The sequence below is a fragment of the Primulina eburnea genome, chromosome 18 (genome assembly GCF_022965805.1).
Source record: "Primulina eburnea isolate SZY01 chromosome 18, ASM2296580v1, whole genome shotgun sequence".
Classification (NCBI taxonomy): domain Eukaryota; kingdom Viridiplantae; phylum Streptophyta; class Magnoliopsida; order Lamiales; family Gesneriaceae; genus Primulina; species Primulina eburnea.
In genome coordinates, this window is record NC_133118.1 from 5510050 (window position 1) to 5582138 (window position 72089).

The following is a 72089-nucleotide window of genomic DNA, read 5'->3' on the forward strand; positions in this document are numbered from 1 at the left end:
CAAATGTTCAGCATGATCCTTCTTCGATTTCGAATAAACAAGAATATCATCGATAAACACAATAACAAACCGGTCCAGATAATCTCGAAAGACACGATTCATTAGATCCATAAAAACAGTAGGAGCATTCGTGAGACCGAAAGGCATAACCAAGAACTCATAGTGGTCATACCTGGTACGAAAAGCAGTCTTAGGCATATCTTTGTCTCGGACTCGTACTTGATGATATCCAGAACGAAGATCAATCTTCGAGTATACAGAAGTACCTTGAAGCTGATCAAAAAAATCATCAATACGGGGAAGTGGGTACTTGTTCTTCACAGTAGCCCGATTCAATTGCCTATAATCGATACACATTCTCATAGTACCATCTTTCTTTCGAACAAATAAAACTGGAGCTCCCCAAGGTGATACACTCGGTCGAATATATCCCTTATCGAGAAGATCCTGTAATTGTTCATTCAATTCTTTCAATTTTAATGGTGACATGAGATAGGGAGCTTTCGAAATAGGTGCAGTCCTCGGCACAAGATCAATACTAAACTCAACTTCTCGATGAGGAGGAAAATCAGGAATCTCATCGGGAAATACATCTGGGAATTATTTCGCAACAGGAATCTCAGATAGAGAAGACTCCTTCTTAGAGACATCAATAGCGTAGATAAGATAACCCTCATCTCTGCTGGTCAAAAGTCGAGACATTTCCAAGGAAGATACCAATGGAATTTTGGCTTGAGAACCCTTGCCATAAAAATTCCACTTGGGTCCATCAATCGGTCAAAATCGAATCACTCCATGACAACAATCAACAGTAGCTCGATTTGTCGTCAAGATATCAATGCCAACAATACAATCAAAGTCGTGCATTGGGAGGACAATCAAATTCAGAAATACCACATTATCCTCATATATTAATACACAATTATGCACAACCTGCTCAGACAAAATAATCTTCCCTGCTGGCGTTGCTATCGACAAGGTATCATACAACGGGGTACACTCAATATCGTGAAATGCAACAAATGCATGAGATATTAATGAATGAGATGCTCCTGTATCAAATAAAACACGTGCAGGATAATCGCAAAGCATGCAAATACCTGCAATCACACCACCAGGAGCTTCTTTCGCCTGATCCTCAGTCATAGCATACACTCGAACTTGAGGAGGAACTTGGGCAGTCTGACCACCCGGTCCTCGATATCGTAGGACATTCGACTGGTGAAACAATGGAACAGCAAGTCTCATCATAGTAATAGGGCCACCTCTAAATACTGGCTGGGGTTGAGCAGAAGTCGTACCCCTGTTCGGACATACCCGAGAGAAATGACCTTCCTACCCACACTGATAATAAGTACCAAACATACTTCGACACTGCTCGATAGTATGTTTGCCTCCACAATGACTACAATAGGGAGCAACCACAGGACTCCCTCTCTGTGATCCACTAGAGCTCGAAGAAGATGAAGAAACAGAACCAGTCTTCTTGAACTTCTTCCCCTCAGCCGCAAAGTAGGCTGCTGAGCTGACACTGGAGGTGGAGGGGTATACTGTAAACCTCCTCTCCTAAGTCCAGCCTCGGCTCGTTCAACTGCCTCTGCATAGCTGGTAGGCAATCCAGAAACAACATATGTATATAAAGCAGGATCTAAACCATTTACAAACCTGTTATATTTTGCCCTCGCATTCTCAGCTACGTGAGGTGCATACTTCAACAAAGTAGAAAACTTCGAAGCATACTCTGCAACAGACATCGTTCCCTGCTGCAGATTATTGAATTCATTCTCTTGAGCAGTATAATAGGAAGGAGGGGAATACTGCTCCAAAAACTGGGCCTTGAAGACACCCCAAGTGACTTCAATCACGGCCTCTTTCAATCCAATCTCAGCGGCTTCCCACCAAGATTTAGCTCGGTCTTTCAGCTGATACAAAGCAAGTTTCAGTCTCCGAGCCTTGGAATACTCAACAATATTAAACAAGTGCTCGATATCTTTAAACCAGGCTCTGCTCTTTCGGCACTCTCAGTGCCAAAGAACCTCGGTGGTTTCAGATCCTGGAATCGAGCCATCACCACATACATGGACAATCCTTTAAATTGCCCAACTATTCTCCCAGTACTGCTACTCGCAGTTTCATTTGTGTGATCCATCTACAAATCAATGATGAATATCACAAATCAATTTCACATCATCATATTCTCATATCATCAATCTCATCAGATACTTACTCAAATCAAATCAAGTAGGAGCAAGTAATACAAATAAATCAAACACATACGCACAATTCATTTGTGCCTATTCAAGTGTACACAAGACTCAATCGAGCAATCCCAGCTATGCTCTGATACCACTTTGTGTGGGGCCTTTAGCTCCTAATCGTTATTACAATACAATCAGATTAGGATTAATTAATTACAGCGGAAAACGAGTTTAAAATTTCTTTACAACGAGCCCAAAATATCTCTTCTGTAATTTGAATACTAAAATAGTATTTTGTCTCATATCGTAATACATGACCTAACGTACACACCAAGCCATCTCCTAATTTACCTGAGCCACGCCCGAGCCAACTTGAGCCAAAACCTAGCCAACCCATCTAAGGACCCTACTGTGCAAGCCCAGCCCCAAAACATGATCCTAACCCGCTCAAATTCTTCCTGGAAGTCGACCCATGTTTCTGCTGTGTTGTGTGTTGTGCTTCCTTGTATGTCTAGGACTCCTAACCCAACTAGGACCCTCCCAGCCGAGCCACCACCAAGTCCACACGACCTTAACCTTCCCTGGACCATGCCCAGCCCAAGCCCAGACCAAAGAACCCAAGCAGCTAAGCCCCTGAACCAAGGACAACAGCCTCGCTCACCCTGCAACTTTCACGCTACAGCTGCTATCTCTTTCGTGGAGGTTCTTACCCAGGCCACCAACGAGCCAGCCCTTCCTAACCTTCCCTGGACCTTCCTTGGCCACCCTCCAGACCACCTAGCCCAGCCTTCAACCGAGGCGAGAGCCCCCCAGCCCGAGACCCACCTGAAGTTGAGTTAATCGAGATATTTACTTCAATGTAAAACATACCTTTGTCAGAACCTGTTTGAACTAGATATTCCTTACAATTGCGCTTCCAATGTCCAGGCTTATTGCAATGGAAGCAAACATCTTCTTTTGTTTTAGGCTTTGCAAGCTTCTTAGAAGTGTTTGTAGTTTGCTTCTTCTTGGGTTTGAATTTTTTGGAAGGAGCAGAACGTTTCTTTCCCTTCCTTTGTGGTCCTTTCTTCATCCCAGACGAGGAACCCACTAAGAAAACAGGTTTTTCCTTTTTTATGGTGGCTTCATATGTAGTAAGCATATTAACTAACTCTTCAAGGCTAGCCTCTATCTTGTTCATATTAAAATTCACCACAAGCCCATCAAACGATGCTGGCAGTGATAGTAATAGGATGTCTGTAGACAACTCATTTGGTAAGATAGTCCTACCAATTTTTCAATGATCCCAATCATCCTCACACCATGCTCATGGACCGAGGCCCCATCTCGCAAACGTGTAGTCATGAGTTCCTTGACGGCTGCATGCCTCAAGGGACGAGTCTGTGCACCATACAACTCTTGTAGGTGTGTGTAAATGTCAGTGGCATTAACAGCATCCTCAAACCGCCTCTGTAATTCATTTGACATCGAAGCTAACATATAGCTCTTAGCTTTCAAATCATGGTCCCACCATTTCTCTAGCTTTGCCAATTCATCAACAGGTGCATTGGCTGATGCCTCTTTTGGAGGAGCTTTAGTAAGCACATATGCTATCTTTTCAAAATTTAAAACAATTTTTAAATTCCTTAGCCAGTCTTGATAATTCGGTCCGGTTAACTTGTTTTGATCAAGAATCGCAAATAATGGATTTCGCGTCATCATCGTAAACATACTGAAATTAGAAACAGATGAAAGTTACTGACTATTTTAAATATTTTATAAGACGTAAAATATGGATTTTTTTATTTTTTACGAATTTCATCCCACTATTTTGGCATTTTCACCATCCTCTGATGAAAAATGGGAAATCTAATTTCCTTCGTGAGTACGTAAGACCCAATTGATAAATCATGATCCCAATTATCTTGGAAAATCACAATTTTCAAAAGGTATAGCCCAATTGCAACTCTTTGCAACTCTTACGTAATTTTGCCTCACGTTTGATGAAAACCCATTATAGGTGCTCTTTCTCTTCACGTGTCAAGCCCGACCCATCAATATTGAACCTTAGTGGACGGTCACCATGAGATCCCCATTATCTAGGCCAATGTCATGGGAGTTCCACGTAGTTCACATCAAATATGTCAGTGGAAGTCACAGCTTTCCGGCGTCTATACCTCCCTATTATCTAGGCTAAAGTCTGACCGCGGGTAGCATTCATCATGTAACCACCGTTGATGGAAGGCAAGAAAATATTAAACTTTCTTTTAATTTTTTCTTTTAATGGGTTTGATATAAATTTTGAATCTCATTCCAAATGAGGGATTTTAATTTTTGAAAATTTGTCTCATCATTTAAAATCTCATGTCTTTCTTCTTTGTTTGTTTGTTTGCCGGATTCATGCAACTATGTTTTATTCATGCAACATCATACGTATAAATAAAATATACAAACAACATTCATCATACATCACATGCATAATTAATAAATGTAGATGATTACGGCCTTTTTCCTATGTGATCCACGTAAACCACATCGTGGATCGTTAATCTGTCTAGGGTAATGCAGGTATGCAATGCAATCCTATTACATTGCAGCTTCCATTTTACAATTCTTCATTCCTCTACTCCATCTTCTAATTTATACCTCCCACTTATTCTAATGAATTACATTTAACTATTAAATTGTGAAGATAGTAGAATAGGGATACAAATATGGGGTGGGTAACATCAGAAAATAGAGAGAGTGATCTCGCAGACCCAATTAAATATTACAACTTTAATATTTAATGAATACCTAAACATTCACCTAAACACATTAGTAAGGTCCGTAATCATCCACCATGCAAATATCTCAATATATGCAATAATATTAATTAATTACATCACATGTAATTAATAATATTAATAAATTACATTATATGTAATTAATAATATTAATTGAATCTATCGTTTCCATTAATCTCATTTCAATTCAAAATTAAATCAATAAATTAAATAAAACAATTTTATTTAATTTCTAATTGATTAATTTTGAATTTTGTGGTAAAATCATATTTTACCTTTAATTATAATATTAATTGAGAATAAGATTAATAAATTAAATAATACAATTTTATTTAATTTCTAATTAATCAAATTTCCAATTAATTGTAAAATCTCTATTTTACACCTAATAAATTAAAAATCAAATTTTAAATAAATTAAGAATTATGATTACTTCTTTAGAAAAATAAATTTCTAAAATCGAGAATTGGACATAAACAAATTGAGTTTATATTTTAAAATATACTTATGGAAATGAGGTGGGCATCAGCTTCATGAAAATGAAGCCTTCTTCAAAAAATTGTATCTTTTATAATCAATTATCATGTTTTAATAATTGACCAAATAAAAAATTATGTGTTGCCCATCTCTTTCATATTCACGTGTCATATGCAACATCTATGAAAAAAATTGTTTCAATTCATTGTTATTTGTCCAATTCCTTTCCGATCCGGTTAATCGATTAATTTTGGAAACGATCTATATATTAATTATTGAACATAAATATGAATCAAAGTACAAAACTGGCTCTGACACCACTGATGAATGGTGTGTCAGAATGTCGTAATCGTACATTGATATACATGGTTCGATCTATGATGGGATTTACTGATTTGCCGCCATCCTTTTGGGGATTTGCGCTGGAAACAGCGGCAATGTTGTTGAACAATGTTCATACAAAAGCAATGGATAAAACTCCATATGAGATTTGGATGGGAAAACCTCCCAAATATTTTTTCTTAAGAATGGGGATGTCCTGCTTATGTGAAGCAGGCAGTAGGAGACAAATTGGATAGTAGAGCCAATTTGTGCTACTTTGTGGGATATCCAAGAAATTCTGCTGGATGTTATTTCTTTGATTCCAAAGAAACAAAAGTGTTTGTTTCAAGGAATGTCACCTTCTTAGAGAAGGAGTTTCTATTGGATAAAAAAAGTGGGAGGATAGAACTTGAAGAAATTCAAGATACACCCACTGCTCAAAACGTAGAACCTACACCCCAACAGCCAGTTGAAGAGACACAAGCTCCAAGGAGATCCGAAAGGGTCTCAAGGCAACCTAATAAAATGAGCTTGCTTCTAGAAGAGGGCCAAGATGAGCCTATTCATGGATGTGATCCAAGGAACTTCAAAGAAGCCTTATCAGATGCCGATTCATCTAAATGGCTTGAAGCCATGCAGTCCGAGATGGACTCCATGTATTCGAACCAAGTATGGTCCTTAGTAAATCCACCTGAGGGAATTGTTCCCATAGGGAGTAAATAGATTTATAAAAAGAAGCTTGGGGCGGATGGGAAGGTTATGACCTTCAAAGCTAGACTGGTAGCAAAAAGATATACTCAAAGACAAGGAATTGACTATGAGAAAACATTTTCTCCAGTTGCAATATTCAAGCCCATTAGGATATTGCTAGCCATAGCAGCATGGTATGATTATGAAATATGGCAGATGGATGTGAAAACAGCATTCCTTAATAGTGATATTAAGGAAGAGATTTACATGTCTCAACCTGAAGGATTCACATCAGTAGGAAGTGAGCATAAAGTATGCAAACTTCAGAGATCTATTTATGGACTCAAACAGGCATCAAGGAGTTGGAATCTCAGATTTGACAACACTATCAAAGAGTTTGATTTTGTTAAAAATTCTGAGGATTCTTGTGTATACAAGAAGGTTAATGGGAGTGCAGTGACATTCTTAGTACTTTATGTTGATGACATACTAATCATTGGGAATGATGTAGGGATGTTACAGTCAACTAAAATATGGTTAGCTAGTAAATTCTCCATGAAGGATATAGGTGAAGCATCATATGTATTGGGGATACAGATCTACAGGGATAGATCAAAGAAGATGCTAGGGCTTACCCAATCCACTTATATTGATACCATACTGAGGAGATTCTCTATGGAGGAGTCCAAGAGAGGATATTTCCCAATGTGTCATGGTACGAGTCTATCTAAGTCTATGTGCCCTAAGACTGATGATGAGATAGAATCCATGACCCGCATTCCATATGCGTCTGATATTGACAGTATTATGTATGGTATGATATCTACTCAACCTGATACTGCTTTTGCACTGAGTGTTGCAAGCAGATATCAGTCGAATCTCGGTCCATTGCATTGGAAAGCCGTGAAAGATATTCTGAAGTACTTGAGAAGAACTAAGAATTTTTTCATGGTCTATGGGAATGGAGAATTAAAATTGGAAGGATATACTGATTCTAGTTTCCAATCAGATGTGGATGATTCGAAATCAACCTCTGGATTTGTATTCAAGCTCAATGGTGGTGCTGTCTCTTGGAAGAGTTCCAAGCAAGACACCACAGCAGATTTGACCACTGAAGCAGAATACATAGCTGCATCAGCTGCAGCAAAGGAGGCAGCTTGGATGAGGAATTTTGTCCAAGAGTTGGGCGTTATACCTCAAGGAGTTGATCCAGTCCCGGTGTACTGTGACAACACCGGTGCCATTGCGCAAGCAAAGGAGCCGAGGTCTCATCAGCGATCCAAACATATACTGAGGAAGTTCCACATCATACGGAAAATTGTGGGAAGAGGAGACATATCAGTAGAAAAAGTCGCCTCTGTAGATAACGTTGCTAATCCACTGACAAAGCCCCTGTCAGGACCATTGTTTGAGAAGCATCGTGAAGCAATGGGTCTGAGATCTATGGGTAGTTGGCTATAGGGCAAGTGGGAGATTGTTAGAGTAGGTGCCCGACAAACCAACTTGTGGCTAGGGTTTTATTGACTCTAATGTACAACAATCTTTATTTTAATCATATTATGGCATTATACTTTATCTGTATACTCATGCAAGCTGCATAGATAAAGTCCTTGGATATACAATAGGTACCATGAGGTCTGCGTCGCAACGTAAGATCATGAAACTCATTAGGAAGTGTACCGTATATTCTAAACAGGTTCCTAGTCGAATCAGCCGTCTAAAACAAGGATAAAGATCGCTTAAGCTTGAGACTAGCATCTGTGATGAAAACGTCATGTTCCATTGACAAGGACATGGAGAGGTCCATTCATACAGATGAGTGATTACATGATGATGCACTGAACAACCCACCCTCAGACTATCCAAGTGGTTCCCACATATCGAGTGGAATAGTCCGAAGTTATGGTTGTACACCATTAGTCCTTTGACCCGAGACAATGCAAGGGCTATACGTACTAGCATGCACTTTGATCCGTTTACCGACTCCATCGAGGGTCATCAGGTGGCGAGGTTGGGTGTAGTTTCGAAATACGTAGGAGCAAATGCATTGTAGTCGGGGATTCACTGTTCGCCTACGGGAGAAGATATCCTATGTGATCTTATGAATTAATAGTGCAAGGAGTCTCTGGCCAGAGCAAGAAATGTGCTTTAGGAAAAGGTGTTTTCTTAGTTGCACATACCATGTCACTATTAGTACTCAAAGATAAATCACATCGTTATCGAATTCATATGCAACTCTCGATATACCAATGGTTGCAGATTCGATCGGGATATATGTGCTGAAGGGACCGTACTGTACGCTCACCATGACTAAAGGTTCTTGCAGGCACTATCAGAGATACCTAGTGGATCATAGGGCGATGCTACTAGACGCTCTTACCATGATCCGATGGGTGCAATCAGAAATGAGTTCTGACATTCTTGATCAAGGAGTTGATGAAAAGAATGGGGTTAACTAGGGTAAACCCGAATAAGAATAAATGTTATTCTGAATCACATGGAGATGTGAACCCACAGCTAGCTGTATTCCTGAACCATTGAGGGTCACACAAATATTGTTTGTTATCTACCCGAACAAAAATAATTAAATTCAAAGAGTTGGATTTAATAATAATAAATTTAATATGATTAAATTTCAAGGCTTATAATAGTGATTATAAGTAAGCACGAAAAATCTAATAGAATAATGGAGATATACCCCATTCTTCTATAGATATGATCTTTTTAATAATAAATTTGGAGAAGTTATAACTTCCTTTTTGTTAGGTATTACTAAAAAAGTGAGTTATATCAACACTTTTTGTAGATATGAGAAGATTTTCATAAAATCCTCTTTGCTTATAAGCACCATATACATATGATGTATTGGTTAAATATCTATCCATGATAGTCCATGGAGTTTTTTCCCATTGAAGATCTTTTTCTTCTATAAGAAGAATTAATTCACGATGTTTTGTCTCTGTATAAAGAGCTGAATCATTATCATCTTCTTTGATGATATTAGCATATGATGCTGAAGACTGAGAATCTATATTATTCTTCTGCTTTTGTTTCAAGAATTCTTGAAATTCATTGTATAACTCATTCTGCTCAGTATTACTGGCTGATGAACTAGATAAGTTCTGGGCTATTAGCCTCTGTTTACCATGCTGGGCAATAATATTAGGGGGTTTTCCCCTGCCACCTCGTCCTCTATAAGAGGACTCTCCTCTTCCTCGGGAATACATATCTGTAAATGAAAACATTAGGATAAATATTCTCGAGTTAAAAATCAGGTAGATGATTATCTTCACCTTTTTTATAAATGATTTCAAAATCAAAAGGAGCTAAATGAGCCTGCCATCTAGCAAACATTTGCTTAGACACATCATGTTTAAAATCTTTATTAAACATAAATTTGGCAGATTTGCAGTCAGTTTTTATAATAAACTTTTGATTATATAAATCATCTTGAAATTTTAAAATACATCTCACAATAGCTAAAATTTCTTTTGCCACTGTAGAGTAATTTTTCTGGGCATTATTCCATTTCCCGGAATAAAATCTTATAAGATATTCTTGTTTTGTTTGGGGATCTTTTTGTTTTAAAATTCTACCAAAACCTATATTCGAGGCATCTGTTTCTACAATTTTATCCCATAAAGGATTTGCCAGCATAAGACAAGGAAGATTCTTAACTTTATCTTTAATAATCTGAACAGCTTTAGTATTCTTATCTGTCCAAGGTAAAGGATTTTTCTTAAGTCTATCATATAAAGATAGCAGAATCTTTAGTAAGATTTTGAATATAAGGAGAAATATAATTTAGACTCCCTAAAAATCTTTGTAATTGAGTTTTATCAGTTATTATATCAGGAAATTTTGATCCAAACTCAATACTTCTTTGAATAGGAATTATTTTTCCTTTTTCAATCATATGACCAAGAAATCTGATATTAGTTTGTAATAAAATCATTTTAGATTTTGAAATAACTAATCCATTTTGAATAACAATATTTTTAAACATTTCTAAATGTTTAAAATGTGTTTCAATATCATTAGAAAATACTAAGATATCATCTATATAAACAATTATAAAATTGCTATAATTAAAAAAAATATCATTCATGATTTGTTGAAATTTTGAAGGGACATTTTTATGTCCAAATGGCATTACTGTCCATTCATAATGTCCTATAGGAACATTAAAAGTAGTTTTATATCTATCCGATTCTTTTATTTGAATCTGTCAAAATCCTGATTTTAAATCAAATTTGGAAAATATAATTGCATGAACTAATCTGTCTAATAAATCTTTTTTATTAGGAATAGGATGTCTAATCCATTTCAAAACCTTATTAAGGGGTTTATAGTTTATGACTAATCTAGGAACACCTCTTTCTTGTTCAGAATGTTTATTAACATAGAAAGCAGTACATTACCAAGGAGATTGAGAAGGTTTTATTATACCTTTATCTAACAAAGAATGAATTTCATTCTTACATAATTCTAAATATTCAGAATTCATTTGACAAGGACGAGCCTTAGTAGGAATATTTCTTTCTTGGAAATGATCTTCATAAGGAAGAGATATAATATGTTTTTTTCTATCCCAAAAAGCATTAGGAAGATCATTACATATTTCTAATGAAAATTTATTATAAATAATTTTTATTTTTTCCTGTAATTTAGGATTCTGTAATTTTTCATCAATTGTAAGAAATTTTATTTCTTCTTTTAAAGAATTTATTTGAAAGGTTTTTCTTTCAATCTGTTCTTGTAATTCATTTAAAATTATATGAACATGTTTAGTTATAAACTTAAAAGAAATAGGATTACCTTGAAAAGTTCCTATAATACATGTTTCATCAACATAGGTTAAAGGATATATTTGATAAATAAAAGGAAGACCAAGTATAAGTTGGCTAGAAATATCTTTTGCTAATAAAAAACTGGTTTGAATACAGTTTTTATCTTTGTAAATATAAGCTTTAGGTAATTTATAATTTATTTCTAAAGGTTCTCCTCCTGCATGAGAAAGAGAATGTGTAGTTTTATGAAAATATTTTGTAGGAATTAATCCTTCCTGTATAACATTTAAATCTGCACCACTATCTATCATAACAATGAAATTCTTTTTATAATAATTATCAATTAATAAAGTAATATTAGTATACTATTTTTGAGATATTATCATACTCAAAACAGATAAATGTTTCTGATTATTATCAGGAAATGAAATATCTTGAATATTTTCAAAACTTTCAGAAATTGAATTATTATTATTTTCAATGACTGAAATACGATAATTTAAACTATTATTGTTATGGTGTAAAATTTTTACTTGTTCTTTAAGATTATCAATCTTTTTAACTAAATCATGTATAGTAACTGGATTTTGTTGACTATATTTTTTCTGTAAAAGATTTTTAATCTCTTTCATAGAATAAGCTTGTTCTTGTTTAACAAGAATGTTATTATCATTACTACTTGTTGATGCAGTATTCTCCATTTGATCAATAATTGTAGATTTTAATACTGGGTCCTTAATCATTTTAAGGAATTCTAAAATATTATTGTTTGTTAAAACATTAATATTTAAATCTTGAAATTGAGACATAAGTTTATAAAACTCATCATTTTTATTATTATCCTCTATAGGATTTATACAAGATTTTCCTATTATACAGTTATTACATTCTTCTAAATTTGAAATATCAGACTCATTATCTATAATTTCTTCTGAATTATAAAATTCTGAAGAATTCTCAGTTTCACTGTCAGAATTATTATTAGAATCCATTATTATTTTAAATAATGTTTCTTTTAGATTATCATCTATATCTAAATTATTAATGTTGTTTTTAGCCCAACATTGATTAGCATAATATCCTGGCTTTTTACATTTTCTACAAATTATTAATTTATTTTTAGCTTTATTAGCTTTTCTTTCACCTTTCCATGATTCACGAATTTCTTTTCTTTTTCTTTTTCTATCTTTTTGTCTATCAGACAAATGTCTTTTCTTATAAATCTTATCAACTTTTTCTTTAATTTTCTTCTTACCTTTATTAGGTAAGTCAATACCAAATTGATCACAGAATTTTCCTAATTGTTTTTTCTCTAGTAAATTCTGTCTTTTAATTTGATTGTTTAATTTTAATTCATTACAGAGAGCTAAACCCTCTTGAATACAAGTATTTATCAAATTACCATAATTATAATTATCATAAGAGATATTTATATCATCCTTTCTTAAAACTTTTCTTACCCTTTCAGCAAATAAGAAAGGTAAATCATCTATAAATTTAGCTTTCCAGAGACTATTATTACAGTCTGGATGTGGGGACCCGGACGCTAGTCATTTTCTTAATCATCGTTGGGATATAATTATCAGTTCTGATAAACAGGGTCTAAAAATTTTTATTTTTAAAATGCATCTGCGGAAGGTAATGGAATCTAAATAATATACATCTCTGTATAAAAACTACATTTCAGTATAAAAGTACAATATTGTACAAACTAGGTCTAAGGTTCAGTTACTAAATTCAAGTAATAAAACCAAGCCTACAATAAGTCCGGAATCACCACGCTAACTCGTCTTCTCTCATCATCTTCTTGACCCCGATCCAGCCCCACCTGTTGTCATGCACACATACAAAACAAGACAACAGCCGGATAACTCCGGTGAGAATAAATCCCAGTATAAAACATGGTAAGCATGTAAGTATACATATAACTTATGAAACAAGCTGTCATGAACACAATCAAAAGTGATAGGTTCCATAATCTATGAAACTACATCATTCTAAGCATGCCCTCAATCAAATCCTATCTGGACTAAACAGGCAACTCAAATCAAATAAACATGCGTATAAACAATCTACACCATGAAACATGCTATCATGACTGAAAGCAATAACAATGGGTTTCATAGTCTATGAACCCCATTCATATACATATGCAATTCTAATCGAATCATGTCTAGACTCGACTCAACTATAACTCTAGGGATCCCGGGGTGAATAAGACGTCGCTATCTATCACCTACCCAACCACTCGGGGTGACTGTACGTCTTATTCCTAGACTTCGGTCATATCTGTATCGAATAATCTACAATAGGAGGGTGTCTGCTCCTATGTAACGATACCCCGAACGTCTAGAAGTCTGACTATCTGCAAACTTTCCTATTTCAAATGCAATGAATAAAATCTATAAACTAAGCATGTTCATTTCAAAACATTTGAATATAAAGTCTATAAACAAATCATAATCATATCAAAAGATAAACAATAAGTCTAGTATGTGATTTTATTGGGAAACTCAAATGAGATCTGATTTGAGTTATATCTTCCCAATTATCACATGAATTATACCTTTGTCGTCCCGGTCTGACGAAAACGAAGTCTCGAAGTCGAATCTGTCCATATCAATCTGATAATGACAAATCACATAAATACAATATCAGTATATATCTCAGTTCAGAATCTGTTCTGATCAATACTCAACTCGATATACAATCTGATCCAAGTCAACAATAATATCAAACCAGATATAAAATATCAGTAACCTATACAGATCTAGTGAGTTCAGTGAACTCATAAAACAACTAGTTCTAGTAAATATCTTCATGTCATTCTGATCAACTTCTATATCTCATCTGCAATTAAAAGGTGCTCCCAACCAATATAAGATATCACGAATACTGATTTAGAACGATAATAACAATACTCATCAAATATAAAACAACAGTCGAATAAAATAATCTGCCAAATCAGACAAAATACATTTCTGACATTTCTGAGCTTTCTAATATCGATATCGTTATCAGCCCCTGATCACAATCTCACTGTAGCAAAATCAATCGGTATACTAACTTCAGATATTGCATATTCTGAATACAATTTGTTTCAAGCAGGATTCTTATCTGAATAATTTCTGTATACAATCATCACAGTTCTCAGAATATTCAATACGATCTTCAAATATTCAATTCTTTCAATTCGGTATGTATTATTCTGTATATTCAGTATCATTCTGTACTGAATCTAACATATAAACAATACCTGATCTACATTCAATTTCTGAAGTTTATCTTTCTGAGGTCACAACAAATCTGAAATCTTATCTAGGCAAATATCGGCCAACTCATATATCACTGGCAAATCTGCCAATGCTAGGCTCGATTTCAGTGGATCTACTGAATACATAAGGATGCAATCTGCTCCTTTCTGTACTAATCGAGTCATATACAATACAGATATCAAAGGAATTCTAAATCTAGAATCCTTATCGTGGTGTCTCCACTTATCAGTCATCTCTGGTCTGAATCTTACCATTTCTGGAACAAATTCTACAATATTTCTGTCTTTCTATACTTGATCATTATATCACCAATATCAATAATGCAGTCAAATCAGACAACACAAGTACATCACAATCTAACTCGATCTCATTCTTATCTTACTGTAGTATTATACAATATATACAGAAATATCTGATATCAACATTTCCTCAACAAGCAAGGACATCAATACTACAGTACATACAAACCCAACAGATACAGCATATCTCCATGCAACTTAGTCAAAGATATTCTTAACAAATGCATTAGTATATATCAATACATATGCAATAGAATCATAAAGAATAGTACATGTTGTGAATTCTGGATCTGTGTTTTCAATTGAACTCTGTTCCCTACAATCTTCGGGAACGCTTCTGGGGACAGACTTTAGTAAAGTGTCCCGGCTGTCCACAAATATTGCATCTACCAGTCACTCCCTGGCATTGCTCGGTGGGATGTCTCCCTCCGCAACTTCTGCAATACACTCCAGTATGGCTTGGACCAGAAACGCTGGAGCTAGATGAACCGCTTCCTAGCTTCTTGAATGGCTTCTTCCGAGCTTTCAGCAAATCTTGCTTCCCACTCGTACTGCCGTGATCATATCGGAGAGGGGATTGCTGTGTCTGGGGTTGCTTCACACACAACCTCCCTAGCTGTCTAATCAGACTCGCCTCAGCTCTCTTCGCTCTACTCAAGATGTCAGCAAAATGGTAAGGTCGCTGCAGATTCATAAATGCAACTACCTCCGAATTCAACCCTCTGATGAACTGATTTACTATAGCTTCATCATTTCCAACTATCTGAGGAGCAAAAAGCAGTAGAGTAGAGAATTTGGCAGTATATTCATCAATATTCAACTGACATTGGCTCAAATTCTCAAACTCTGCTTTCTTGTCCTCACGGTACGAGGCTGAGAAAAATCGTCGATAAAATTCAGTTCTGAATATTTCCCACGAAATCACTGTACCTCTTTGTTCCCACATTCTTCTACTGGTAATCCACCAACTCCTGGCGGCTTCTCGTAACTGATAAGGTACCATTTTAACTCTATGTTCATCTGTCCAATCAAGTAAATCGAACATTATTTCTATATCATCAAACCAATTCTGACAGTCTTCGGACGTCTCGATACCATTCAGAGTCGGCGGCTGCAATAACTGAAATTCTTTCATCTTTATTTCCATCTGAGTTTCTGATGCATCTATCTGTTCAGACGAAGTACTATCCCTCTCTGGAATTCTCCGAGGCGGTATATCTGAATATCAAACAAATTAGTACACAATCTATACAATCTGTCTCAGCCCTCCTCTGATCATATACCTCTGATCCAGACTCGGTTCTGATTCAGGCTTAACAATTACATGCTGCAATCAACTCAGATAACAAACAACATGTAATAGGGAAAGCAATAAATCATGCTAGCACACATCATGCCAGTCAACATTGACATAAATCTCATGCTAGCAATCACATGCAAGGAAGACAATTCAATCTACCCCACTCATTCTCTTCTACATCAATCTATCTCAGTCTAAAGGATCTATCAGTTCTGACTATCTCAATCTAAAGGATCTATCGCTCTGATACCACCTCTATATATACTGCATGCAATTTCTGAAACGTGGCATCATTTTTCATGCAACACGCATGACCGCGGGTGCGGTCGTGTCATGCACCGCGGGTGCGCTCATGCTTCGGGATGCTTATCATTTTCCAAAATGCACAACCGCGGGTGCGCTCTGTTCTGTACCGCGGGTGTGGTGTCGGCACCACGGGTGCGCTCTGGCTAGCACCGCGGGTGCGGTGATGCTTCGGCCTCACCTTCCAAAATTCCATTTTTAATGACCGCGGGTGCACTCCTGTTCTGGGCGCGGGTGCGGTCTTGCCAACCCTATTTTCTCATGTCTTTTCTTCCCTCATTACATGTCATGCATTCTCATATCTTCCGAGTCTCTCGTTAATGAAGATTGATAATCTTGGTTTATCAATTCCATAATTCTTGGGCCTTACACTGGAATCTCATAAATACGAGATAAGAAAGTATCTTTATACCATCTAAAATTAGTAAGTGTTTTACATTTTAGATTACTTAATAAAGTTCTAATTTGTTCACTATTATCAGTGAATTTTCCAATGAAATGTTCAATCATAGTCAATATTAATGTATAAACTACATTTTCTGATTGAATATTATTCTCAATTTTTATGGAATTAAAAATTTCATCTTTTTGAGAATAATGTAAATGATTATCCCACCAACCTTTAAGTTGGCCAGTGAATCCTGCTGTTATCATTTTAGCAATATATATATATATATATATATATATATATAAGTGGGGCATTTAAAAATGAATAGTATAGAAATTTCCACATGATGTGTTTTGAAAATTGATTGGAGACATAGCATTTAAAGTGAAAGAAATGCAAATCCAAATTGAATTCTATTGATATACGGAAGAATTGCATTTATAATGTGGGAACCAAGGAATGCAAATTAGAATTGATTTACGGAATGATAAGGTTTTAAAATTGATTGTAGGACAATTGTAGGACAATCATTCTTTAATTGAGCCGTGTATTTAAAAGAAGAGTGATTGAAGAATGGGAAAAAAGAGAATAAGAATAATAATTCTTGCTTCTCTCACAACTTCACTCTCGGATAAATGATAAAATAAAATTTTATTTGATTTTCGTGCTTCTTGATTTGTTTTGAAAAATCAGATAGTTGTCTAGTGCCAACTATTTTGAGGTAGATATATACAGTTGGTTGACCGGATTTTGGCGATTCGTGGTTGCGGCAAAGTCAAGCCTTGCAATCAAATTTGGACAAGATTGTCGTCACCACGATCTAGGTCGTGTGGTAATCACTATTCGTGTATTTATTTTATTTACATGTATATGATAAATATGAATCAAAGGCAATCGATTGTCCCTGAAATATCGTATATCTAAAATTTAAAAATTTCCGCTGCGTTTTAGATCTGGTTTTCGAGACAAACTTCATCAGTGGTGTTAGAGCCAGTTTTGTACTTTGATTCATATTTATGTTCAATAATTAATTTATAGATCGTTTCCAAAATTAATCGATTAACCGGATTGGAAAGGAATTGGACAAATAACAATGAATTGAAACAATTTTCTTCATAGATGCACCACTCGCGCGCAGACGTCCTTCGAATATGAGTTTCTTGTCGGTTATTCTATTACATATAGGAATTTCAACTTCAAATACATGCTATTCCAGCACTTTGATATTTAGAGCAGCTGGAACCAGAAGAAAATTACCTCAGTCAGAAGCCCTCGACACGAAGATCACAAATATATAATTTGTTTTGCGTTTAGACAGCGTTTCGAAGTCAAATCGGACGAAAGAAATTCGAAATTCTCTCAATTCTCTCGAGATTGTTGAAATTGACTGACGGAGGAAGGAAAGAAAAGAATTTATCCTTATCCCACCGCCTCTCGCGCTCGGGCGGTAGAATTCTCGCGCCCGAGCGCGAGACATCCTGCCCCCGACTCAAATATGTACCGCGCTCGGGCGGTCACAAATTACCACTCGGGCGCAGCATGTTCTGTCCAAATGCCACTTGCTTCGCGCTCGGACGGTCACAAACTAACGCTCGGGCGCGAAGTGTTCTGCCCGAACACAAATTCACATATTCTGGCGCTCGGACGGTCATTTTCTACCGCCCGAGCGCCACACGTTCTGTACAATTATTTGATTTTTGTACTTATTGGTGTGCGGCTTCTCCACTCGAGTTCTTACAACGTCAATTCATATTCAATATTCATGTTCTCAATTTCTTTGTCACGATATATATACATATATATATATATATATATATATTATATATATATTATATATATAAATATATATATAAATATATATTTATATATATATTTATATATATATTATTTATATACCGGGGCATGTTTCGATGATATGAGTTGTTTGTATGTGGTTGGATTTGATTACGTGTGGGCATGTTTATGATGTGAGATGAAATACTATATTTTTACTATTCAAATTATAGAAGAAATATTTTGGGCTCATTGTAAAGAAAATTTAAACTCGTTTTCCGCTGTAGTTAATTAATTAACCCTAATCAGATTGCATTGTAATAATGATTAGGAGTTAAAGGGCCCCACAAAAATAAAATTCAACACCTCCATCATCTAACTCCTCTGCTAGGTGATACCTTAGCAGGAAAATAAAATTCAACACCTCCGCCCCCTAACTCCTCTGCTAGGTGATAGCTTAGCAGGAAAATAAAAATTCAACACCCCCGCCCTCTAACTCCTCTGTTAGGTGATACCTTAACAGGAAAATAAAAATTCAACACCTCCACCCTCTAACTCTTCTGTTAGGTGATACCTTAGCAGAAAAATAAAATTCAACACTTTCACTCTGCTCTTCTACTAGGCGATGCCTTAGCAGGAAAATAAAATCTTTCCCCTTCACTCTGTTCCTCTGCTAGGCGATGTCTTAGCAGGAAAAATTTAACTTTTCTCCTCCCCCCACTCTTCTCCTCTACTAGGCGCAGCCTAGGTAGGTAAATAAAATTCTTCTCCTCTTAGTCCTTCGGTAAAGGCACTTATCATGATGTCAGGGGTAGCCGCTGGTATTTCCAGCACTGCACTATTGAAGCGCTGGACAAACTCCCGCAAAGTTTTAGCCTCTTGTTGTCTCATCACAAACAGACTCAAATAATTTTTCTGATGCCTCATGCTGCTAGCAATCGGTGCAAAAAAGCCGTATAAAAATCTTTGAAAGACTATATGGAGTTGGGATGCAGGTCATTAAACCATTGCTGGGCTGACCTCACCAACGTGCCCAAAATTACCCTGCACCTGACTCCATCCGAATATTGATGTAACAAAGCCGCATTCTCAAATCTCTCCAAGTATTCTTCGGGGTCAGTATGTCCATCGTACTCTCCCACTTTCGAATGTCGAAAATTTGGAGGAAGTCTTTCTTCTAAAATGGCTAGTGAAAATGGACTTCCTCTCTTAGGTGCCGGTGCTCTGCTTCTTAACTGCTGCCTCAACATCTATATTTCCTTCCACATTTCTCCCATCTCACTAATCTCCCCACTTTGGTGGGGCTGTGCCTCTTCAACCCTGCTTTGGTGGCCCTCAGCATTTTTCTCTCGCTACTGGCGAGTGGCCTGCTCTTCAGGAAACATAGATTCTTGGTTCCTCTTCATAGCCTCATCCACTGTCCGAGTTATAAATTGGTCCAACTGCTCCAGGGTCAAGTTCCCCACATTCTCATTGGGACGGGGTTGTTCGACCCTTGTCTCGTGAAGGGGCTGCTCGGCTCTTGTCTCTTGACGAGGTTGTTCTTGTCTCGTCTCCAGATGCGGTTGTTCCTGTCTTGTCTCAACATGAGATTGTTCGGGTCCTCTCTGAGGACGCGATGATGCTGAGGTAGCTCTTCTACTCCCTCTCTTGCTTACCATCTCTACGTCTCAACTCAAAGTTCCCACAGACGGCGCCAAGTGATACTCACGGAAAATTTAGGGTCCGCTCTCAGCAAGTGTCACTAGTATAGACGCAAGTTTTGAAGTTACCCTGAGCCTGAAATCACAGATAAGATCGTTAGGAGGGGGCCAGAAAGGTGTCCTGGCGTAGCCCCTTCGACGCTCAAGTCAGATACTGAATATATAGATGGAAGCAGCTAAAGGTGTTGCTGAAAACAATATAATGAATTCATAATCATACGCTCAAACTTGATATTTATAGGAGAATACATAGACTTGTCGTAGACTATTCACTTGTGGTTCTTAGAAATGGGCCGAGAATTTGGACCGAGAGTTTGAGCTGCATCTTGATGGTTCATCCTCAGGTATCACGTTACAATAGATTGACACTGTCGTAGTCTTAGAATTGGTGTTGGTCTAAGTATATTGCTCTAACCCTATTTCAAATTTGCGAATATAAAATTCCCCTCCTCAAAGCCCTAATTCGTCATTTGATCGCTTTTGCAAACGAAGAACCAAGTTCCGTTCCCTTTTGATGCTACTACCAGCCCAATTTCTCAGAATCTGGCGATGGCGCTGTAATTTTTCATACGCGTGCTATCTCTAATAACCCATCAGGGTGTGGCTACATCGACTGACTGACGCAGATGCAGTCGAAGTGTTTGTTAAGGTGCCTGAACCAGCTTTTTAGTTTAGTTTGCTTGAATTAGCATTCATTAGTGTTGAGTTGTGGAGTGTTGAAAAGATGGAATTTTCGCAAAATCTGATCGACAGAATCCATAGTTCATTTTCTGCTGGAGGTATACATTTCGCAACTCCAGTTTCATCTTTCAGGACAACTGAACTTGATCTGGTACACAAATTTTGTTCCTTACATGCATTTTGCTTATGAATTTTCATCCTTCTTTATTTATGCCGGTGCATTTTGTTTGTTTTCCAGGTACGAGGTTTGTTGCAAATGGTACAAGGTTTGTCGGGTTCCATATTTTATTGGGACGACAAGAAACATTGTTTTTGCGTGCAAAGTGGAATATACGTCGCTCATCTCTCGCAAATGAGTTTGCATCGTGTTCTTAACCAGTTCATGTTTGCTGCAAATTGTTTAAAAGTGGTAGATATCGTTGTTAACAAAATCCAGAAATCGAAAAGCTTGCCTCCACCTACGCTGCGAGCATTTGCCTCTTCTGTTAGTGCATGGCTAAGAGTGAGTGAGATTGATATAAATTACCAACATTTCTGGGTCTGTCTTCTGCGTTCCAGTTTTGAATCATTTTGCTTATTCTGTCATGTTATTCAAATATCTTTCTTTGGAACAGAGGATACAAGATGTTGCTCTGGAAGAAGAGGTGAAGGTAAATAGCTCAGATGGTAGCACTACCCCCACTCTTTTGGGGTTGTCAAGTTCATTATCAAGGTTGGTCAACATTATCTTGGATTTGGAGATTGAATAATTATGTGTGCATTCATTGGATTTGTTGAAAGAGATAATTTAGAATTTAGAAATCGAAATCGTAATGATCATGTACTTCTACCTAATCTAATTTTATTTTGATTTTGGGATCGACTATTAAATGAACCATCTTGGATTTCTCATTTTGTTAACTTGGGATCATATGCGTTACGATTCAATTGCCAATCTCCGTTGCTCCCTCCTCTCTCTCTATTCACTTGAACGTGTCAAATCTGGACTTCTATATACCTATATCTCAAAATCTAGCGACACATTTATGTGCTTTTGCTCGGTGTTTTCTTACATTATAATGTGCTTCTTATATCTGTATAATAAAATCTGGCTCTTTGTTTCACTCAGTGCTATTTGGTCATATAAGGATGCTTGCCCATGACATTTATCCTTGTCTTGCTCCGCATGAACATACCCTGAATTTTGTATCAACTTTCTTTCAGATTAATTTTTCCCACAAAGTTCATGTTGGAGCTAATTTCTGTTTCTGAGCTTCTTATCTTAGTTCCTCTTGGTTTTATTTCATATAGTCTATGCTCAGGAGCCGAGCACTTGTTGCAAATAGTGTTTGGAGCTATTCCACAATTTTTTTCCGAAGTTGATGACTATGTCCCTGCTGCGGATATTGCTGTTCACATTTTGAACCATCTGTATCTAAAACTCAATGAAGTTTGTCTTGTTCAAGGAGGAGAGGTCATTCAAACATGTTCAAGTTTTATTATACTCGTTTCATGCATTTTTTACGATTGGTTTTAATCAAATATGCTTCTTTTTAGGAGGATGCATATATGATGTTACTTTATATACTTGTCGGTAGTTTGTTGCCGTATATCGAGAGTCTTGATTCTTGGCTCTTTCAAGGAACTCTCGACGATCCTTTTGAGGAGGTATTTCTTGTTTTCTTACTTTACTTCTTTCCTGGAGTGATTTGAAACCTTTTATGAAATTCTATATGAGGCTACATTTGGTACTGCAAGTGGGAGGCCAGAGAACTGGAACTAATCAAATCCTTTACCAAGGAATACCTTCAACAAACGCCTACCTGTTATCTGATATCACGGAGGAAAAAATTTGCTTTCACCTTTTGGTATAACAAAAGGAGGATGGTTGAACGTAATTTTGCTTAATTTACTCATTTTATTATTTACACTATCGATTAAGAAAGTTAAAACACATTTTGTCAAGATCGGGAAGCCCTAGATGAGTAGTACCATTATTTTTTTATATGAAATTTAATTGCAACAATAGATTACAGTAACAAAATTTTAAAAAAAATCATCCATTAATAGGAGCTGGAAGACGATTAATTTATTATTTAGTAATCATTAGCGATGGACATTAGTCACATGATAGAAAGCATATTCGTATGCTCCATTAAATTCTATCAATATTTTTTAGATTTACGATAGAAACTTTGAAACAAAATATGTTAATAAAAAATAATGTTAAGTTCTGTTATGTGTACACTCACGGTTTAATAAGATTTAAATGAACTGTTTGCATCTCAAAACACGGTTTGTTTACAGACTTTCATATGTGTAAAATAATGTTCTCATTGTTGTCGTATTATTGTAAAATACTTTTGTATAGTCCATGGAACTGTTTCATTATGTAACAACTGAAATCATAAAAAAGTAACGTGTTTTGAAATGTATTTCGCTTAAAGAATATATTAAACATTTAGTAGTAATATCATCTGCTTTTTGCCGAACATAGTAAAATTCAAATATTATTGGATCATGTAATTTGGGAAAACATAAAATGGGTGTGCACACGTATATATAGATGTAATTAAACTTCATAATTTTTTACTTTGTGAAGGAGGAAGGATTGCCCCAACTATCATATGTTCCCTCCATCTTCCCCTTTCTGTCTAGCCAAATGATATAAAGGAATTTCCCCTTGTTCCCGATGAACAAGTCTCCTCTGATAAAACTCTCTCTCCACTTAGAGGAATAAAGTTGAAAGATCCTAAAATTTTCTACGCATGTTCTTAAGTTATTTCTGATGCTCTATTTAATTTTAGGCACCTACATAACAGGTTGTGCACGCTTGCTGTCTCATCTGATTTATATTTGATGGGTTCGTGACGACAAATTTTGTCGAACTATTAAAATATATGAGAGATATACGTAATATTTAGTTTCCTTTCTTATTAAGATTAGGATCCTAGATTTGATTTTATTCTGTTTCCGATTTTATTCTGTTTCCTAGTTTGAGGATTTGATTCTATTTTATTTCCTAGTTTGAGGATATTTCCTAATCTCTACTCCTTGTATTTATACTCTGTTTGACATTAATAAAATTCAAGAATTCAGTTTATCAAATTCTTCATGGTATCAGAGCGACCATGGTAAAACACGGTCTCGCCACAGGAACCTCTTCGGAGGAAAAATTCGATATCCTTGAATCGAATCCCAACCCGTCCAATAACTCTCTCCTTATCACTCCTCACCGCCTTACAGGTCCGAACTACTTGCAATGGTCCCAATCCGTAAGAATGTTCATCTGTGGGTGCGGCAAAGAAGAGTGCCTCGCCGGAGAAATTGAAGCCCCAGCAAAGACTGATGTCGGCTATAAGAAGTGGAAGACGGAGAATCACTTAATCATGTCATGGCTCATCAATTCCATGAGTTTGGAAGTAGGTGAGAATTTCCTTCTCTACGAGACTGCTAAAGATGTTTGGGAGGCAGTCCGTGAGACGTATTCAAGTTCCGATAACACCTCGGAACTCTCGGCTATTGAATCAGCCCTCCACGACCTCCGGCAGGGAGAACTCGGTGTCACCCAGTACTATAATGCCCTCACCAAACAATGGCAGCAACTTGATGTTTTTGAAATCCACGCTTGGAAGTGTCTGGAAGATGGTCAGCGCTATCGCAAGATTGTGGAGCAGAAGCGCACCTTCAAGTTTCTACTCGGTCTCAACAAAGAACTAGATGATGTTCGAGGCAGAGTAATGAGTGCCAAGCCATTCTTGGGTCTTCGAGAAGCTTTTGCTGAGATTCGCCGAGAAGAAAGCCGTAAGAAGGTCATGATGGCCCCACCTCCTACCTCGGTTGATGGTTCTGCCCTCCTCGGGTCTTCACTCGGTGCTACTGGAGCAACTCAACAAGAGAGGCGTAAGTCACGGCCAACATGTGAGCATTGTTCCAAACCAGGGCACACGAAGAACACTTGCTGGTTTCTCCATGGCAAACCTTCTGATTGGAAATCCTCCCGTCCTCCGACTGCCAAGCCCAACCGCGGCCTCTCAGTTCAGCCCTCAGGCGACCAGGCCAACGACAGTCCGTTCTCTCCGCAGCAGATTGAAGCACTGCAACAAATCATGTCTGCAACCTTAGCGCAACATGCTACTGGATCTAAATCCACCAGCCTTCACGTTACCAAAGGTACAGAATTTCTTGCTCTAATTTCCGCTCAGCAGTTCTCGTGCTCTTGGATTGTCGACTCGGGTGCCTCCGACCATATGACTGACAACCGAAATCTCTTTACAACATACCAACCCAATACCGACTCTCTCCATGTTCGGATTGCGGATGGCACGAAGACCCGGATTGCTGGTTTCGGATCTGTACAGATTTCCTCCGACCTTACTCTTAAATTTGTGCTGCATGTTCCTTCTTTGGATTGCAATTTATTGTCCATTAGTAAATTGACAACCGATGAACAGTGCTCGGCTAATTTTTCCAATAATGTGTGTTTTTTCCAGGAGTTGGGATCGATGAAGACGATTGGCAGTGCTAGGATGTGTTCAGGCCTCTATCTCCTCAATACAAGTCTATCCAGCCTCGAGTCTCACTCTCATTCCTGTTCAAATTCTAGTTTTGGTTTTCATATAGAGTCTGGAAGTGATGATATGCGCTTACACTTTGAGTTAGGTCATCCAAGTTTCTTTTATCTTGAAAAATTGTATCCGAATTTATTCGTTAATAAAAAGTCGAGGTTTTTTCATTGTGATATCTGACAACTTGCAAAACACACTCGGGTCTCATATAATCCTATCCCATACAAACCTTCTCAACCATTTTCACTCATCCACAGTGACATTTGGGGCGCATCTCGGATACCCAATATAAATGGAGCCCGGTGGTTCGTCACCTTCATCGACGATCATACCCGCCTTACATGGGTCTTTCTTATGAAGGACAAATCTGATCTCGCCCATATATTTCCAGCCTTCAACACCATGATCCAAACACAATTCAATACTCGTATTCGGGTTCTCAAGTCTGATAATGCCCGTGAGTACTTCAACACCACCTTAGGATCCTATTTCACCAAGCAGGGCATTGTCCAAATCAGCTCTTGCGTTGACACACCACAACAAAACGGGATTGCCGAAAGAAAAAACCGTCACCTTTAAGAGGTCGCACGTTCCCTCCTATTCTCCATGAATGTGCCAAAATACCTGTGGGGAGAGGCTGTTTTGACCGCTGCCTATCTTATCAATCGGCTCCCGTCCCGGGTCTTGCGGTATGTCACCCCTTTTCAAACCCTATCGTCCAATTTCCCACATATTAATACATTATCATCTCATCTCCCACCAAAAATATTTGGTTGCACAGCTTTCGTTCACATCTACCCTCATTCCCGTAGTAAGCTTGATCCTCGGGCTACCAAGTGTGTATTCATCGGGTACTCCTCTAACAAAAAGGGATACAAATGTTACTGTCCCGTCTCTCGGAAAACATTCACAACTATGGATGTTAACTTTTTTGAGGATACTCCTTATTCTACCAAAACCGTCCTTCAGGGGGAGAAACAACCTACAATCGAAGTCCCGTTTTGTAAAATCCTTCTTGATCCCGAACCACCCGAGTCAACTACACCTACTGTCCAAGGTTATAAAATTCGCTAGGCGTTAGTCGGGCGCCAGTCCAGCGCCTAGCGCCTAGGCCGCCTAGGCGGGCCTAGGCGCCGCTAATCGGATTCTACGATATTAAAATATAATAAATCACATACTAGAACTTCAATACAATAACATCAAATTTAAAATACGTTCAAAATATTCCCAACATAGTCTAATGTGTCATATCAATAAAATAAGAAATAATTCAGATTTCTTCCAAAATTCACAATAAAATAGTCTAATGTGTCATCACAAATTTACTCCACTTCTTCTTCTCCGAAATTTTCAACAACTTGTTCATCATCGGACACAAAATCAATATCATCATTGTGATCATCATCTTCTTCTTCAGATTCAAAATCATCCTCATGAAGTTCTCTAACTCTAGAGCTTCTTCGGGGTTGTAGATTTTCATTTGCCCCAGTTGCTTCATCAACTAATTGCCAAGTGAGCCCCGAACCTGGTTCAACTTCATTTTCTTCCCCACCATCCACAATCCAACCTTGTGCATTTGAAGCATCTTTTTCAAGAAGGACGTCGACGTTCCTTTCTTTCTCTCTTTTTTGCTTGTTAAACAATCTAGCATTAAATTGGACAAATACTAGATTGTTCAACCTATTGACATCCAACCTATTTCTTTTCTTTGTATGAATCTGAAAAAAAAAACAGAGAAAGTAATTAGTATAGTTAGGAATATGAACATACATTTTAAAAATTATTCATAATTTATTTAAATTAAAGTTTAAACTTACTCATTCAAATGCACTCCAATTTCTTTCACACCCAGATGAACTTGTAGTTAATGAAAGAATCCTCAATGCCACTCTTAGCAAGTTGGGTGTGTGAGCACCGTAGGTACTCCACCATGTACATGGATCAAATGTATCGTCATTTTTTTCACATGCTTTTGCAGCCAATGCTTTCCCAAATAACCCAGTCTTATCTCTATATTTTGCAAATTCATTGTTAATAATTGTATCTTGCAGTTCAAACTCATCGGCATTCAAAACTTCCATGCATTCAAAAATCCCTGCCGCGACCTCTCCATAAAGAGCAATAAAACTATCTTTGTAGTAGAAGTAGGGATTCAACAAAAAGGCCGTGGTATGCAATGATGTATCCAGTCTATCCTTCATTTTTGACTCAATAATCACTATGATAGGTTGATAATTTGATTCGACATTGTTCAAGGCCACCTTGATATCTTCTTTAGCTCGAAGAAGCTCCCCATATAGAAACCCCATGGATGGCTTTCTATCTCCGTCAACCAATCGCAGAACTCTCACCAAATGAGCAAATATTTTCAAACAAAGTGACACACCATTCCAAAAACTCATGCTCATCACAGTGGAGTAAGCCAATTTCCCTTTGTTTGTCTTTGACCATTTACAGTTCTCCCACATATCACTTGTACACATGGCCCTTAAACTAGATTTTTTCTCAATCAAACTTTGCAACGTGAGGAAGTTTGATGCAAACCTGGTAACTCCTGGTCGGACTATGTCTCTTTTCTTTGTAAAACTTCTCATCAATGACAGTCTTATGGTGAGCATAAATGAAAATTGTAAAAGACTTGGCTTGGTCGATAATCTTTTTAAATCTTGGAAGCTTGCCAATACTTTCAAGCATGAGATTAACAGTATGAGTTGCACATGAACTCCAAAATATCCCTGGCCGCTTTTCTTTCATCAATTTAGCCGCAGCCATATTGTTGGTGGCATTGTCTGTTACAATCTGAACAATATTATGAGCTCCTACTTGTTCAACACACTTGTCAACATACTCAAAATAAGTCCAGCTGTATGTGCCTCGTCTGAAGACTCCTTAGACTCTAAAAATACTGTACCCTCCTTGCAATTAACACACAAATTTAATATGCTTCTTCTTTTTCTATCACTCCATGCATCTGTCATAATCGAGCACCCATTCTTTGCCCATTCTTCTTCGTGCTTCTTCAACAATTGCTTTGTTCTTTCAACTTCAGATTTCAAAATTGGCTCTCTAAGTTGATATTGAGTTGGAGGCTTGAACCCTGGCCCAAATTGACCCACTGCCTCAATTAGTTGCTTGAAGCTATCATTATCAAGAGCATTGAGTGAGATTCCATTTTCATAAGCCCATCTCCCAACATATTGTTGAACTTGTTGAGTTCTCTCTTTGAAAAGAGCCTCATTGATATTTTTTTGGCGAAGCACTTTACTCCCACTTGAACTTACATTTTCTGGAGCAATCATCGATGCATATCTATCCATGGGACCAAGTAGATGAGGCTTTTTAATTCCATCTATCCCTTCAATTTCAGCATCTTCTTCTTCTTCTTGAGAAATATTCACCTCCGCTCTACAACTTTTTTCTTCTAGTATTTTGTTTTTCTTTTTGTTCTTCCCTTCTAAAATAGCATGTTTGCACTTATTACGATCTTCTTGAGATGCAATTCGACACCCAGATACATTTCCAGGTATATTTCCTATGTGCTCCTTGATTCTATACACTCCACCCGACATAATTTTTCCACACAACTTACATTTAACATTGTCGAGGTTCATAGGATCAATCAACATACCAAACTCCCATCCAATGTCATTCGACTTTCTCTTCAAAATCCCAGATTCAGGCTGAGTGATGGATGCAGTCGACGATGGATTGCTTGCCATTGAGCAAGTAATGATATAGTCACAATAGACCTGAAAATTTAATGTGATAACAACAAACAAATGATAGTACCAAAAAGCTCAAAGTCACTCCATATATTTTGAAGCATGAAGAAAAATGACACTGAGCAAGTAATGATATAGTCACAGTAGATTTTTAAGTACATTTAGAATTTAGATACAAACATGAAACAGCCATCATAAGATTACACTGGAAAATTAGTTTGTTAGAGTTGTCTTCATTTGCATACATACACCAACTCTAATTGCCACACTCAAGGTTATAAACCTACTGCTTCTGAGTTCTACCATAGACCACCACACAATACGAGTCAACACCTCTGTAATAGAAACCACACAAACTGAAAATCAAGCCTCACTAATAGAAACCACACAACTTTCTGAACATTCTGTAAAAGCTCAATTTTTTACAGCAACAATAAAGTAACAGCAACACTAATACAAACTGCACAACTTTCTGAACATTCTGTAAAATCAAGCCTCACCAATAGTTTCTTTGACAATGGCCACCCATTAAAGTAAATAAAAAAACAAACAGCATGCATGCCTAGTGGGAGAACGAGGAGTGCTTCTGGAATGGCCAATACAGCAATACTTATTCCAAATAATTAAATGCACGGCCAATACCTTGAACGAGGACGTCGAGGAGTGCTTCTGGAATCTGGAACGAACACCTTGAACGAGGAGTACTTCTGGAACGAGGACTGCTTCTGCCTTCTGGAACGAGAAGCGCTTTTGGAAAATAACGTGAAGAAAGAAACGCAGCAGCCCAGAAAGACATCAGCATACCTAGTGGGCCAAAATTTTATTTTTTAAAATGGGCTTTTTAACCGATCATTGAATTTTCAATTTTGAAGCCCAATTTTTTTTTTAATTCAGGCCCACCTAGGAGCCCAGGCGCGCCCAGGCCCGCCTAGCGCCCGGGCTTGCCGCCGAGCACCTTCTCGGTGCGGCCGGCCACCGCCTAGCGCCTAGGCGGGCGCCTAGGCCGAATTTTAGAACACTGCTACTGTCCCACCGAACCCGAACCCACCAGCTACCGAAACCCATGTTAGTCCACCCACCTCGCCAAACCTCCAAGTCTATACGCGAGGTCAGTGGCGACGAGGTCAGGGGGAGTGTGAAGCTCCTGCATGTAGCGCCCTTACCCGAGCCACTACTAAACAGACTAATAAACATGCAACATTAAACTTAATACCAACAGTTAAACAGCGGAAACCAAATACTTAATCATCTTACAACCCAAATGAAAACAAAACAATAACGACAGTCTTAAACATTAATACAACCATAACAAATACATGATTCCGAACGAGAAAACTATAAACCACAGAAAACCTCCACTGGATCACCACCGAAAACCCAACTGCTCTAGCCACTGCCCTGGTCGTCCGAACCGTCCAACCTAAGACCTGCCCCGTGGAATGGGGTGCCCAAGATGAAAACAAGGACGTGAGCGACAATCGCCCAATACGAGAATGTACGAGTATACAAACTGATATGATGCATGCAAAATGCAATATGCTCGGATCAAGGATCAAGTCAAGAATCTCATGCTCAGTCTAGAGGCCCCTGAGTGTGTAGTCTCTGATCTGCCCTAGGCATGTTTTGGCTCCCACACTCATCATCAAGACGTGGACCTGCAATGTCCAGGTCATCAGAGCCCGCGGGTCCCGTCGGACACTGTAGCTCTCGATGCCCCATCGTCCACAATACAGAATAGGGCTGAGCGGCCCCAACAAACGAGGTATATCTCAAAAGATATCAGGCTCAACATTATATGTCATGCATAATATGCCAAAGCAGTAAAACATGTATCATGCAACAGATAAATATGCAGTATGTAAGTGTGTATACTACGCTTGGATATCTTAGTCAGTACATCACGTACCTCACTAAAACAATCTGACAGAAAGCTCTGAACCTAAACAATACCAACATAAAGAAATCACTAACAAACCAGAACAAACATGGTACAAGTTCTCCCTAATGATCCTTAAATCACTATCTAAGGATTTAGGATTATACCTGCGTCCATCGTCAGCCCGCAGATGATGTCTCGATCTCAGTACACCGACCCTCCTCGAGTCGACACTAGCTCCGAAACTTCCCGACACCAAAGTGCCCTAGAAACTGGCTAGAAAACCTAAGGTACAACTAGAACTCTCTCTGAAGAATGCGGTGAAGGAAACAAAAGAATCGGCTTCCATTTATAGGCTGCATCCGCACTATTTCAGAAAATCCGAACCAATCTTATCTGCCACGTGTCAGAATCTCATTGGTCTAGTTGGATTTCTCGAGATAATGTAATCCGAAGTAGGTCGGGTTATCCATTTAAAATTCGGTGGATACCAACACCTTAAACCCGAATTATCAATTCCTTAATAATACTAAATTAACAACTCATTAATTATGTCTTAATTAATACTTCATTCAATATAGGAATTCGGGTCATTACACTCTCCCCTCCTTACAAAGATTTCGTCCTCGAAATCGAAATTGAAGTACAATACAACTGAATAAAATACAACTCAAAACAAATGAGGATACTCTGAGCGCATACGACTCTCTAACTCCCAAGTCGCTTCTGCAGTACCTCGGCGTTGCCATTGCACTAGAACAAGGAGAATGGTCTTGTTTCTGATCTTTTTCTCTTTCCTACCCAGGATTAAAAGCGGCTGCTCGACATAAGTCAAGTCTTCTTCTAGTTGAACATCTGTCGGACTAAAAACGTGCGACTCATCTGCTACATACCGTCGTAGCAACGATACATGAAAGACATTATGAATGCTGGACAAATACGGCGGTAAAGTCAATCGGTACGCCAAATTTCCAACACATTCCAAGATCTCAAAAGATCCGATGAATCTTGAGACTAATTTTCCCTTGAGTCCAAATCTCATCACCCTGCGGAACGGTGAAACTTTAAGGAAAACTTTTTCCCCTGACTGAAACTGTAGAGGTCTACGCTTGGTATTCGCATAACTCGATTGACGATCTTGTGCAGTTTTAATCCTCTTCTTGATCAATTCCACTACGTTAATCGTTTGCTGCACTAATTCAGGTCCTTGCACTTGTCGTTCTCCTACTTCGTCCCAAAACAATGGAGTACGACAACGTCTACCATACAATGCTTCGAACGGAGCCATACCAATGCTACTGTGGTAGCTATTGTTATATGCAAACTCCACAAGCGGCAGATGATCATGCCATGCTGGTCCAAAATCCAAAGCACAAGCACGCAACATGTCCTCGAGTGTCTGAATGGTCCTCTCAGACTGACCATCGGTCTCTGGATGATAGGCAGTACTCAGACTCAAAGTCGTTCCCAACGCTTTTTGAAAACTTCCCCAGAACCTTGAGGTAAAGCGTGGATCTCTATCACTGACTATACTTGTTGGCACACCATGATATTTAAGAATCTCTTGGATGTATAGTCTTGCCATGCGATCGAAACTATATTCCCGACTATACGGAATGAAATGTGCTGACTTAGTCAGTCGGACCACAACAACCCAAATTGCATCACAATTCTTAGAAGACAGTGGCAAGTGGTGACAAAATCCATCGTTACATGCTCCCACTTCCACTCACGGATAGGAAGATTCTGAAGTAATCCTCCTGGTCGTCGATGTTCAGCTTTCACTTGTTGACAAACCAAACACTTGGCTACAAACTGGTAAACACTTCTCTTCATACCTTTCCACCAAAACTTGGTCTTCAAATCCTTATACATTTTCATGCTTCCTGGGTGGATACTCAACTTACTCCTATGAGCTTGAGATAAAATCTCGTCTCTCAATTTAGAATCTTCTGGAACTACGATTCTTCCTGACAACCACAAGGTTCAATCTGTTTGGAACGCAAAGCCAGATGTGTTGTCTCCGTTAGCTAACCTTGCTAACTTTTTCACCTTCGGATCAGAAAACTGAGCTTCTCTGATTTTGGCATACAACAACGGTTCAGATAAAATGCTCGTTACTCGAATGTGTTCCATTCTTTTCTTATGACGGAAGTGAAATCCCATAGAACAACAATCTTGGATTACACTTGATATAAAACTTGTCTGAAGTGCTGATAATCTCACCTTGCGACTAAGAGCATCAGCTGTAAGATTCGCTGATCCTGGATGATACTTGATTTCGCAATCATAATCCTTTAACAAATCCATCCATCTTCTTTGGCGCATATTCAACTCTGCTTGAGTGAAGATATACTTCAAACTCTTGTGATCTGTAAAGATCTCAAATCTATCTCCATACAGATAATGTCGCCAAATCTTCAAAACAAACACAATCGCTGCCAATTCCAGATCATGAACTGGATAATTCTCTTCATGCTTCTTCAACTGTCTGGATGCATATGCAATCACATGACCATTCTGAGTTAAAACGCACCCAAGTCCTTGAAGTGATGCATCGGTGTACACAATGTACCCTCCTGATCCAGATGGCAGAGCTAAAACTGGTGCAGCTGTCAAACGTTGACACAGTTCATTGAAACTATTTTCACAATCATGAGTCCATTCGAGCTGCACATTCTTACAGGTCAGTTGAGTCAATGGTTTGGCAATCTGAGAAAATCCTGAAATGAATCTCGGGTAATATCCTGCCAAACCTAGAAAACTTCTTATCTCTTGAGCTGATTCCGGTCGTGCCCAACTCAACACTGCTCCATGATATCGACACAAGCTTCAGCAACATCAGCATTCTCATCTCCGGTCAACGGTGGAGGTCCAATCTTCATGAAATCCATAATGTTGACACGGTTCCTACGTTTCCTTTCATCATGATCTCGGTGACGCCTTCCGTCACGATCTCTACGACGATGTTCTCGGCCAGCCTCATCGTCGCCATAACGGCCATGTCCCACACTACCGTGACTGCTTCCATCTCCTGACATCTGAAAGGAAACTAAAATCAACCTCTAAATCCTCAAAACAAAATTACTAATGTCCCAAAAATCTTTGCATGCTCTGATACCACCAAATGTAGCGCCCTTACCCGAGCCACTACTAAACAGACTAATAAACATGCAACATTAAACTTAATACCAACAGTTAGACAGCGGAAACCAAATACTTAATCATCTTACAACCCAAATGAAAACAAAACAATAACGACAGTCTTAAACATTAATACAACCATAACAAATACATGATTCCGAACGAGAAAACTATAAACCACAGAAAACCTCCACTGGATCACCACCGAAAACCCAACTGCTCTAGCCACTGCCCTGGTCGTCCGAACCGTCCAACCTAAGACCTGCCCCGTGGAATGGGGTGCCCAAGATGAAAACAAGGACGTGAGCGACAATCGCCCAATACGAGAATGTACGAGTATACAAACTGATATGATGCATGCAAAATGCAATATGCTCTGATATCAAGGATCAAGTCAAGAATCTCATGCTCAGTCTAGAGGCGCCTGAGTGTGTAGTCTCTGATCTGCCCTAGGCATGTTTTGGCTCCTACACTCATCATCAAGACGTGGACCTGCAATGTCCAGGTCATCAGAGCCCGCGGGTCCCGTCGGACACTGTAGCTCTCGATGCCCCATCGTCCACAATACAGAATAGGGCTGAGCGGCCCCAACAAACGAGGTATATCTCAAAAGATATCAGGCTCAACATTATATGTCATGCATAATATGCCAAAGCAGTAAAACATGTATCATGCAACAGATAAATATGCAGTATGTAAGTGTGTATACTACGCTTGGATATCTTAGTCAGTACATCACGTACCTCACTAAAACAATCTGACAGAAAGCTCTGAACCTAAACAATACCAACATAAAGAAATCACTAACAAACCAGAACAAACATGCTACAAGTTCTCCCTAATGATCCTTAAATCACTATCTAAGGATTTAGGATTATACCTGCGTCCGTCGTCAGCCCGCAGATGATGTCTCGATCTCAGTACACCGACCCTCCTCGAGTCGACACTAGCTCCGAAACTTCCCGACACCAAAGTGCCCTAGAAACTGGCTAGAAAACCTAAGGTACAACTAGAACTCTCTCTGAAGAATGCGGTGAAGGAAACAAAAGAATCGGCTTCCATTTATAGGCTGCATCCGCACTATTTCAGAAAATCCGAACCAATCTTATCTGCCACGTGTCAGAATCTCATTGGTCTAGTTGGATTTCTCGAGATAATATAATCCGAAATAGGTCGGGTTATCCATTTAAAATTCGGTGGATACCAACACCTTAAACCCGAATTATCAATTCCTTAATAATACTAAATTAACAACTCATTAATTATGTCTTAATTAATACTTCATTCAAAATAGGAATTCGGGTCATTACAAGCACATCCTACACTTGCCGCTGAAGACACCACTACACCGATCCCAATTCCGGAGACAACTACCCTAAGCACTACGACTCCAGCCCCTCAGAATCAGAATCTGGAAGACTTGCCTATAGCTCTACGGAAAGGTACTCGTACATGCACTAACCATCCGATTGATAGGTGGGTCTCCTATAGACGTTTCTCCCAGTCCTACCGAGCATATGTCACGAAGCTGGATAATATCTACATTCTGAATACCATACAGAAAGCACTTTTGCATCCGGGTTGGGCTGAAGCAGTGAAATCCGAACTCACGTCTCTAGAAAAGAATGGTACGTGGTCGATTACCGAATTGCCATCGGGTAAAAGAGCGGTGAGTTGTAAATGGATTTTTACGGTGAAGTTTAACGCTGATGGGAGTGTTGAGAGATTGAAAGCTCGATTAGTGGCTCGTGGGTTTACTCAGTCTTATGGGATCGATTATGAAGAGACATTTGCGCCGGTTGCGAAACTCAATACTGTCCGGATCCTCCTCTCCTTAGCAGCGAATCTCGACTGGAAATTGCAGCAATTGGACATTAAGAATGCATTTCTTAATGGGGACCTAGAGGAATAAGTGTATATGGAAGTTCCTGACGGTTTAGTGGTTCCGAATGAACCAGGGAATCAAGTGTGCAGACTGCATAAGTCCATCTACGGTCTTAAACAATCGCCGAGAGTGTGGTTTGGAAAGTTTTCCACGGTGGTTTAAGACCAGGGGTTTGTCCAGTGCCGAACAGATCATACGCTCTTTGTTAAACATTCTCAAGATAATAGAATTGCCATTCTTATTGTGTATGTGGATGACATTATATTAACAGGAGATGATGAAGAGGAAATCAGTAGTATCAAGGCGTTGGCTCGAACGTTTGAGGTGAAGGATTTGGGACCTCTCCGTTACTTTCTAGGTATGGAAATTACCCGTTCAAAGAAGGGCATATCCATTTCTCAGCGGAAACATGTACTCGATCTACTTAACGATACTGGGATGCTCGGTTGTAAACATGCAAGCACACCAATGGTATCAACTCGAGAGGCCGAAGGTGTACCTGAAGGAGATCCCGTCGAGAAACAACGGTATCAACGGTTGGTGGGACGATTGATCTACCTGTCGCACACACGACCGGACATTGGCTTCGCGGTTAGCTACGTAAGTCAGTTCATGCATAATCCGAAGCAATGCCACATGGATGCAGTCTACCGCATACTTTGGTATCTGAAGAAGTCTCCCGGAAAGGGGATTTTATTTCAGAAACATGATGATCGTGACATCGTTATGTTTTCAGATGCTGATTGGGCAGGAAGTCGTATTGACCGAAGATCTACTACGGGTTATTGTTCCTTCGTATGGGGAAATTTGGTGACATGGAGGAGCAAGAAGCAACCCGTTGTGTCAAGAAGCAGTGCTGAAGCTGAGTTCCGGGCGTTGTCCTTAGCCACGTGTGAAGGGATATGGATTAGAAGAATGATGGCTGAATTGAAGATGCCGTACCACGAGTCTGTGATCCTCAAGTGCGATAATCAAGCTACGATTAGTATTGCTAAAGACCCTGTTCATCATGACCGTACTAAACATGTCGAAATCGATCGTCACTTTATTGCCGAGAAGATTAAGAGTACCGAAGTATTACTGCAGTATACTCCAACTCGTGAACAACTTGCGGATATCTTGACCAAAGCTTTGATTGGTCCTAACTTTGATGAAATATGTAACAAGTTGGGAATGTATGACATTTACGTCCCAACTTGAGGGGGAGTGTCGAATTATTAAAAGATATGAGAGATATACGTAATATTTAGTTTCCTTTCTTATTAAGATTAGGATCCTAGATTTGATTTTATTCTGTTTCTGATTTTATTCTGTTTCCTAGTTTGAGGATTTGATTCTATTTTATTTCCTAGTTTGAGGATATTTCCTAATCTCTACTCCTTGTATTTATACTCTGTTTGACATTAATAAAATTCAAGAATTCAGTTTATCAAATTCTTCAAATTTGTGTCTGTAATGTATGCTTGGGTTGTTCATCAGAATCACTGTTCACACATTCATTGATTGTTTACAGTGATTGCATTTGTTCTGTTTCTTGATTTTAAGGGTGTAAGATTTGTGTTTCAATTATGAGTGCTGTTGACAGAGGTGACTTTTTGATGGCTCCTTTTGGTTTCTTTATATTTCTGGTGCAACAATCATATGTATGGTTCATTTTACCTTTCGGCAGATGTTCTTTGTTTCTAACAAAGAAATCACAATAGACGAGGCTGAATTTTGGGAGAAAAGCTATCAACCAAGACCAGCAATGTCCAAGAGATTGCATCCGGAAGATTTTGCTTATGATTTTCTACCTTCAGCAGAAGACAATAAAGATAAGAATGTTAGAAAATCTGTACCTTTGTCTAGTGTACCCGTGGGAAAAGAAGCAAATAACAAAGAATTTCAAGTTTGTCCATTCTTCATCATGGATATGGCGAAGGCAATTATTTCTGCTGGAAAATCACTGCAGCTGATTCGACATGCTCCTATGCAATCTCCTTTTGCAATTTCTGCTGACTATGTTGAGAAAGGAAACAGCATAGCTGGATTAACCCTGTCGGAGGTCTTTTGTGCCTCATTAACAGCACTTATTGGCCATGGTGATCATGTTGCTGAGTATTTTTGGCAAGATGACAAACATCTGTGCGGGCAAACAGAGGAGATTGAGGAAAATGATGGGAGCTTTCAATTAAATACTCACTCAAAAAATGTCTGGCAGAAGTTAGTGGCAGATATTTTGAACCAGAAAAGAGATACTAGTTCAATACCTGCAAAAAAAGGTGCAATAAATTACAACATGACAAAGGGGAGGATAGCAGTTCCAGATGAAATAGATAACCTTCCCCGAAGATATTGTCCTGAAAATCCAGCTATCACAGTTTGCAGTGATATTATTTATGAGAATAGAGATGCTTGGAGCTCATTAAACATATCTCAAGCCTTTTGTCTTCCCGCTCTGAATGATGATGTGCTTAGGCAAGCTATATTTGGTGATAATTGTGGTTGTGGTTTGACAATCATGAACACGGATTACACTTCGGGTCTTCACTTTGGTGAATTAGATCATCATCGGTTCCTGGATGACACAAAGATGCTGGAAGTTTTGCTTCCATTTCCAACTCTTCTTCCATCTTTCCAGGTTTCCCATTTGCGGAGTTATCTTAAATGGTTTGTGATGTGAAATATAATGTTGTTTTTGCTAGGATTTAGGTTTTCTTTCATTCTTTGGGCAGGATGACCTTCACGTGTCTGAGGTTTTACCCTTTCAGAATAACAGTACTCTGGCATCAAGTATCCTTAGCTGGATTCAAAAGGTTGAACCTGAAACTACTCCGCTTCCTATTGTTTTCCTTCAAGAGTGCCTCATTGTCTTCATCAAGAAGCAGGTTGGGGATGAACAATGACTCACAATACTTGTCATAAATCTTTTAATCGATTTGTCACAAATTCATGAAAAATTTTGTATGCAGGCTGATTATATTGGCAGCAAAATGTTGTCCAAATTACTGCATGACTGGAGATTGCTGGACGAGTTGGGTGTGCTGCGTGCCATATATTTATTAGGATCAGGTGTCCCACTGGATGACTGTTCCTTTGTGTGCCATAAATTTATTGGGATCTGGTTTCCTCTTAGATGATTATTCCATTAATTCACATGTTAACTATATTTATAAAATATATCTGACTGGCTGCAAATACTCTAGGTGATCTGCTACAGCATTTTCTGTCTGTCATTTTTAATAAGCTAGACAAAGGAGAATCCTTAGACGATGATTTTGAATTGAACACGATATTGCAGGTACAGTTTCATCTAATAAAGCTTCATCAAGTCTTGAAGTGTCAAAAGTTTTTTCCATTTAGTTCCATTTTGTTACTGTGACATGGATCATCATGCTTATTCGTCAACAGCGATTTAGAGTGGACATTAATGTCCAGTTTATACTTACAGGGTTTTGAGTTACTTCTTCTGATTATTGCAAGTAAGCTGTAGTCCCCTTAATTCCTATCAGCCAACTTGTCTTGTAATCCATGAGTCATCAGGGGTCCTGATGATTGTTGGGACAAAATATCACGAACTGTGGGCATAAAAAATTGTCTGGTACTAGTTGGAGAAATATAGTATGCTGTCCATTGATTTTTTTCTTTGTGTAATTTGATGTTGTATTATGGACTGGCACCATTAATTTCAGAATTTATTTTTCATCAGGAATCAATAAGGAATTCTGCTGATAATTTGCTTTTAAGTACACCTGATGCATTGGTTGTGTCACTAGCCAAAAATCCTGGTATGAATGAAGGTGAACAGCGTAATCCATCCATTGTTGTCTCCACTCCTCGTAAAGGTAGAGCGTATAGCTCGGGAATGGATGTCTTGGACTCTTTTGCATTCACATACAAGGCATGTGCTAGGACTTTGTTACCTTTGTTTTCTATGTTAGTTTGAAAATATAGTTTACTGGATTTCATTTGTGATGCAATGCGATAGGTCTCTTGGCCCCTTGATCTTATTTGCAACCTGGAAGCCATGAAGAAGTATAATCAGGTAGACCTTGGCGCATCATATATATTATTTGAGTAGCTGTTTTTCTCTTTAATACCTGGTATAATTTCTGCAGGTGATGAGTTTTTTGTTGAAGGTTAAACGTGCAAAATATGTACTGGATAAAACTCGAAGGTGGATGTGGAAGGTACCTCTGTCTTCCTTTAGAACCGTATTTAATTTAAATGTCTTGCGGACTTCAGGACACGGACTGATCCTTTGATTTCTACTCGTATTCAACCAAAAATGCTTAGATCCTTTGTATATCACTTTATATCTCTTAGGATAGAGGCATTGCCTCGACTAAGCAAAAGCGCTGCTGGTTGCTGGAGCAAAAACTCCTTCATTTTGTGGATGCATTTCACCAATATGTTATGGACAGGGTAATGTGTTTCTGACTCTTAAATACAGGTGATTGGAGGGTGAGTTGTTTGTCATACTTTATCATGCGTGGAGTATGAACAAGAATTGGTTTAGCATTATTTCCAAGAGCTTTATCTGTAAATTGTCAATCTAGCGTCTAAGTTGATATATTGTTTTTTGTTGTATGATTTCATTGGATTGTGTTTCAACATTTTGAAATTCCAAGGTGAGAATTGAAACACATTCCTTGATCCAAATGGATATATCGTCAGTGTAATGAGAACTATTTTGAATTACACATTTCATAAAGAGACCTCCTATCTCGTTCAATATGATTTTCAGATTTAGAATTTTATTCATTTCAACTATTAAATATGGAGTTCAGCGCCTCCAAATCCTTGTAAAGACAGCAACAAATAATAAAAGATAGCAACAAATTAGCAAATCAAGACTTCTTCTATCCTAAAATAAAAGATGCCACCAGATCAATCTATTACCCTTCTTAAAGTATAAAGTTAAATATTGTGCAGGTGAAAAGCAAAATTTCCATGTAAATACTTATATTGCTTGCAGTCTATAACCAGGATTTGATGAACAGGTATATCATAATGCGTGGCGAGAACTCTGTGAGGGTGTGGCGGCAGCTGGAACTCTGGATGACGCTATAGAAGTGCATGAATCCTACTTATTGTCCATTCAGAGGCAGTGTTTTGTGGTTCCAGACAAGCTGGTCTCTTTCACATACTTAGATTCTTATAATAAATTATATGTTTTATGCAAAATTTTATTGCTTGTCACCTTGTGATGATGATGGCTACCTAAAAGAAGTCCTTTTTGCTTGCAGGGGGGATTGATTGCTAGTCGCATAAATAGTATACTCGGGCTAGCTCTTGACTTCTATTCTATACAACAGACTCTAACCTCTGGTGGGGCAATTTCTGCTGTCAGAGCAAGAGGTGAAAAGGAACTTGAGCAAATAGGGAAACAGTTCGATGAATGCATGGCATTTCTCCTCAGGGTATTCTTTTGTAAACATACAATTCTCTCCATAGTTATTTTCTATGTGTCATCCATCAGCTTCCAATATTGTTCTCTTTCCTTTCCCTTTCGTTTTTATCTTTCTTGACCCCCAAATATCTTTTATTTATTCCGGTAATATTGTTCCCCATTTCCTTTTTTATTTTGCTTTGTACCTTGCTTCTCTAGTTCTCTCCTATAAACTGATGAAGCCACAACGATGAAACTCCTTGCATTCTGTTCATCTCTTTTCTCCTTATCTATTTAAGATGAATGCATCATCTCAGATAATTGGTTCACCAGAACTCCAATTTGCTACCAGTGTTTAGTCCATGATTGGATCTTGCCCTGTAGGCTGCTGTGATATTTTAGCAATGTAGTTGTGCAGCTAGCTTCTGTGAAGATATGTGATAGTAGAGTCTCGTAGAACGTGACGAAAGCAATTTTCAATTGTTCTGTAGATTGGTCTGGTATCTACTGTGGGTGATCTAATCACTTCATTTCTGATATATATAATTTTATTAGAACTTGCTTTTTTTCAATTTTTTTAACAAATTGGGAGGGGGTTTGGTTTATTAGCATCATTTTTAAGATGATTTAAGCTTAATAGCAAGTAAAAGTAGTCCTTCACATCTATTATTTTTGCAAATTGTAAGTAACTAAGTTTGTTTTCTTTTTATGCACGTGAAAACTCTTCAAAGTAAATAATTATGCTTCCTTTAGTAGCATAGACGATAACATATGTGGCTATCAAGTTGCACATCTGTATTTGGTGTTGCAGATTCTCTCTGTGAAGCTCAATGTTGGTCAGTTCCCTCATTTGGCAGCTCTAGTTACCCGTATCAACTATAATAGCTTCTATATGTCTGATGGGGGAAGCCTGATAAGCGCTCCTGGCTCTGCCAACCTGCGCCTACATAGTTAAATTGGTTTCTGCTCGGCCAAATGCCTTCTCAAGATGCTTCTATCTGGTGTTTGTGTATTAGAAATGGAGTTCTTGTTTTTATACGAACTGCACTTGCTGTAGATGCACCATCCATGCAATGTCTTGATCTTGCACTCGAGGTGAAAAATCTTATCTGAGAAACACTCAAATTAAGGTGTGATGCTATGGTTTTCAAGTTTTTTGTGATATGTAGATTTGAGAAATGATCAGATTAAGAGGTGCTGCATAGTTTTCAGAGTTTTGTGATTTATAGATTAGGATAGATCTGAATATGTTGTTCATACTATTATTTTAGATATTCACAGTGTAGACATTTATTTTTTACAGTTCAAATGTAATTTTATACATAACAATGAAAAAGCAAAGCCTCAATGATACTCGCCATAAAACCACCAAATGATCTCTTCTTCCTCGTCTGGCTCTTCCCTTATCAAAATCTTCTTATGGACGAGTCTTTTCTAAATTGCCTGGTTTTGGTGTGATCTTCATGATATTATAGAATTGATCATTTGAAGAAGGCTAGTGGTTCAAGATTCTAGAATGAGATGAAAAGCCATGGGGTTCATATGATGGTTTTTGTTTACGAATATTTTGGTAATTTATTTTAAATTCTTTGAAGTTGAGTTTGGATTGATTATTTTGATTTGGATGGAGATATTTGATTTGGAAAACGAGGATTTGAGGGATGAATATCAAATCACATTCATTTTGAGTGTGTTTGAAGTATATCATTATTATTATTGAAATTACTTAACTTGATACGAAGTGGATTTGAAATTCACTTGAATTTTGTCTATAAAATCAAATCAAATCAAGAAATTTGAATCAATTGATCTGAAATCCATTATCTCAAATTCATTGTTCAAAAGCACAACTTTGAATATATGTTAGGGGATGAAATAAATGCTTTGGTTCTGAAAGCTTATTCCTGTGCTATTTTCTTTCTCCATTTGACAAAAAAAAATTCAATGGTTGATTACCAATATCAATTGCACTAGATTTACATGATATTACAGTTATGACTATTTGTGTATTGTAGAATTTACAAGCCTCATGTTCCTGCTCCTCACAAGGTAGTAGAGAAACAAAAGCAAGGGGATGATATGCAGCTTAAACAAAACAGAGTTGTTTGTCCTAACAACCAAAGGAATTAAGATCTCTCAAACCTGTGTTTGTACAACAAAGAGTAAGGATCACGGATCTCATATGAAAAACCTTCCAAAATGAAATTTACTTGGAGTTTGTAAAAATCTTGAAAGCAAATTTGCTGAAAACATTATATCTAGTCTTGTTGAGGATAAGTATAGCAAACTACCAACAATACTTCTATAAAGAGAAGCATTTGTTTTTTCACTTCCATCTTCTTTTGCTAGCTTCTCGTTTACATCCAAAGGAGTTGCTGCTGGTTTAGCTTTGTCCATAAGAATTTTTTTTCAGAATTTCCCATGCATACTTTGTTTGAGAAATGAAAATACCTTTATTTGATTGGCTGATTTTATGTGATGTCTCGAAAATTAGAAGTCCACATGAACCACGTGAGTGTAAGCTATTAAATTTCTTATGTATTTTATTAAATGATTTTAATGCATGTTTATTTCATTAGATTGTGTTTTAATTCATAATTTAAGAATTTGCATTATTTTAATAGTTATGTCTAGTGGATATACGTTAAAAAGGTTTTCTTGAGTTTATGTTACAGGCGAATATTCGATGCGGGATCGAGGAAAAGATCGGCAACGATTCTGGCAATTTTAAAATATGGTATTTATTTTATTTAAGAAAAGGATGGAGTATTTTAAATAATTTAATTAATTTTAGTAATTTAAGAGCCTAATTAAATTATTTAAATGATTAATTGATTTTAAATTTTTAGAGTTGTAGCATTTGTGCATCTTATTTAAATTTAAAATTTATAGTTGGGTTAATATGGGTTTTATTTTAAAGTAGCATGTTAAATATTTTTTTTAAATATATTTTAATCATGATTCCACTCATATACACACATGTTACAAATTCTTTTATATATATATATATATATATATATATATATATATATATATATATATATATATATATATCAAATCATGCAAGCACACATACTTTGACTCACACACACACACACTCACATATTTACACACACATATACACGTACACATATGCACACAAAACAAAAACACAACACATTATTTTCTATTCAACTTTTTGACTAAATAGATGGGAAGCTTTGAAAGAACTCTTTTGCATCAATCTTTTCTCCATTTCTTCCTCTCTCATTTCCCTCCATCACGTAGCTTTTCTCTGGAAATTCCAGCAGCAATTTAGTAAGTTTTATTCAAAGAAAATCGAGCCACGTTCGTCCCGGATCGTCTATCGCTCCGTCTCCGCTTCGGTATCGTCGTTACGGTATTTTTAAATATCAAAAGGCACGTATAATCTGTTCTTGCTGCATCGATCATGTCATATTATGTGTTGAGTTGTTTTTAAGCATAAAAATGTATATATGATGTAGAAGTTTGAGCAAGAAATGTATTGAATATGTTTTGAACAAATTTTAGATCCGAAAACTCATGTTTTGATGTTCTTTCGAAAACGGCAATTTTTCGGTATATATTTTGAGAAAACTTTCAACTACAAAAACGTAGATCTTTTCGATACGTTCGATTTGATATAAAATTCGAGTTATTTAGATTAAAAACGAGTGAGTTATGGTGTTTTTAGTATGACTGCTCAAATTAGATCCGAAAATTTCTGTTTTGATGTTCTTTCGAAAACTGCAATTTTTCGGTACATATTTTGAGAAAACTTTCAACTACAAAAACGTAGATCGTTTCGATACGTTCGATGTGATATAAAATTCGAGTTATTTGGATTAAAAACGAGTGAGTTATGATATTTTTCGTATGACTGCTCAAATCGTTTTTCAAGAAAGTTATGAATTTTAATGTGTTCTTGAAGTTTTTATGTTGCAGGCTTTGTTGGGGATCGATGGGTGATCGTTGCTGCATATAAGAAAGTTAGTAATGATGTTTAGAGTATTTTTGAGGTTTCGATTCATGTCGTTAAGAGCTTGAATTATTAAGAAGTCGTAAGAAATAAACTTTAATATAAATGAGAGTATTTTTGGGTCGTATAAATTGTAGGGTGATTATAAAAGTTTAGTTCATTGTTATGGTGTCCTAGAATGGCCTCATAGTGTTGAATCTTGATGCATTATGTGTCAATTGGGAAAATAGACATGTCATAAAATTTTCATCAAATAATTCGTTGGGCAGACGGACACGGACCCGGAGACGGAGGTTAGCACGGGGTTCGTGCCTTCTCATTTCTTCGACACATATTTAAACTCAGAGACACGTACCCCTACACGGACCTAGGGACGGGGTCCGTGCCCCTTCTTTTACATGACACATATGAGGCAGTACCTACACGGACCCGGGGCCTGACCTGGGTACGGGGTCCGTCTAGCTTCAGTTTTTGGGATAAATATTTTATCACTTAAGGTTTGGTTTGAGGTTTTATGCTATGATTTAACATTGATGTTTTACAAGGTCAAGTGGTGAGAAATTATAGAATGTTCTAAGAATTTATTTAGCTTGAGATTAAGCATGACTTTTACGTTTAAGTTGTACACGTTAAGCTTATGAATTCATGTTAGTATGTTGCAGCAACGACACGATTGACATCCAACGAATCCCTCAGCGCCAAGTAAGTATGTATGACGTGCAAAGAAAATATTTGAAGTTTTTGAGGTATGCTAAATGTCTTGTGACCAAAAGTGAATGGGTTTGGAAGTCGGTGAACGTGGCCGATGACCTCTCCACCCCGTTAAATTATGAACGGGTTTGAAGTTAGGATTGGAAAGCGTTAAATTATGAACGGGGACCAATCCGCCCGTTAAATTATGAACGGGTTAGATCGTGGTTGTGAAGCGTTAAATTATGAACGTGGATCAGCTGACCTGTTAAATTATGAACAGGGATCTCATGTATGTGGCAGTGGATACGTCCCTGTCAGCCCAGTACTGTGGTTTATCTGATCAGATATTTATTATGTTAAGGGTCACTTGCTTTGGAACATCCTCTACGAAAATGATGAAGTTATGTATGTTCAAGTATGTTCAAGTATGCAGTATGTTTATGAAAGTTTATGATGATGGCACGTCAGAGTATGTATGTACGTATGTTCAAAATCATTATGCAAAGTTCAAAGTTATTATGCAAAGTTCAAGCTATTATTCATGTTCAAGTTTCAAAGTATGTATGTTCAAGTTTTAAGGTTATTATGAAAGTTTTAGATTTATTATGCAAGTTTCAAGTTTATTATGCAAGTTCAAGTTTCAAGTTATGTATGTTCTATTTTTAAGTTGCATGCGATTTTATTATGTAGTACTCATTATTCCAGTTTATACGTGTTGAATCTTTAGACTCACTAGACTTGATCGATGCAGGTGAGTATGTTGAGGAGGAGACAGGAGGTGGCGATCAAGGGGCAGGCTTGGACTGAGCGGAAGGCTAAACCCGAGGACCACTATGTTTATGTTTTGTGAAAACTTTAAAATATTATGTTTTTATGTTGGATGTGAGATGATTTGAAATAAGTACTTTGTTGGAAAATATTAGTTGGGAATGTTGATTTTAATATTATTAAGTTAAATGACAAGTGACGACCGTATGAAATTTTATGTTTAAGAAAATTTTTAATTTTTCCGCAAATTTTGAAGTAGTAAAAGTACGGTACGTTACATTTTCATTCTAAGAAAATATCTCATCTCTCCCAAGCTAGACATTTCAAATTCCTCCTCTATCTTTATTTTAAAGACTTTTACGGCCACTGCATCTCCTCTTGTCACTGAAAGATCATCAACATATAAAGAAATCATTAGCTTTACTTCATCTTCATATTTTAGTATATACAATGTGGCTTCATTTTCACTTTTAACTAGGCCATTTTGTAACAAGTATACATCAATACTGCTGTACCAGACTTGTAAGCCTTCTTCAAATCATAGAGTGCCTTGATGAGTTTGTAGACTTTATCTTCTTCCCTAGAGACTGTAAATCCTTCATGTTGCTCTACATATATATCTTTCAAGTAAACCATTGAGGAAAGCTGATTTGACATCCAAATGATAAATTTTCCATCCTTACTTTGGTGCAAGAGCTACTAGAAGTCTAATGATGTCATGTCTTGCCACCGGAGCAAAAGTATCTGTATAATCAACCACTGGCTGTTGGAGATAACCTTTAACAACTAATCTTGCCTTAAGTTTGTTAATAGAACCATCTGAGTTCGTTTTGGTTCTATAAACCCACTTAACACCAATTATTTTTTGATTGATTGACTTCTCTACCAGCTTCCAGATATGATTTTTTCGTATCATGTTGATTGTCTGTGGGGCTCTTAACTCCTAATCAATGCAATTTGATTATAGTTAGTTAAATACAGTTGAAAACGAGTAAAAAATTTCTTTACAATGAGCCCAAAATGTGTCAACTATAATTATAATACTAAAAATAATATATAATAAAGTCTCGTCTAGACACATCACATCATAAAATAAGCTCACACATGACTGAAATGAACTACATACAAACAACTCATATCTTCGGGACATGCCCCGCTATAGGACTCCTTTAGTGTTCAATAAAAAAACAAAAAGGCTTTTTAACTTTTAATTAATGGGCTTAATCAATACAAGTTTTTAATTAATAAATTAGACTCATTAAGATTAATAAAATCATTAGGCTTAAATTAAAAAGGTTTAAAAATACATATTTCCAAGAATTCCCTATAAAATACATAAAACTCCTTGATCCCTCTAATTAATTTAAGTTTTACCTTAACAATGCTAAAATTGTTAAAATATTTAAAATAATATTTTCTTAACTAAAAATAAAAATTTAGTTTTTAAATCTTTAACAACTTGTCTCGGGTTCTTCATTCCATCTAACCACCGATATTCGTCTGAAAATCTTTAAATCATGAAATCAAACAAAATTACACAATTAATCATTTATTCACTCAAAATATATCGTTCATTCATTCAAAATCATTTAATTAAAATATTTTAGTAATTTAATAATTTTCATGCATGCGGTCTACGTGAACTGATTTTTGGGCGTTACACAATGAGTACAAAGTGGATATTTTTCTATTTTTCCACCTCTTTGTTCATTATATTTCTTTTCTTTCCCTTTGTATTCTTCAGCATTCTTCTTTCCTCCGCTTGATTGACCTTCTCTTAATCTTGCCATGAATGCTCCCTCGTATGCTTCTTCCTGCCTTATGCTTATTCTTTGCTCTATGACTTGAAAAGCATTCATTACTTCTGTCAAATTGATAGTTGAGAGGTCCCTTGAATCTTCTAGTGACGAGATTTTTGCATCGAATCTCGTCGGGGCACTTATGAGGACTTTACTAACCAACCATTCTTCTATCCGACAGATCTTCTCTATGAAGCCTGAGTTGATTCACTATCCTCATTAGCCTGTTAGTATAATCCTTTAAATTTTCAGAATAACTCATTCTACAAATCTCAAACTCCCTCCACAAATCCAGTACTTGAATTTGCCTTATTCCGTCACTCCCTTGGAACTCTTGTTTCAATGAGTAGGTCTCTTGTGAGACGATCTCATGAATCTTTACGGGTCAACCCTATCGATATTCATAATAAAAAGTAATATTCTTAGCATAAAAAGTAATACTTTTTCATAGATGACCCAAATAAGAGATCTGTCTCACAAATTATGATCCGTAAAACCGTCTCACACAAGTTTTTACCTGTTTCAATTGGTCTCAAGCTTGTTTTGCTGTTTTGCAGTTCATGATTCTTGTGAAAATAGGATTATGTAATTGATGAGCAAATTGCAGCCAAAGCTTTGTATTTCTTTACATTTTCTTCACTATGTTGGTGGTTTTTTGCTATTGTAGATTTTCTCTCAATGGTGGAGGTCTCAACCTGTTTCCACATCCCAAAAAGGAAAATTTTCCCCATTGAAACTTGGAGGTGAAGGTGTAGAGAAACCTTTGAATGCCATTGAGTCTTTTTTTTTTTTTTTCAAGTGTATGAGACAGTGGTTTGTGAATGAAAAACTTGTTGGCTTTTTTTCCTCCGTCCTTATAGATAATAATGCTCTGATACCATGATGAATTTTTTAAAAAAAAGGACAAACATTGAAAGAAACATGAAGTTAATTTTTCTTGATATTTATTCATCTCATAAGTTCGTACATAGGAGATACAATCACAATCAACTCCGCTAAACAATCCTTTAAATATTTTAAATTAAAACAAAGATAAATTATTCCATAAATATTGTACAATGATCTGAAATTTATTAAAAAAAAAAGTAATCAATACTTGATTACCTTGAAGGATGTCAACATCAACATTAATAACTAGTATGCATTGACATATTTATACACTACTAATCAGGTGCACATATGGTGTGTATATAAATTAATATTGTATAGAATTTTTTAATAAATTTTTGAGTAAAATTTTATATTAGAATTAAGGTAAGATGATATATTTTAGATTTTTTTCATAATTATTTTAAAAAGATAATTTTTATTTTAAAAATTTATATATAGAAATATCGTACTTAATAATATGACAATAACAACTAGTAATTTAACACACGTGTTGCAAATACCAAAATCAACTATAAATCAAAAGCATAAATATTTGAGTACTTATTTTTATTTGGGTATAAAATTTAAAAGATGTGATTAATTTGAATGTAAAATTTAAGAAAGAAGAGAAAATTAATTAAATTTGTAAATTATATGAGTGATATTTCTTGAATTTAAAAACAAAATTTCACCAGAATAAAAAAGTAGTTAATTTATAAGGTTTAATTTTAATTAATACTAGTCACATGTATGTTACGTGCATGTTCAGTCGAATATTTTTAATGAGTACTCTTACTAAAATAAATAAATTAAATTAATTTAAAATTTTCTGACATCTAATAAGTTTTTTAGAGTTTTTTTTTTTTACATAAATTTAATTTTTCATGAAAAAACATAAAGATGTTAAAAAAATGGATACTTTGGAGATTTTAAAAATTACACAAAAAAATTTACCCAATTCACGTTGAAAGATAGGAGTCGTGAATTTCATCGTAATAATAATAATAAAAAAAAGCATTCCAAAATGATGGATGAAAATCAGATATTTTTAATTATTTAAATTGAAAAATAATGATCTTAACATGTATAACAACTGGATTGCTTAAAAATTCTAATTTTTGGTACATCTTAAATTTAGTTTTAAAATTATATACTAAAATTTCAAGATAAACAAGCAGGTCAATTTAATCAAAACTAACTAGGATTGGGGTTAAATTTTTTTAAAAACAATTTTACTTGGGTTTTTAAGGATACATGCCATGTTCTATCAATCGTATGACATAACCAGAGATGTAATAAGAAAGGCAACATAATTAAGTTCCAAGTTAACATCAGGATCTAAGCATAACAACCAGAGTACCCTTCCAAGACCATTTATTCGAATCAAGAAGTTCGTCTCAAGTCCACGCTTCTAATGAATGCACGCCGATTAAATGACTACCAAACCTGATCAAAACTCAAGTTCTGTTCCATGTTTAATTGTGTGTCCGTGCAACTGCGATGCAATGAATAATGCATCATTGCGGACACGACTACATGTGCTCAGCTTACTTGCTGTTGGTGGGCTGCGTACATTGGATAAGGAGTCCCCCTGTATATATACATGGTTGGATCAGCAGCATATCCGAAGCCATCAAAAAATGGTCCCCTGTAGTGTGCCCAGCTCAATTGATTCCCATAGTCAGCTCCCGACTGCAGACCAAGGACGTGAATAAAGACAAGATTTTGACCCAAAGTAAGCAAAAGATCAATTTGGTTCCCTAGGAAACGTGAAAGGCATAGAGTGGTTCTCAACAGGCAACCTTGGCTTGTCCCACAGCATACTCTATGAGCAGCTCGACTCTGCCCTACCATTGACACTGCAGGGACAGTGTTGTGCCTAAAAGAGCCTAGGCGACTCTACTGAATGGGGTACGCCATGCAAAAAATACGAAGATAACAAGAATTGATGTTTCCTAAGAAACGAGGGAGAGTGAAAGGCCACCAATTCAATGGTATATGTACATTTCTTGGAGAAAAAACTCGTGGTAATGAAAGCACATTAGAGGGCTTTGGGAAAAAGCATGCCATGCAAGTTTAACAACAAAAAACGAGAGTTTCAAATTCTTTAATATGCATCAAAGCCAAAAAAATTTCACAAAATTTTTGAGGATATATTTGTTTTTCTTTCTGAGAAAGACCTTCACTTCCCAGAAACATAAAAAAGCATATACATGTTATTCAAACATGCATTTTTATCCAACTTCACATTCCCCACACTACTTTAAATTCAACTTTACATCCCTCCGAAAGACAATTTTACAATCATATTTGTTCTAAAACGATGTATATATTTCAAAGTTCGAAATGACTCCCGTGATGTTAAAAAAATTAAAATGGTCCATCTTAATCTGAGATCATATAACATCTACATTAGAAAAATATCCCATTTCGAAAGCTTGACCAAGTCACTACTGCATTTCCTATTTCAACTACTACAAATACATTCACACAATGTTTCCACAAAACATCACCACGTATCCTTAGTCATAGGCTCTCTAAATTCTTGAAAACATGAAAACTAGCAGCAACAATAGAGTGCTGAAAGGAAAGACAGCATGGAAAGGTAACTCACCTGTTTATTCGCTGGACTACGTCCCCAGGACAGGCGTACCGTTTGCCGTCCAATTGGTGTACCATTCAACTTCTGCATTGCCTCCTCAGCATTGGTTCTTTGAATTCACAACTTTGTTACTTAAATTGATACAGGAAACTAGGACTAGTTTTAACCAATAAACTACCTGTTCACAAATTGTACGAATCCACACCCTTTCCCAACTGGGATTTTTACTGATACAATTTCACCATATTGTGAGAATGATAGTCTGAGATCGTCATCACTTGCATTAGGGTCCAGTCCTCCAACAAAAATCTATGAAAAATGGTGCATTAGCCCTATGTTGTTCAGAAAGAAAGATAAGAGAATAAAAGAGTCGGATAACCAACTGTAGTGTTATCTGAATCTCCATTCGACTGGGAGTTTGGGGCAGAGACACCATTCAAGTGCCCACCTATTAAAATCATTCTATTGATATTAGACTGCAAATCTACATATATGCATTAAAGGAAAAAAACTAGCACAGAGACAACAGATTGATCCAGAACCCACAGTATGGAAAACCACACTCTCACAAACTGGAATGACAGTAACTGAAACCAATTTGGTCCAGTAAGAGAATGATGGATGAAAAAGTGACATCAGCAAGTATCCTGTAAATCTAAAGGTCATTTTAAATTACAAATGAAGGCTTGAATCTTGATAATGGAATGATGCAGTGGCTTCAAAAAAAATTTCAAGTTATAATAGAATTAGAAAAGAATTTGCCATCTGCAATGTCTGTAACTGCTACCATATTGTCCAAGCATATCAGTCAAAATTAGAAGTGAATGAAAGAAATACATGTAAAGCATTGACGAGATAAAACAACTGAGATTAAGATTGCTTATCAATGCCTTGAGATGAGTACTGTTGTTGATAACCAGATGCTTTCCTTGGTATTGCAGCACCTATTCGCATGGGCCTGCTAGAACAATAGACACCATTCATTTCAATCATAGCTTGCGATCTTTCATTGTCATCTCCAAACCTAACAAAACCATAGCCTTTCGAACGACCAGTATTGGCATCAATGACAACTTTAGCGGCTTTGACAGAGGGAAATTTACTAACAAAAGTTTCATGGAGCAAAGTATCGGTCACATCAGCAGCTAAATCTCCTACGAAGATAGAAAGATCGGAACCATTACTTGATCGTTTATCACCCATGCTAAATGAAGCCCAATTCAAACGAAAAAGTTGATCTGTGTTAGGCATAGTAAGACAAGAATAAGATTGTAGAACTTTCTCAGCAGCAGCATGTGAATAGAATTCCACAAATCCATATCCCTCGGAAGAACCTGTTTGCTTATTGCGAATTACCTTAATGGCCGCAACCTGCACAAGTATTATTTCTCATAGTGATATATGAAGTATGACAGAGGAATTCTAGTCAATAAAGGGAATTAATAAGTTTAGCTTCCAGAAGATGAGTCAAACATCTTAAAAACTGTGTGTTTGTTAGCATGAAATCCTAGCGAAGAGTTTTTTTATTTCAATCACTACTTTCTCCCTAATAATTCGTCGTAAAAAGAGAAAATAAAATTACATATGAAAACAAGTAACAAATATTTTTCACTAGGAAATTAACAACACATATATGACGCGAATACCCTAAGCTTTTTAAACAAAATACAAGAAATTATGAACAATGGCAAACTCACTATGTAGGATCGAAAATTTATTGTTTTACCAATAGCTATAACTAATCGTGATGCTGCAAATTAGACTTTTCAAATAGTACAGCCCAACAACCACTAGCTTGCCACGTATGAGAATTGATCACGTGATATTGACTACGAGTCTACGACACCAATTGTAGTATCGAACACTTGTCGCTCTACCAAAAGTGATAACCAATAGTAATTGTACATCTTAAATCTTTTAAACTGTGCAACAACCTAAACGCTACATTTTGATTCTTCTCCTAGAAATGGGTAATTATTGTTATCCGACACATAAAATATCCGAGAGGAACAAACACCGCCCCAAGTTTTATATTTATCAAATCGAATACCTTGCTTGTATATTAAGGTATAATGAATCAATGAAAAAATATCTCACCTCCTTACATTTAAAAAACTTTCAACTTCTATGGTTTCACTCCCAAGATAAATGTTAGGCTCTTCCACTTACATACTTCTGGTGCAAATTAAATGTTCATGTTGAATAATGTAACATCACCGTTATAAGAAAATTTTCATACTGAGCTAGGAAACAGAGAAACAATATCATGAGCAACTCAGAAATAGAAAGTGAGAAATAGTTGACAATCTAACCAGGCAAAGGAAATATTATTGTCACGTTATTAAAGACACAATAATCATTCTAGAAAGCTGTCGAAACAAATAAAGTTGGCACAACATCTCAGCATATTGATAAACCAAAGTAGGCGTTACAAAACAGAAGCTTCAAAAGTTAAATGCTTCTTTACCCATTAGTATATGTTTATTACAGGAAATAGACCCATCACTCCAGAATGACCAACTTGCAGAACCCCAGTTCACACAAAAGCCAACTCATCATTCAACAAATAAATTCTAATTATAATCACGAAATACTACAAAAGTACTAAAATGCCATCAACAGTTTTGTATTCTGAATTAACTATTATAAGTACCAATTACTCAAAAGAACAGAACAAACATCACCCAGAAATAGTAACTCACTAACTATACAGGCCAAGAAAACATTATTCGTTAGTAATATGTACCATGAAGCTTCTGAAAATTTTTCTCACTCATAGCTGACACATCACAGAACAAATACATTCTAATTATAATTCAGAAATACTACAAAAGTACTCAAATGTCATGCACAGTTGTATATTCTGAATTAACTGTAATAAGCACCAATCACAAACATTACCCAGAAAATAGAAACTATACAGACCTAATAAGCATTATTGATTAGCATATGTATCATGAAGCTTCTGAAAAATTTTCCAATTCACATCCAACTCATCACTCAACAGATACATTCTAATGCCAGTAATACCCAGAAAGTACTCAAATGCAACTCACAAAATCCGTCTGCACAATGAATCAATCACTAAAGCTAAGCCACCAATTTTAACAAGTAAAAATCTCATCTTTACACTAACTTCGACTCCATTCCCTATCATGCATCTCTCAAACAATATCATTAACTATAAACCAAGAATCATAAACAAAAACCCATTAAAAGAATCATCAATTTTCGTTCAAAAAAAGTAGGCGTCAAAAAAATATACAAACGTATACCTCTCCCGTGGAAGCAAAGCAGTTGCGGAGATAATCCTGATCCATCCAGTTAAGGAGGTCACCAACCCAGATCGTGCGGTTCTCCCCATTGCTGCTGCTATGCTGAGGCGACGGCGGTTGGTGGGGGTGATACGACATGTAATGCGGTGGCGCCATCATCCCATGCTGCATTACCATCCCCGCCGCCGCGGCCGAGTACTGCATCGCGGCCCACTGCTGCCCCGGAATCTCCGGCAATAAATGCTGATGAGCCAGCGCAAAATGCTTGCCACCGCCCTTGTTAAGGCCTTTACTACTTGCATCATTATTGTTGTCTTTATTTTTGGTAGATTCAGACCCGTTATTGGCTTGCATTTTCAAGGAATTATACTATAAAAAACAAGCCGTGATGATGATGAGGAATCTTTCCAAGAATAAATGTGTAGATACAGATAGATATATGGGATAGTGTTGTATGTATATGTGGGAATGAATCTGATTTATGAATGAGAGGAGAGGAGAGGAGAGGAGGGTGCAGAGGATTTATGAGGTTTTCGTGGAAGCCCTGCGATGACGAGGGACTCATGTCAGCCGTTGGATGCTGCATTCTCTTTCAATCTGAACCGTCAAATATGCCTACAGATTCACTAATATTTTATTAATGTACATCATCTCAATTCATATGACAAAAAAATGGTGTGAAACGGTCTTATTAATCGTATTTTGTGATATGAATCTCTTATTTGGGTTATATATGAAAAAGTATTATTTTTTATGCTAAAAATATTATTTTTATTGTGTAAATCAATAAGGTTGACATGTCTCACAAATAAATATTTGTAAGACCGTGTCACAATAGACGTACCCTATATATAATAGGTAATCAGTCTTTTATGTTTTATATACAATTTTGGGAAAAGATTTGAAAAAGTCCAAAGTTTTAAAATGTGGCTTTTGTGAATTTTTCAATCCTTTTCTTAAAAAATAAAAGAAGTCATTTTTCACATTATGCACAGATATAATATATTCTATTTCTCAAAAGAACGCTTAGAATTATTTTTTTATAATACTTGGTCCAATTGTAATATACTTTTTACTTTAAAAAAACACTATTTATGGAAAGATGTTCTTAAACCATGGCATTTATAATGTGCAAGTGTACGGATGCATGCGTTTGTATAATAATTCAATTAGTTTATATTTAAATGAGAATCAAAATGTAATTATAAAAAATAATGTTTCTAAAAAATGTAATTATAAAAAATAATGAGATATTATAATGTAATTTTGATATTTGAATTTTAAAAAATGAATAGAAAAAAAAGAAAAAAACCAAAACAAAAATAGAATCTACAACTTTATATTTAGAAAACAAAGATTCTATCTGATAAGCTATAGCCTACATGTTATTTGCATTAAAATTTTATTACTTTATATGAGAACAGATTATGAAACTAAAGATTAGTTACTCTAAGGATATCAAACTTAATAATATAATATAGTATATATGTACGGGTACAATGAAGGTAAAATTTCTAAAACTCTTTAAATGTATTATTTTTTGCTCCAAAAGTATTAAGTTGTAATAAAATATTGTTACTTTTTTAATGAAAAAGCTGTAGAAGATATTATTGGTTATGTTGATATATCTGATTCTTTTTTTAGTTCGACAAGAAAAATAATCGATGATATGCACCAGTTGTATTGTAAATATGTTTGTGATCTAGGTTTTATTGTTCATAAATCAACCACTAGATGCTCTAGCATTGACGTTTTAGTGGAGAAATATTTTATATGTTTTTATGATAGAGTAAAGAAATTAGAAATTTCAGAAAACTTCAGTAATGCATCTTTAGCAAGAAAACAAATTTTTGTTTGCCTTGTACGAACAAGATGTAAGGCTTTATTGAGGGTGAATCTGAATGACGAGGGTTTTTATGTCGTCGTAATTCATGTGATTGTTTGGATCAAGCGCTTACCATTAGGTCAAAAAGTGTATCTGGTTGTCAAGGCGTAATTTTATGTATATTTATGACAACACAGAGTGCACCTACTTATTTGCTTATAGATCGGGTTGTTAGGTCTACGAGTCTGGGGAGATGCATGTCTATTTGCTGGTGTCGTCTCATATCCCTTACAGATCAGTCTTGTCATTTCCCTACCGCCGACCCTATCCTCATCAGAGACAGTATTACTCGTTAAGATTTGACGTCACTTTTTTATGGCTAACTTATCCAACTAGATAAGTGACGCAACGTCAGCAACTTGACGTATAAGAACTTCCCAAGAGGTCATCCATCCAAATACTACTATCATTCATGCAGATTTAACCCAACATTATCTCCCTGTTGGAACTTTTCAAGTTCGCAATCTTGATTTTGACGTTAACCAAACTTGTTATTTTGTGTTACTAATAATCCACCTTAGTGTGCAGAAGCTAGGATCAGTCACGAGCTATTTACATCGCAAATTGAAGACTCGTCTGATCGCACAAAATGAATCAGTCTAACTGTTACGTCAATTGAGCAATCCAGCTGATTGTCCAGTTGATAAGTGGTTCAGCAGGAGAACCTCGGAAGCTTGGCCAGTCGAAGGAGTGTTCAACCGATGAAGAAACCCAATTGATCAGTACAACTGAACGAGAGTGAAATCAGTTCAACTGACAAGTCAACTGATTTCACCAGCCCAACTGAAGATCAATTCAGATGAATAGTTCGAAGTATCAGTCAGAATCTTTCAGTTATAGATCAAGACAAGCTCTTTCTAGTGGATTTCAGCTATACGCAAAGGTACAAATTAATTGTCCAGTCAAAGGAAAATAATAGACGTTGCATCAGAACATTAAAGACAAACATTTCAGAAGGGCAGTCGAAAAGTCGAGACACAAAGTCCAAGAAACGAATTCAAAATGCAACAGATACAATAAATGAGTCTCACTGTACGATCTAACTTCGCACCTATAATTGGAAGATGAAAATCATTGAAGAAAAAGAGACAGAGAGCCACAATGAAAATACCAGTTAGAGTGTAGTAAAAGAAAGGGCACGCTTATTTGCTCATCAGCTTTCAAGAAGCAATCAGCCCAGAGGGATACCAAAGACATATCAGCTTAGTTTTGAAGCTTATCTCCCTCAGTGTGTGAGAACATCCTTGTTCAGTTCTCACACAAACACTCTTACCACCATTCAAATATAGCCTTGCACAAAGATGTTAAACTTGTGTATGTAGTCTTTGACACATAGACGTTAAAGAAGTGTTGGCAGGAAGGTGCTGCCTTCAGTCGTAGCTAAGAATTCAGTTTAGGCAGTAGTGTAAGTCCTAGCTGAGTGGGTTTGTACAAGTAGTTGTAGAAATCAAAGTCTTCTATTGGATCCTACCCATTGAGGTAGAAGGGGTGACGTAGGAGCAGTTGAAGTCTCCGAAAATCCATAAACACATCTTGTGTATTTAACTGATTAACTGCTGTTTTCAAACTGTTTTGATCAGTTAGAGTATCTGTTAGTTCAGTTGTCACCATAAATGAACTGATTAATGCAAAAACTAATATACCCTTTTTCAGTTATTCAGTTTACATGAGTTAAAACGTTTTCTAATATAACAGTCATCTTTACGAAGGATTACTTCGAGTTTCTTTTGCTTGGTTTTAAACTAAACTCGATTTAATTCATCCGTGTAAACATTCTTAGAATACGAGCTATTGTAGCTCTTGGAGAATATTTTGTTTGAAGCACCTCAAGGTGCTCTGCAAAAGATCCTTCACTCCCCCACAAGAAGTATATAAATATGCTTCTTGGGAGACTTTAACTCTCAATCTTACTCTGATATAAATTGTTAGGATCAAGCACTTAGCACTAAGCCAAAAGTTATAGCTGTGAGTCAAGGCGCAACTTTATTTTCTTATACTTGTGGCAACGCAAAATGCACCTACTTTTGTACTAATGGGTCAGACTGTTAGGTCCACGAGTCTATGTAGATGCGTGTATATCTGCCGGTACTATCTTATATCCTTTCGTGACTGGTCTTACCTTTTTCCTACTGTCGACCCTGTCCCCAACAAAGAAATTATTACCCGTTAAGATCTGATGTCACTCTTTTATGGCCCACCTAGACAACTAGATCATGCGGCACAATGTCAGTAGTTTGACGCATGAGAACTTTCCAGAATGTCATTCATCTCAGTACTACTCTGACTCATGTACGCTTTAATCCAATATCCCCCAAGAAGTATATAAATATTATTCTTGGGAGATTTGAACTCATGAGCTCACTCTGATACTAATTGTTATGATCAAGCACTTAGCAGTAACTAACATTAAATAAAAACTCAATGAACAAGTTCAAAAATTGAATGCTGAAACATATAAGCAAGAATGATTAATTGAATTTCAGTGGAAAATGAATTTGTTGGGAATATCGGTTCACCTACCCCTCGTTAATTAACTAATTCGTTCGATAGTGATCTCCGCCTCCGATAAGATTTCCTATTCAATTGAACACGCCCTCTCGAGCTATGCCAACCTAATTCTATTTAGTGAAGTAATTAAATTTCTTTAATCATTTCTCAAGAATGAATCACATATCGATCTATGAAATCTCTTAGTTTTCGACCCTTAGGACTATGACTATCGACGCGTATCCAATTTCATATGTCTATATAAATTGTAGATCCACGGATTATACTACTCGTTCCTATCACAAGCTATTCTCTCGAACTCACTCGCAATATAAAAACGTTGTTAAAGTTAGCTACGCTCTAACAATACGATAAAACAATAGTAATATCAAGAATAAATCACAAATCATCGCATGAATTAATCAAATCAAAGTTTGGGATAGGATCCCCTTAAATCCCAACAAATATTTTTGTTTAGCTACTCGAATTCATAATAAAAATAAACACAACAATGTTTAAAAGACAAAAACTAAATTAGAAATACAAAAACTAAATTAGAAATACTAGATTTGACGATTGCAAAGAACGATGCCTGAAAATCTTCGAATCTTCAACTCCAAGCGCGAAATCCTCTCCAAGGCTTGTGGTGGCTGCTGAATGATATCTGATTTTCGTGCCTAGGTCTTTTTCTTTTGCCCTTCACCTTCCAAATTGAATAAAATCCAAATAGGAAACTTTCCTATTTTGATTCGCGCTAGGGCGGTCAAGTTTCCCCGCCCCAGCGCGCGATCTACTGTACTATTGGTATCTTCCGTAGCCTCTTGCGCTGGGACGGTAAAGTTTGACCGCCCTAGCACGAGGTCTTCTGCTCGGCACTCATTTCTTTTGCGGCACTAACTTGACCGTCCTAGCGCGACATCTTTTGTCCCCAGCTTCTCTTCCAATTGATTTTTCTCCATTTTTTTGCCCAATAATATACTTAAGTGAGCGGTGATCAAATGCAATAAAATAAGAAGAAATAGACATAATGTAGACTCCAAATAACTCTGAACGATGCAAACTACGACTCACACAATGTATTAAAACACGTAAATATTACCTCTATCAGCCAACATATGTATTCGGTTGCTAAAACTCAACTTTATTTCTTTATATTTGTGGCAGCACAGAGTGCATCTATTTGGATGCTAATAGGTCGGGCTGTTAGGCCTATGAGCCAAGGGATGTGCGTGTCTATCTGGTGGTACTGTCTCATATCTCTTAGAGATTAGTCTTATATTTTCTCTATAGCCATCCTAATGGTAAGAGCTTGATCTAACAATCACATGACTCTTGACTTTATGAACACCCTCATAATTCAATTTCACGCTAAATGAAGCCTTACATCTTGTTTCTTAAGGCAAACAAAAATTTCTTTTATTGCTAATGATGCATTACTAAAGTTATCTGAAGTTTCCGATTTCTTCACTCCAGCACAAGAACATAAACTATTTCTCTACCACAACTTCATTCCTAGAGCATTTATAAGTTGATTTATGAATGCTAAAACTTAGAACACGAGCATTTTTACAATACAACTGATGCATGTCATCAGTTGTTTTCTTGTCGACCCAATAAAAGAGCTAGATATATCAATGAGGGTGAAACTAAATGATGAGGTCGTTTATGAAGTTGTGAGTCACGTGATGCAAAACAATCATTCATTCACAAGGACATAGTTGAGCCATCTTCACCGTTTAGAAAGAAAAATTACAAAAGATAAGGGTAAAGCTATTGAAAATATGATCTCTTCTGGAATTAGACTATAAATTAATTTGGTCAAATGCAAATCATGGAATACATGATACTTCCAATGGTATTTGCATACAACACTCTAGTCATGTATCCGACTTCTTCTTCATCCCACAGTGACTGGGAAGCTGATATTTTAAAATATAAACATTTATTCATGTTTTAAACTTGATAACATGATACTGAATGTAGAAAAATAAATTAGATGTTACCTCTGACCATTGAATATGAAGAACATCTTGAATGCCTTCTTGAATCTCTTCGATTTGTTTGAGATTCTTCTAAGCACTCCAAACCTCACAATTGATGATAATGTATAATTTTGGTTTATATAAAACTCGTACCATCTTCAATGTCCCCGAGTTTAGCACTTGTACATTGCTATGCTTGCCCATTGTTGGAGTTCACTAGCTATTTTGAGTATCGGGGGTTCTCCATGCTATTTATAAGTAAACATAGTCGAGTCGGACAAATATTGACGTGATTGATTCAATGTATTTGATAATCATTAAATTTTAATTTGAAAAATAAAATTATTTATCATCCTTTTGTTAGAATTTTTTTCTCAAAAATCATGTTTCTGCATGTATATATGAACATGATAAACAAATATGTGGAAGCTAAATTGAACGCTGCCTACAGCCATTGAATCATCTTTAAGTATTATGATTTTCCTCCGATTGAAGCCTTCTAAATACTTTAATCTCTCTGTAGATGGTGTATTATTCTGTATGGGATTGTATGTTTAGGGACCTCAATCGCTGCTATTTATAGGCATCTCATACCATCAACGAGTTTATTGTGGGAGCTTGATTGTCAAAGGAAGAGGTGCGTGCACGTCTCAATTTTCTAAAATTTGAGGCTGCATGTGCTGTTCGTAAAAAATGGTAGGTTTCTTGGCCGTCGCCAATTTACACGCCACACCTCTTTTAATATGTTTCATATTTATTACATTCTCCCACTTGACACATATACATCTAATTCATCATAGGAGAAAACAAAATACATGAATCATGGCGACCGGTTCTCTAAAAGCAAGTATGATCTTCCATGTATCACAATGCATTATGTCTCTATAATCTGTATAACTTAATGAATAAATCCAATGTTTATTCGAGGTCCAAATTTATTGATATTTTTCTCAAGATAACTGAATATGTACATAAATGAATATGAGAAATATCATAACTAAATGTGTTTCATTATCAAAACCAAATGTATATAACATAATGGAATCAAATCCATCAGTAATTACCATATGATCCTTTAACATCTGAAATTTGCATGCCTTTAGGTAAAAAGATAATCAATTCAGTGCTAACGTGTTCAATGACCACTTTATTAACACGTTCTCCAACGGTTTAAAATACATTATGTCGATATACTTAATTCAACCACCGGTTTAGTCTCAAAGACTATAACTGAATTGCAGTAATATAATCTTAATGGCTTAGACATAGAATCCATAATTCTAAGCCCATAATGAAACTCCTTAAAATACACCACACAATAGTGCTTCAATGACGAATTTTGACTCAATAGTGGAAGTAGCAAATCACTTTCCAAATTGTCAATTCGTCTCACATAAGTATTTAAAACTTTAATACCATAAAGGTATCCCAAAACATTTTGCAGTTTTTTTTAGTGGTTAAATACTTATATTACTCTGATAATAATTAAGCTCACACTAACCTTCTGGTATTCATAATAGCCCACAATATTCTCAACAAAACTTAATGAAAAGATAACATTGTAATACCTGAAATACCACTAATGTGAGATATGTTTCAATCCATATCATTTTCTTAATCTTGAAATATTAAATATTCATCATCACTAGAGAAGAATTCTTTATGTTGTTCGATATTGTCTAATGAGACTTTATTTGTTTTGAAGACTCATCTAAAAATGAATGTCAATTGAACTAACTTTCAGATTTCATTACTTGCTATTGAATTCTTTTATCACTCAATATTTTTATGAGCATTAAGAACTACAAGATCATGACCAACAATTTATGGAATTTATATTATTGGTTTCACAACACACTTTTTAAATGGAGGATGTTATGAATAACAATCAATACATATAACTTGAGTAGATGAGTCATAATGATCAATATTCTGAATTTGATCGCTCTCACTAATCAAGTCATTTTCAAGACATTAATATCAGAGTAATAGCAATATGCTGCAAAATTAACGAATACATGCTAATGTTATTAAATGAAGCAATGAACCATATGTCATGTTTTGCCCATGTAAATCATGATCTACATATGAATCACTGACATAAAAATTGTCTGTGGACTGAAATTTTAATTCAATTAGATTCATATAACTTAATGATATAACTATTGAATTATATTCAATTCTTAATCCATGTGGATAAATTAAGAAAATAATTCAATATTCTATCATAATTAATTATATTTAACATAACGAAATTTCTCGTGGAATACATTTCAATGTTCAAATATAATAAATTACAATTTATATCCCTTATATCCAAATGTGATCCTCATAATTTATGTATTATTTTAATTCAATCAAAGATGATGTGGCTACTTTTCAATTAATTAAAATCATACGAATCACTATGGTATTAAATTCTTTATGCATAAAATATTTATTCTTCATAATTATTCATCTCAAAGTATTATCAAAATGATGAATAATTTTATGTAATTTATGTATGGTATAACTAAATGTGATTAAAAATTAATGTATAATTTTAATTCCATTAAAGATGCTATTGATATTCTTTAATAAATTAAAATACTAAGACATTAAATCACAAATTTTTTAAATATTTATGCTCTTAATAAATGTCTTTCATGTGATCCTCAGCTAACTTAATGTATAATTTTTCATAATTAAGGGTGATGTAGCTAAACATTAATTATTTAAAATTAGACGGTTCACTAGACATAAATTTTGATTTATAAATGTCCTCTATGTGATTCTTAATCGACTTAATGTATAATTTATCATAATTAAAGATGATGTGGCTAAACCTTAATTATTTAAAATTATACGGATCACTGGACAATTTATTTATTATTTATTTTTATACTTAATAAATGCCCTTAATGTGATCCAAATCTGACTTAATACATAATTTTTCATAATTAAGGATGATGTGGCTATTCCTCAATTATTTAAAATTATACGGTTCACTGGACAAAATTTTGGCTTTACTTTAATACTTCATATAATAATTACTTAGTAACATAATCAACGTTTTCCAAGAGTGCTCACAAGAAAGATAGATAGGGTTAAGGCCCTTTAAGTACCTAGCTCATAATCAGAGCAACATTCCTCAGGGAGACCGGTGGCAAGTCAAGGCAATTAAAACCGATCTATGAAGAACTCTCCCAAATCATGTTTTCTCATGTCACCTTATAATTATTATTTACTTTAATTATCCACATTTATGTGAATCTTTATAAGCCAAAATTTTTCATTAAATAACTTTATATTCACATTTTTACTTAATATGAACAAATACGTTCCCCATCAGTTTTTCTCTTCAATCAGAGTAGTGGTAAAGTGAGGACCACATTTACATGAAAATGTGGGCTCCTCATCAGTTTTTCTCTTTTATCAGAGTAGTGATAAAGTGAGGATTATTTGTTTATTTTTGATAATCTGAAATATTTTATTTTATAATATTATATTCACATCTTACTTGGTATGTTAATTTCAAATTATAAACAACTTAATATTTTAATAAGAACATAATGTGAATATTGAAGTACCAAAATATTTTTCAATATTATTTGCATTTTAAATTTCAAGAATAAATGCAAACATACTATTAAATTTTCATGTACATATCAAATACTTATCCATAATATTTGACATTATATCTTACATGCAAAAATATTTCTAAACATGTATTAGAAATTATGTCGAACTTGGAATTATTTTAATGTGTATAAATTATTTAACCAAATGCTACTTGTATACCGAATTATACATATAACTTAATAACACATTATCATTATATATATATATATATATATATATATATATATATATATTTATTATTTTTAAAATAATAATAATAAAAAACTTTACCGACACTTTTTGATACCAAATAATTGTCAAATTGTGTGGGTCCCACTTTTTTTAAAAAAAAATTTAATTGATTGCCTACAATATTTTCAGTGGTATTCAATGATGTATGTTTCCTTTCGTAATAATTCCACAATACATCCACGATATTATTGAATTCAAGACTATTTTATTTTGTTTCAATTCAATTGCCGAGCATTCGAAGTCTTCTTCATCTTCCCCGAAAGATTTTCAGAAACCTTCGTATTAAAATTTTCTTTTCTCAAAAATTTTCAAAATTCAGAAAACAGTATATTTTTATCTTCAAGACTTCAAGGTGCAACCGAGAACAAATTCTAAGGTAAGTTTCTTAATATTGTATGCATGTCCTTTAAATTTCAAGTTTCTTACGTAAAACTTAAAATCTTTTCCCAAAATTTCATGATATGAAAACAAATATTTTCAAGGCAGAGATATCACGACTCTGATACCAAATGTTAGAATTTTTTTCTCAAAAATCATGTTTCTGCACGTATATATGAACATGATAAACAAATATGCAGAAGCTAAATCGAGCGTTACCTCCGGTCATTGAATCATCTTTAAGTATTTTGATTTTCCTTCGATTGAAGGCTTCTAAACACTCCAATCTCTCTATAGATGGTATATTATTCTGTATGAGATTGTATGTTTAGGGACCTCAATCGCTGCTATTTATAGGCATCTCATACCATCAACGAGTTTATGAGGGAGCTTGATTGTCAAAGGAAGAGGTGCGTGCACGTCTCAATTTTCTAAAATTTGAGGTTGCATGTGCAGTTCGTCAAAAATGGTAGGTTTCTTTGCCGTCGCCAATTCCTACACACCACGCCTCTTTTAATATGTGTCATATTTCTTACACCTTTAAGTTCGGGCAAATGGAGTAAATTATGAAGGATAGTGGAATTGAGACAATAAGCTATCTGGTTTATGAAAGAAGAAAACAATATGCTATCATTGTTTGGAAGATGATCCATTTCTTGGTAAATACACGAGAACTATATGGACCACACAACTCTACCAAGTGTGTTGACTACCAACATTATTTAAGAATTATTATTTTACTTGAATTGATGGATTTTAAAAGTTACCTTCTCATCATTCATATTATGAAAAACATTAAAAGTTAATTTCTCATCAATCAACCTCAAAACTAACTCATTTTTTTGTACATCTATTAGAGCTCTTCCAGTAGCTAAGAAAAGAAAACCTAAAATATAAGGGAGCTCATGATCCTCCTCCATATCTAGCACAACAAAGTCAAATGGAACTATAAATTTATCAATTTTAATAATACATCATCTATGACTTCTATAGGATATTTAATAGATCTATCAGCAAGTTGAAGTGAAATAAAGGTTGGTTTAACTTCTTCAATCCCCAATTTCTGAAACAAAAATAAGACATAAGATTTATGATAACATCAAGATCACATAATACCTTGTTAAAATTAGAACTACCTATAGTCCAATGAATTGAGAAAATACTTGGATCTTTAAGCTTACGAGGTAATTTATTTTGCAAAATAGCCGGACACTCCTCACAAATCTTAACAGTTTCAAAACAAACAAGTTTCCTCTTTTTAGTCAAAATATCTTTAAAAAAGTTAGCATAAGAAGGCATTTAAGCCAAAGCCTCTGCAAAAAAGAATATTTATATGCAATCTCTTACAAACTTCAATGAATTTTTAAAATTGATGATCCAATTGCAGTTTTCTTGCTCTATGAGGAAAAGAGAGTGTATTAATATCATTATTATCATTAGAATCAAATCCCTTACCTTTCTTACCCGTCTTCCGTGTAGTGGTGATGCAAGTGTTCTACTTATTGGCATCTTCCATCTTTAATTTCAATTCTCCATCATCTTTTTCCTCTACATCTGTAGAATTATGCTTCTTTGGTTCCCCATCCTCGACCTTAGTAACTATTTACTGCATTCACTCTTTTTGGATTTTTCCAGTATCACTTGGTAGTGTTCCAAGGGCTCGATTTGCTAACTGACTGGCTATTTGACCCATTTGAGCTTCCAAACTTTGCAAGATAACATAATGATTTTGCAACCTTGTTTCCATCCCAACGACATGTTTCATCATAACATCCTCATAAGTTTTGTTTTGGTCCCCTTGCTTGAATCCTGGAGGTGCTGCAGGTACTAATAATCTTTGTTGTCTCACTTGTTGAGTTGCGGGCGGTTGAGGAACATGTGTTGAAGTAAGGACATTCTCAGTATTCTTCTAAGAAAAATTAGGGTGATTCCTCCGTCTTGGATTGTATGTGGAACTGTATGGATTAGATTGCTATCTCCATTGATTTCCCATGAAATTCACCGATTTTTCGTCAAAAATGGGTTGTTCCTTGATGACTGTTCCTTGGACTTGATTTGCTAGTAGTTGAGAAAATATATAGGCCAAACCATCAATCTTAGCAGTAAGTGCATTCAACACATCCATTTCAAGGACTTTAGCCTTTTTTCTCATTTAATGTCTGGCTAACCTGCATTATTATCAGACATATTTGAAGTTATTTCCTAGTCAGCTAATGGGGTATTTCAGTATAAACTATAATTGGTTGCCGCATCTAGCCTAAAACGCATAGAATGATCAACTCCATTATATAAAATCTGAACTTGATCGGATGAAGAAAAACCATGTTGAGGACACCTCCTCAACATCTTCCTAAATATTCTCCAAGCTGTATGTATTATTTCCCCATCCTTCTGGCCAAAAGATGAAATATCCATACGCAGTTGTGCTATCGCGGTGGTCGGAAAATACTGATTTATGAACATTTCCACCAAATCATTCCATTTAATAATGATCCAGTCGGTAGATCCCTATGTCATCTGGCTGCCTTACCATGCAAAGAGTAATGAAATAGTCTCAATCTTTTGGCATCCATGCTCACTCCATTAACTTTGACTATGTCACATATAGATAAGAATTCCTTCGGACGCGAATTAGGATCATCAGTCTGTGATCCTCCAAACCTCACTTGATATCGTATAATTTGAATGATGATTGGCTTCAACTCAAAAGTGTTTTATTCCACGGTAGGACGAGTGATGCTCGAATCAGAAGTTTGTCAGTGCGATCATCCTCGTTGGCCATTGCATCAATCCTTTGTGTTTCGATTTCAACCTTGTCCTCTGGTTTGAATTCTTCTTCCAAGTCAGAGTTTATGGATTGATCCATTTGTTGTAATATTATAAGTTTCAGAGTTTGACAATCAAATCCGCAAGATAACTGGAGAACCAAACAGATCGAGCATAATCAAGAGATCGTAACTGAAAGAAGATTTAAAAACGATGACATAAAGTTCAGTAAACGAATTGGTAATTATAATTTAAGACTTCGCTTAACTGAACTGGAAAAATCTTCATCAAATGAAGTATCCAAAAATGGAATGACATCAGTTTGAACTGATAATGTCCAGCTGAACTGATCTACCAATTAGTTGACTCCTGATTAGTTAGTCACGACATCAGTTGTAGTATCAGCCGACAGATTGGAAGTTCATATACAAGCAGAACAGATGTAACGGATCATAACAGTCTGATGCTTTGTACCACTGTCAGATTAAGTCATGAACTTGAACTAAACGACGATTCAACGGATATTAGTCATTAAATACATTCAATGTGATCGTTGGAATCAAAGACTATATATAGCTGATCGATTCAATTGAAGAGGGTTGGTGAGAACATATTGGACAAACTATCTACAATCATAAATCAATTGTGATACATTTTTCGAGCATTTTCTCAGTTTACAAATTGTAGACTTAAGCTCCTGTTTTCATTATATTTATTAGCAGCATTCATGCTACTTGTTAAGAGTGATTCCGTTATTTGCTGTAAGATATTTGAAAAACCAAGAGTTTCAGTTTGGCAGTGTATAAGTCCAACTGAAGTGGATTATTACAATATGTTGTAATAAATCAAAGTATGTTAGTGAAAAACATATCATTGAGATAGAAAGGGTGTCGTATGAGCATTTGAAATCTCTGAATATCCATAAAAATCGTGTGTTCTAGTTTATTATCTATTCAGTTTTCACATAACCTTATACTTAGTATTTAATCTATATTTCAGTCTAATTCCGCACTATCATCAAAAAACAAGATTTCAGGATCATTCAAATAAAATACTGATTCATACTCTAAAGATGTCAAAAAGCCCGAGTGTTTATTTAATCCCCCTTCTAAACACTTTAACTATATTTACCATTCCTATCAAGTGGTATTAGAGCAGTTAATATTGTCTTGAATACTCTCATGCGCTCAAACTAATAATCATGTCGTCATTCAACAAAATTTACATGTTTTCCAGAGAAGAGTTTGACGATTGGAAGATCAGAATGCAAGATCATTTAGCTGCTCAGGACGATGATATGTGGTACTTCATAACTGACGGACCCATGAAGATTATGAAAGCCAACATAGTTGTTGCTCTTATTGACAGAGCACCACATCGCATAGAAAAGCCACGAGATGAGTGGAATTCAGAAGATAAAAGAAAGGATAACTTGGACAATGTTGCAAATGATATCTTGTACAAGAAACTGGATAAAACACATTCAGCTAAATTAAAATGTGTAAATCAGCTAAAGAAATTTGGGAGAAGCTGATTCGGCTGTGTGAAGGAAATGAGCTGACCACAAAAAATAAACTTTCAATTGCTATTAAGAAGTTCGACAACATCAAGATGAAAGCCGGAGAATCAATGAGTGAATTTGATGAAAGAGTAAGTAGCATCGTGAACGAACTGAATGCACTAGAAAGAGTACACTCAAACAATGAGATTGCCCTAAAATTAATGCGGGACCTTCCCAAGGAATGAGATATCAAAACTGTGGCAATGAGATAATCGAAAGATTTGAATAAAGTGGAGCTACATGATTTATTTGCAGATTTAAAATCCTACGAGTTCGAAATGCAAACAAGGGAAAGAGAGCCAATAATTCCATCAGTTACAACTGCTTTAAGTGCACTAAAACTAGAGCCAACAGTTTCAGTTGAGAAGTCAGTAGAACAATTGAACAATGACACGATGTCGTTTTTTGTAAAGAAATTTGGAAAATTTATGAGAAAGAATCAAGGTTCCTTCTAGAGAAATTATTATCACAGAAATCAATCATAGGAGGAACCAAATGCTTGCTTTAACTATGGAAAGACTGAGCACTTCATTGCTGATCGTCCAAAGCCTAAAAAAGACAGGAAAAGATCAGTTGAAAAGGGTAAAAAGCCCTTCGAGCACAGAAAAAGATTCAAGAATGAGAAGAAGTCATACAGAAGAAAGCATGAAGCAGAGGTGAAATCTTCATGGCTGATGATGCAGAGCTGGAGTCCAACAGTGATAAGGTATTTGATTTTAGTTTTACTGATTTCACATGAAAATAACTTATTTCTACACTGAACGACAGGGTTAATGATTACCGCAAGCTAGCTATCTCCTTTGAAGAAGATAAAACTAAGCAAAATGATCCCTCAAATGACACAACTGATAGTTTAAATCAGTTGAGAGCTTAAATGTCAAAGAGAAGATTGCTAAACTGGTAGCTGAAAAGATTGAAAGCAATTATTTTATTCAGCAACTGAGATCAGAAAACTCTAGACTGACTGAAGTAATTCAAACTTGGAATACGTCGTCAGTCACGCTGATTGAAATGCAAGGGTCACAAAAACCAATTGGAGATAAGACTGGTCTGGGCTTCAATAGCCAAGATGAACCCTCAACTAGCAGTACAATGCCAAAACTGAATACAAGCAAAGGGAAGTATATTCACTTAGTTAAATCGGTAATGATACATAAAAATCCTGAGTTGAGTAAGCCGGTTGAGAAATAAACTGAAAATATGAATAAGGAAAAACAACATGGTATTGGATACTGTCCCAAGAGTTCCACTGATTCAAGCAACTGGTCACCCAAGAGATCCAATTATGGTAAACAAAACTCGGCAAGAGGCTATTATAATTATTATGTTTATAATAACAAGCATGTTCAAAGATGCTACCGGATGAATAATAAGGATAAAAGAGCACAAACACATGTTGTACCATCTTCATCGCAATCACATGTCACACACAAGTTAGGGAATGTTTATCTGGAACATAGAAACTGGTAGATCAGTTCGAATGATCCAAATCTAGGATAAAAAAAGACTAATCAGTTCAGGACCCAAATAGATTTGGGTACCAAATTTATTCATCATTTGTGATTGCAGGTTACAGGTAATTTGATCAAAGATTCAGTTTGGTACTTGGACAATAGATGCTCAAGAAAAATGACGGGAAACGCTGAAATTATATCTCAACTGATCAAATATTCTGGTCCCAAGA

General features: G+C 36.0%; 3 protein-coding genes and 1 long non-coding RNA gene across 6 annotated transcripts; 2 read left to right on the forward strand and 2 right to left on the reverse strand.

The window, feature by feature from the left end:
* Positions 1-20673: 20673 nt before the first annotated feature.
* Positions 20674-42808, forward strand: LOC140820305 (uncharacterized). Of its 2 annotated transcripts, XM_073180650.1 has the most exons (16): positions 20677-21114; positions 21202-21465; positions 21578-21675; positions 22254-22416; positions 22500-22610; positions 37807-38757; positions 38852-39004; positions 39089-39188; positions 39323-39417; positions 39826-40017; positions 40105-40161; positions 40235-40306; positions 40443-40541; positions 41120-41251; positions 41366-41539; positions 42320-42808. In XM_073180650.1, the coding sequence occupies exons 1-16, from the start codon at positions 21007-21009 to the stop codon at positions 42461-42463; spliced, it is 2913 nt and encodes a 970-aa protein (XP_073036751.1). In that variant the 5' UTR covers positions 20677-21006; the 3' UTR covers positions 42464-42808. The 2 variants fall into 2 exon arrangements, with proteins under 2 accessions (XP_073036753.1, XP_073036751.1); XM_073180652.1 differs by lacking the exons at positions 41366-41539; positions 42320-42808 and having other exon boundaries at positions 20674-21114; positions 40443-40569.
* On the reverse strand, positions 26695-29304 carry LOC140820306 (uncharacterized). The gene is made up of 2 exons (XM_073180653.1): positions 27328-29304; positions 26695-27228 (listed from the first exon to the last, which is right to left on the reverse strand). The coding sequence occupies exon 1, from the start codon at positions 29227-29229 to the stop codon at positions 28330-28332; it is 900 nt and encodes a 299-aa protein (XP_073036754.1). The 5' UTR covers positions 29230-29304; the 3' UTR covers positions 26695-27228; positions 27328-28329.
* A 1852-nt stretch (positions 42809-44660) lies between the features above and the next one.
* On the forward strand, positions 44661-47102 carry LOC140819859 (uncharacterized). Its single transcript, XR_012115300.1, has 2 exons — positions 44661-44907; positions 46932-47102. It is a non-coding gene; the product is annotated as an uncharacterized lncRNA (long non-coding RNA).
* A 3733-nt stretch (positions 47103-50835) lies between these two features.
* LOC140819917 (polyadenylate-binding protein RBP47C'-like) lies at positions 50836-55962 on the reverse strand. 2 transcript variants are annotated; one of them, XM_073180189.1, is made up of 6 exons: positions 55495-55962; positions 53110-53590; positions 52603-52667; positions 52398-52528; positions 52232-52328; positions 50836-51309 (listed from the first exon to the last, which is right to left on the reverse strand). In XM_073180189.1, exons 1-6 carry the CDS (start codon positions 55846-55848, stop codon positions 51160-51162), a joined length of 1278 nt encoding a protein of 425 aa, XP_073036290.1. In that variant the 5' UTR covers positions 55849-55962; the 3' UTR covers positions 50836-51159. The 2 variants fall into 2 exon arrangements, with proteins under 2 accessions (XP_073036290.1, XP_073036291.1); XM_073180190.1 differs by lacking the exon at positions 50836-51309 and adding an exon at positions 51497-51519.
* Between the last annotated feature and the right edge of the window lie 16127 nt (positions 55963-72089).

What these genes read in the sequence shown, in the direction of transcription:
- LOC140820305 (XM_073180650.1), top strand. Translation starts at nt 21,007, where the DNA reads ATGGAATTTTCGCAAAATCTGATCGACAGAATCCATAGTTCATTTTCT. An exon ending in CATATATTTATTAGGATCAG is followed by an intron (nt 39,189 to 39,322) that starts GTGTCCCACTGG and finishes CAAATACTCTAG; the next exon opens with GTGATCTGCTACAGCATTTT. An exon ending in CCATGAAGAAGTATAATCAG is followed by an intron (nt 40,162 to 40,234) that starts GTAGACCTTGGC and finishes TAATTTCTGCAG; the next exon opens with GTGATGAGTTTTTTGTTGAA.
- LOC140820306 (XM_073180653.1), bottom strand. Translation starts at nt 29,229, where the DNA reads ATGGCAAGCAATCCATCGTCGACTGCATCCATCACTCAGCCTGAATCT.
- LOC140819917 (XM_073180189.1), bottom strand. Translation starts at nt 55,848, where the DNA reads ATGCAAGCCAATAACGGGTCTGAATCTACCAAAAATAAAGACAACAAT. An exon ending in GAGATTCAGATAACACTACA is followed by an intron (nt 52,529 to 52,602) that starts GTTGGTTATCCG and finishes CATTTTTCATAG; the next exon opens with ATTTTTGTTGGAGGACTGGA. An exon ending in TTCGTACAATTTGTGAACAG is followed by an intron (nt 52,329 to 52,397) that starts GTAGTTTATTGG and finishes GTGAATTCAAAG; the next exon opens with AACCAATGCTGAGGAGGCAA.